Consider the following 70,722-nt stretch of genomic DNA (forward strand, 5'->3'; position numbering starts at 1 on the left):
CTCATCCCAAGCCTCTCTCTTTGCAGGAGAACCTTTCTGCAGCTCTCCTGCTTGAGCTGCGGCTGGTGCTGGCTGAGAGTGGCACTGGGAGCAGGGGCTGCTGTGGGCTCCAGAGGAGTCCTTCCTGCTGTGCAGCAGAAGGGAGGCAGGAACATGGGGGAAACTCAAGCTTGGTCCGTTTATCAGGTCAATGAAATTTGCAGTGCTGTTGCAAAGAACTCAAGCAACCAGTGTACAGCAAGGCAAATATTCCTATGCTTAGGACAACAATCACACTCTTGTGTTTCCCAATAAGTGGAGACTGCTTAAAACAGAGAAGCCCCAGTCCCAGTGCCTCTGGACAGAATTCTCACCTTGTTTCCAGGTGTCTCAGCAGGATCTCAGCTCATCCTACCTAACCACGGGTACAGCAACCTCACTCCAGCTGCCCACAGACAGCCATCCAGCAGCACGGACATGGCCTTAGCACTGAGGTGTCTCTTCCTTGGGGCACGTGGATAACACAAGGATGGCACAAGAGAGCTACATCCTGCTGGAGAGCAGCCTGCAGACAAGGAGGATGCCCCACAGAGAGAGCAGCATATTCACAAACTGGGGTGTCCCAATATTATTCTGCATCCCCTGCAGTGTCTGCAGGAGGCTCGGCCACCCAGATCTTGGCTGACGAGGGGCAGCTGGGTTCTGACACTCCAAGGGGCTTCTGCCAGACTTCCTCACCTCGCAGTGCCATCCAGCAGGACTCCCAAAGCTTACTGCACTGCCCACTGCCCTCCCAGGAACAAGACCCAGCAGGAGACCCTTCCAGGACGTGCAGCTGCATGGCCCTGCAGCCAGAGACGTACCTTGTCAAGGGCTGTGCAGATTTCTCCTGCAGGCAGCTCTCAGCATCCTCCCACTGCCAACTGCCTCCAAGCCCTCTCTCCTTCTCTCCTGTCCCCGTGCCAGCTGCGGTCAGAGCCCCCAGCCCTGCTGCGCTGTGCACAGGAGCTGCTCCTGGGCACAGCTGTCTCTGCACCAGGGCCCTCTTGCCACGAGCTCTCTCTGTCCCAGGAGCCCGGCCCAGCTCAGCACCAGACGCCCAGCCCAAGGCATTGGAATCCTCCCTCGGGGGGCTCTGCTGAGGAGCCCACGAACCTCAGGCACTGAGAGACAATTGAAGACATCTCTCAACAAGTCCAAGTCAGAGGCAAGTTTCCTGCAGTGTCCCCCTGAGGGCCAGCACTGACACAGCCTCCCTTGGAGCTCGTTAGAGCAGAGCATTGGAGGCAGTGAGGACAAGGAGACAAAGGCAATGTGAAGGTGGCACTGATATGTAGAAAAGCTGGATGTGTGTCACCAAGCACAAGGGCCAGGCCTTGACCGCCAGTCCCTGGGAAGGGAGATCCTTTCCCTTCACACCTTGCTCAGGGCTCTTCGTGGGGCAGGAGGAGATGGGGATGTGCATGGGCAAGTGCAGGAGAATGGTACGAGCCCTGCCTGGTTCATGGGTGGGGGCGAGGAGGCAATGAGGCCCTGGTGCTTTACCGATAAGCTGTCTCCTCCTAGGCCTCAGGGGCAGAGAAAACAGCCAGAGCCATGGACACAAAGCCCTGGGTCCTGTTGGGACTCTCAGCTTTGCTACAGCCATTGCTCCTCTCTACACCAGGCTGTCCTAGGGACTCCCAGACCTGTAGCTCTTTTCCTGCTGGCTCTAGAACCTTATCCATATGGTATCTCACAGGATCTGATAACTCAGATCTTCTTGGTGGGCATGGTCCTCATGAGGCAGCTCTGTAGGAAGCTCGCCTGGTTCCTGGGGAGCAGGCACAACTACTCATATGGCATCCCTCATGGGGGATGTTCACGAGTCTATGGAGCTAGATGGGATCCCCCTCTTGGTACTGAGGGAACTGGCAGAAGTGCTCACCAAGCCGCTTTCCATCATTTATCAGCAGTCCTGGCTATCAGGGGTGTTCCCAGTCAACTGGTGACATGGAAATATGATGCCCACCTACAAAATGACTGGAAGGAGGATGTGGGGAACTACAGGCCTGTCAGTCTGACCAGTGACGGGGAAGTTCACGGAGCACATTATCTTGAGTACCATCATGCAACTCTTAGAAGACAACCAGGTGATCAGGGGCAGTCAGGAGGGCTTTATCAAAGTCAGGTCCTACTTCACAAATCTAAACTCCTTCTATGACAAAGTGATGTACTTAGTGGATGACAGAAAGGCCGTGGATGTGGTTTATCTAGACCTCAGTAAGGATTCTGAAACTGTTTCCTACAGCGTTCTCCCAGAGAAACTGGCTGCTCGAGGCTTGGACGGGTATCTGCTTCCTTGGATTAAAAAGTGTCTGGGTGGCTGGGCCCAAGGAGTTGTGGGACATGGAGCTAAATGGAGTTGGCGGCCGTTCTCTAGTGGTGACCCCCAGGGCTCAGTTCTGGGGCCAGTTCCCTTGAATATTTTCATCAATGATCTGGACAAGGGGATTAAGTGCACCCTCAGTAAGTTTGCAGACAACACCGAGTTAGAAGCGAGTGTTGGTCTGCTCGACGGTAGGTGGGCTCTGCAGAGGGTCCTAGATAGGCTGGACTCATGGGCCAAGGCCAAACAAGGCCAAGTGCTGGGTCCTGCACTTGGGGCACGACAACCCTACGCAATGCTGGGGAATGGCGCATGGAATGCTGCCCATCGGAAAGGGACTTGGGGGTATTGGTGGACAGTCGGCTGAATAGGAGCCAGAAGGGTGCTCAGGTGGCCAAGCAGGCCAACAGCATCCGGGCTTGTACCAGGAATGCTGTGGTCAGCAGGAGCAGGGAAGTGATTGTGCCTCTCTACTCAGCCCTGGTGAGGCCACACGTCAGGTATTGTGTTTAGCTGTGGGTCCCCCAGCATAAGAAGGACCCGGATCTATTTGAATGAATCCAGAGGAGGGCCACGAGGATGATCAAGGGGCTGGAGCACCTCTCCTCTGAAGACAGGCTGTGGGATTTGGTGTTGTTCAGCCTAGAGAAAAGAAGGCTCTGGTGAGACCTTATGGCGACCTTCTAATACCTAAAGGGGGCTGTAGGAAAGCTGGGGAGGGACTCTTCATCAACTAGCGTAGTGATAGGACTAGGGGAAATGGTTTTCAATTGAAAGAGGGTAGGTTTAGATTAGATATTCGAAAGAAGTTCTTTACTCAGAAGGTGGTGAGGCACTGGAACAGGCTGCCCAGAGATGTTGTGGATCCCCCCTCACTGGAAGTTTTGAAGGCCAGGTTGGATGGGGCTTTCAGCAACCTGGTCTAGTGGAAGGTGTCTCTGCCCACAGCAGAGGGGTTGGAATTTTAGGATTTAAGGCCCTTTCCTACCCAAACTACTCTGTGATTCACTGATTCTGTAAATCCAAAACACAGCACCACACCAGCTCCTTGGAAGAAAAATTAAGTCTATCCCAGCTAAAACTTGGACTATATCCACCCCTTACTCCATACCATTGTTCCTATGTCCTACTCAGGTCTGACACTTTCTAAATAACTATCACCACTTTTCCTCTCTTTTGATATACGCACAGAGATATCATGCCCTTAGTCTATTTGTGTCCTGGTTTTGGTTAGGATTCAGTTAATTTTCATCCTAGTGTCATAGAATCGTAGAATGGTTTGTGTTGGAAGGGACCTTAAAGATCATCTAACTGAACTCCCCCCAGATTCCACCCACTAGATCAGGTTGGACAAGGCCTCATCCAGCCTGGCCTTGAACACCTCCAGGGATGGGGCATCCACAACTTCTCTGGGCAACCTGTTCCAGTACCTCACTACCCTTACAGCGAAGATTTTCCTCCTAATGTCTAGTCTAAATCTCCCCTCTTTTAGTTTAAGACCATTTCCACATCCTCCTGTCATTATCTACCCCAGTAAAGAGTCCTTCTCCATTTTTTTTAGAAGACCCCTTTAAGGACTGAAAAGCTGCAAGGAGGTCTCCCTGGAGCCTTCTCTTCTCCAGGCTGAACAAACCTAACTCCTTCAGCCTGTCTTCACAGGCGAGGTGCTCCAGCCCTCTGATCATCTTTGGAGCCCTCCTCTAGATTTGCTGTAGGAGGTCCACATCCTTCTTGTGCTGGAGGCCCCAAACCTGGACACAGTACTCCAGGTGAAGCCTCACAAGGGCAGAGCAGAGGGGGACAATCACCTGCCTCCACCTGCTGCCCACTCCTCTCCTGATGCAGCCCAGGATGCAATTGGCCTCCTGGGCTAGAAGCGCTCCCTGCTGGCTCATGTTGAGCATTTCATCCAGCAGAACCCCCAAGTCCTTCTCTGCAGGGCTGCTCTCAATGAGTTCTTCTCCCAGCCTATCCCCATGTTTGGGATTTCCCCGGCCCACGTGCAGCACCTTGCTCTTGGACTTGTTGAACCTCCTTAGGTTCACATGGGCCCAAATTTCAAGCTTGTCCAGGACCCTTTGGATGGCATCCCTTCCTCTGTTGCATCCACTACACCTCTCAGCTTGGTGTCATCTGCACACTTGCTGAGGGTGCACTCTACCCCACTGTCCCTGTCATTGACAATGATATTAAACAGTACCGGTCTCAGGATAAACCCCTGATGGACACCACTCATCACCAGCCTCCACTTGGACGTAGAGCCGTTGACCATCGCTCCTGGGTGTGACCTTCAAGCCCACTCCTTATCCACTCAATGGTCCACCCATCAAAGGTGTATCTCTCTAATTTGGAGACCAGGATGTCATGTGAGACCATGTCAAAGGTCTTACAGAAGTCCAAGTAGACGACATCGGTCGGTCTTCCCTTGTCGTCTGATGTGGTCACTCCATTGTAGAAAGCCACCAGACTGGTCCGGCACAACCTACCCTTTGGTGAAGCCATGCTGGCTGTCTTGGATCACCTCTTTGTCTTCCATGTGCCTTAACTTTGATTCCAGGAGGATCTTTTCCATGATCTTGCCAGGCACTGAGGTGAGGCTCACCATTCTGTAGTTCCCTGGGTCCTCCTTTCTACCCTTAATCAAAAGGGGAGTGATGTTTCCCTTTTTCCAGTCACCAGGGACTTTACCCGACTGCCAGGACTCTTCAAATATGATGGAGCGAGGCTTGGCAACTACATCAGCCAGTTCCCTCAGGACCCTGGGATGCAAGTCATCATGCCCCATAGACTTGTACTTGTTTAGTTTCATCAGGTGGTCTCGAACCTGCTCTTCACTTCCAGCGGGTGGAATTTTGACCCCCAGCCTCCATCTCTGGGTTCAGGGAAATGAAAGACTTGGGAAGCCTGACTGGCAGGGAAGACTGAGGAGAAGACGTTGCTGAGTCCCTCAGCCTTCTCCATGTCTGTCATTACCAGTTCACCCTTCTCATCCATCAGAAGGGGAACACTCTCCTTGCCCTTTCTTTTCTGAGCAGTGTATCTGCAGAATCTCTTCCTGTTATTCCGTTCATCCCATGACAAGCACAGTTCCATCTGCGCCTTGGCTTTCATTATTCCATCTATGCACATCCAAAACTGAAGCATGCATGAGGGCCTGGGAAAAGGAACCCTGGATCCACAGAAGCCATTTGGGAAACAAAAGTTTTAGGTCGGAAGTGTGATTCTGTGGAGGTGCAGAGCTGATGGGCCCATTGTTCAGGATGATCCTAAAGACCTTTGTGTCTTTTTTGCTCCTGGCAACAACACCACTCCTTCTTAGGAATAAAGTAGACAAAAGAGGTGAGACCAGGAATGTCATCAGAAAGCTGATCCCAGTAAGATATGGGGAGGTCAGGAGCAGCCTGGACAAGAGAGATGTGAGATTTTGGAGTGGGAAGAAGAGCTTGGCCAGCAGAAATTAATGATTTCATAGAGGTATGAGGGTTCATGTAGTGTTGATGCTGCGGTAACACTGACTTAAAACAGTCATGTAAGCCCCTTACCTTACTTGAAACAGGAATTTTAATCCCTAAACATAAATGCTACTACAACACTCTGAAAGGAATCCACTTTCTCTCTTGCAAACACTAATGTCTTCCCTTAACACTAACATTAAAATGCTCTATTTAACCCTAGACATCTTGGCAGACCGAAAACACCCCTAAACCACAGAGCTTGTCCATACCTTAACCACAGACCTGACACCAGAAGCAGAACACCAAACACACCCACTAAAACTTTGCTTAATCTCTAACCCAGAAAGTGAAAAACACGTACCGAGGGGGCTCTACGTCAGCTGCATCTCCCCTAGGTCAGCTCTGCCTCAGGATCTCCTGCCCCAGCAGGAGGAATGGGACTGGGGCAGTGACTGGGAGGTCACTTCTGTCTCTGCAGCTGATAGGGCAGCAGCAGGAACGTGTCACGCAAAGGGACTGTGAGGTGCCTTGTGTCTGGAGGTGGCAGGTCACCCTTGACTTCTCCCTGGGTTGTGCACTTTGGGGCTGCCATCTGCCAGTGGCCCTGCTAGGCCAGCAGAAGGCCCCTGCTTGGCATGCTGCCTGTGGGATCCCCTGCCTTTCCCCATTTCTTCACTCTCCTTTTCTCTTTCACCTCCCCCTTCTCCTACAGGCTAATTACAATAGCTCTCCAAAGCTTTGAATATCCTTGGGATGGTCAAACCAGCATGTTCCTATTGTTACATTTCCTGCATGTGTTCAGTCTTTTGTTTATGTTTAAGCAACTACTTAATGCATGCCATCCAGAGATCTGTCCAGAGGCAGTAGAGTGAGGAGTGGCAGGGAGTGTGGGAGGATCTGGGCAGGCACCTAGAGAAGGGGGCACCTCCAAAACTTTGGAACTTCATCCCTGAGCAAGTGTAGAGTCCTAAAAAACTGTGAAATGCTTGAAAAAGTGGTGTTATCACCCTGGCATTTCCAAAGAGACACATACCACTTCAGTGTGTTGGCTCTCGGCCTATGCTTACAGAGCCACAATCAATGCCACTCCAACCTCTGTGACAAGCCCTGCAGCCACTCCAACCCCTCTGACAGACCCTGCAGCCACTACAGCATCTGCAGAATGCCCTGCAGCAACTCCAGCTCCTTTCATGGGCCCTGTGTCTGGGCCAGAAAACCAATCTTTGCCTGTATCAGCTGCTCCTATATGCAAGAAAAAAGGATGTGAAAGTCAGGTTTTTTTTTTTTTTTTTTTTTTTTTTTTAAGAAAGGAAAGAAACTCCTACCCAGACAAGAAAGGAGGAGAAAGAAGATGAGGCAGGCTTCAGAAAAGCTGGGCCATCATGTGAGTAGGAGGATGAAGAGGAAGAGGTCCTAAGAGCATCAGTATTCACGCGATCCCTATCCCTGTGCTGCTCTGGTGCTGGGAGAAATGGGGCCCCTCTCTGAAGTCAGAGGGCACGAAAGGAGAGATGGTGGGTACACACGATGTGTCACCCTGTGATTGAGAAAGTGGGATGGAAAATCTGCCTCAACCCTAGAGGCACGGGTATTTGAGTGGCAAGGAAAAACAGTCACAAAAAGGGGTTCTTAGAGAACTGCTGCTCCACTTTCCAGCGGGCAGTCCTGCAGACACAGTAAGGAATACTATGGGCAGGACTAGAGGGGCCCTGCCTCCAGCCAGGAGGAAGAAGGGGACCATCGGCTGTATTGGACTGTGAGGATTCGATGGCCTTGCACATCAGGCCCCCAGAAGTCTCAGGCTCCAGTGGACACCACTGCACAGCGTACCCTCGTGCCATCAGGCTGTGGAGGGGTGAACCCATTTGTATGTCTGGAGTGACAGGGGGATGCCAACACTGACCTGTACTGGAGGCTGAAGTGAGTCTAAGTGGGAAGGAGTGGCAAAAGCACCCCACTGGGACTGGCCCCGGACTCTGTGCATCATTGGAAGAGACTGCTTCAGGAGAGGAGAGATATTTCAAGGACCCAAAAGGGTATAGGTGGGCTTTTGGCACAGCTGCCTTGGAGACGGAGGACATGATGCTGTTGTCTGCCTTGCCTTGGTCTCTCACAGGACCCTTCTGTTGTGGGGTTGATGAGGGCTGAAGGACAGCTGGTGCCAATCACTGCCACAGCCGTGCACCTCAGTCAGTAGAGCACCAACCGAGTCCGCTGACAGAGGATTGTCGTGGCCTGAAGGAAGTCATGCAGTGCTGAGTGCTGCCATGCCGGACACGGTAGAGCTTCCATGCAAACTGGGATCAAAGGCACCCAAGCGTTTTGCCACAACTGATATCGCTAATGCATTTTTCTCCATGCGTTTGCCAGCAGTGTGAAGGCCACAGCTTGCTTTCAACCTGGAATCGACTGCCCCAGGGCAGGAAACTCAGCCCTACCATTTGCCATGGACTGGTCCAGAGTGCCCTGGAAGAGGAGGAAGCTCCTGAACACCTGCAGTACATCGATGGCATCGTTGTGTGGGGTGACAGAGCAGAGGAAGTGTTTGAGAAAGGGAAGAAAATACTCCAAATTCCTCTGAAAGCTGATTTTGCAGTAAAAGAAATGAAGGTGAAGGGACGTGCACAAGAGATCCTGCTGCAGGCTGGCCAGGGTCAGGGGGACCAATGCTCAGGGACAGGTTGAGCATCGGTGAGGGGCTTCTCAGTGATTGCATGGTGCATCACTTGCTCTGTACATATTATTGTTATTCTTGTTATTGTTATTATTGTTATTCTTACTGTTTTAACTCCTTTTTCTGTCTTTTCAAATTTTCAATCATTCATTATTGTTTGGGCCCTTGTGCTTAGTGAAACACATCCAGTTTTCCTACACATCAGTGTCACCTTCACACTGCCTTTGTCTCCTTGTCCTCACTGCCTCCAATGCTCTGCTCTAACGAGCTCCAAGGGAGGCTGTGTCAGGGCTGGCCCTCAGGGGGACACTGCAGGAAACTTGCCTCTGACTTGGACTTCTGGAGAGATGTCTTCAATTGTCTCTCAGTGCCTGAGGTTCGTGGGCTCCTCAGCAGAGCCCCCCGAGGGGGGATTCCAATGCCTTGGGCTGGGCGTCTGGTGCTGAGCTGGGCCGGGCTCGTGGGACAGAGAGAGCTCGTGGCAAGAGGGCCCTGGTGCAGAGAGACAGCTGTGCCCAGGAGCAGCTCCTGTGCACAGCGCAGCAGGGCTGGGGGCTCTGACCGCAGGTGGCAAGGGGACAGGAGAGAAGGAGAGAGGGCTTGGAGGCAGTGAGGAGCGCAGCAACAGAGGGCAGCGTGTGGCAGGACAGATCTGCAGGCTCTTGGCACTGTGAGTCTCTGGCAGCAGGGCCATGCAGGTGGGGTTGCCAGAGGGGTCTTCTACAGCTGGCACATCCGATGCCTGATAGCAGCTGTCAGGATGGGTGTCTCTGTTTCTCCAGAAGTGAGTAGAAAATGCTTTAGAGAATGGCATGTATGACTGGACTTTTAAGGAGGAAGGCTAACACAGGAGTTACATTAAGGGTACTGTTTTTTCTGTAGTCTGTGCTTTCAGGTTACTGCAGTGGACGGAAGGCAGGTTTCGTGGTAGTTTGTTGTAAGGATTGTACAGGAGACTGAAACTCCTAGAGCATTGCACTGAGATTTCAGTATGGAAGCGATGAACTTCATAAAGTCCCTTCAGTCACCTCACCTTAAAGACTGCACCAACATCAGGTTTGTGCTCCTTTCAGGATTTAACTGATCTGACACTGATCTGGCTCCAGGCAGGGACATGGGCAGGCGGCAAGAGGGAGCTGCTGCCAGAAATGCTGTGCGAGGGAGGGCTCAGGCACCTCCCTGCCAGCCCCTGCAGGGCGGGCGCCTTCCCTGGGACACCCCCTGCTCTCCTCTGCCACCAGCACAGCCTCTGCCCTCAAGCCCCCGCTGTCCCCAGCAGGAGCTGCCTCCTCTGCAGGCAGAGCTGCAGCACAGGAGGGTGTGCTGAGTGTCCGTCTGTCCCTCCCTGGCCTTGCCTCCCCTGGCAGCAGCACGCTGCCATTCCTCCTGGCTTCTCCACCTGGCCGTGCTGCTGCTGCTCTTGTTCCCAGGCTGCCTGGGGATGGGGGTTTCACCTGCCCATGGAGTGAGCCCTCGGGGTGCTTGGGGGAAGGGGAGTACGGGGACAGGGTGAGGGGTCTGGAGATGGGCACTTGGAGCCTGGCTTCTTCTGCACTCAGCAGTACCCAGGTTCTTCTCAGGACAACCACTGACGGTAATTATCCTGCAACTCAAAGAGATGCCAGCGCAGCTGAGACCAGCACTGATGGACAGATTGGCTGTCGTCTCTGTGGGACGCTCTGCACTAAAGGGACAGTTTCTTTGCCTCTGAGGATCCACAAGGTTTTACTTGGAGTGCAGCAGAACGCCCAGGATTTATGCCTTAGAATCACTCCTCAGTGATTTTGAAACACATCAAGGCATCAGTTTCCACAAGACATCCTTGAGCTCCTGGTTCCTCATGCTGTAGATGAGGGGGTTCACTGCTGGAGGCACCACTGAGTACAGAAATGACACCACCAGGTCCAGGGATGAGGAAGAGATGGAGGAGGGCTTCAGGTAGGCAAACATGGCAGTGCTGACAAACAGGGAGACCACGGCCAGGTGAGGGAGGCATGTGGAAAAGGCTTTGTGCCGGCCCTGCTCAGAGGGGATCCTCAGCACAGCCCTGAAGATCAGCACATAGGACACCACAATGAAAATGAAACAACCAAAAAATAAAGAAACACTACACACAAGTGCCCCAACTTCCCTGAGGTAGGCATCTGAGCAGGAGAGCTTGAGGATCTGGGGGACTTCACAGAAGAACTGGTCCACAGCATTGCCTTGGCAGAGGGGCAGGGAAAATGTAGTGGCCGTGTGCAGGACAGCATTGAGAAAGCCACTGCCCCAGGCAGCTGCTGCCATCTGGGCACAAGCTCTGCTGCCCACGAGGCTCCCGTAGTGCAGGGGCTTGCAGATGGCAACGTAGCGGTCGTAGGCCATGACCGTGAGAACATAAAATTCTGCTCCAACCAAGAAGACAAACAGCAAGACCTGTGCAGCACACCCTTGATAGGAGATGGCCCTGGTGTCCCAGAGGGCATTGGCCATGGCTTTGGGCAGAGTGGTGGAGATGGAGCCCAGGTCGAGGAGGGCGAGGTTGAGGAGGAAGAAGTACATGGTGTGGAGGTGGTGGTCGCAGGCTACGGCGGTGAGGATGAGGCCGTTGCCCAGGAGGGCAGCCAGGTAGATGCCCAGGAAGAGCCCGAAGTGCAGGAGCTGCAGCTCCCGCGTGTCGGCGAATGCCAGCAGGAGGAACTCGCTCACAGAGCTGCTGTTGGGCATTTTCTGACATTAGGCACAGTTGTCTGTTGAAAAGGAGAAGGCAGAAAAATGTTGGAACAGACTTATCTCAGGAAAACCTGTTGCAACTCTTTGAGCACTCTCATCCCAAGCCTCTCTCTTTGCAGGAGAACCTTTCTGCAGCTCTCCTGCTTGAGCTGCGGCTGGTGCTGGCTGAGAGTGGCACTGGGAGCAGGGGCTGCTGTGGGCTCCAGAGGAGTCCTTCCTGCTGTGCAGCAGAAGGGAGGCAGGAACATGGGGGAAACTCAAGCTTGGTCCGTTTATCAGGTCAATGAAATTTGCAGTGCTGTTGCAAAGAACTCAAGCAACCAGTGTACAGCAAGGCAAATATTCCTATGCTTAGGACAACAATCACACTCTTGTGTTTCCCAATAAGTGGAGACTGCTTAAAACAGAGAAGCCCCAGTCCCAGTGCCTCTGGACAGAATTCTCACCTTGTTTCCAGGTGTCTCAGCAGGATCTCAGCTCATCCTACCTAACCACGGGTACAGCAACCTCACTCCAGCTGCCCACAGACAGCCATCCAGCAGCACGGACATGGCCTTAGCACTGAGGTGTCTCTTCCTTGGGGCACGTGGATAACACAAGGATGGCACAAGAGAGCTACATCCTGCTGGAGAGCAGCCTGCAGACAAGGAGGATGCCCCACAGAGAGAGCAGCATATTCACAAACTGGGGTGTCCCAATATTATTCTGCATCCCCTGCAGTGTCTGCAGGAGGCTCGGCCACCCAGATCTTGGCTGACGAGGGGCAGCTGGGTTCTGACACTCCAAGGGGCTTCTGCCAGACTTCCTCACCTCGCAGTGCCATCCAGCAGGACTCCCAAAGCTTACTGCACTGCCCACTGCCCTCCCAGGAACAAGACCCAGCAGGAGACCCTTCCAGGACGTGCAGCTGCATGGCCCTGCAGCCAGAGACGTACCTTGTCAAGGGCTGTGCAGATTTCTCCTGCAGGCAGCTCTCAGCATCCTCCCACTGCCAACTGCCTCCAAGCCCTCTCTCCTTCTCTCCTGTCCCCGTGCCAGCTGCGGTCAGAGCCCCCAGCCCTGCTGCGCTGTGCACAGGAGCTGCTCCTGGGCACAGCTGTCTCTGCACCAGGGCCCTCTTGCCACGAGCTCTCTCTGTCCCAGGAGCCCGGCCCAGCTCAGCACCAGACGCCCAGCCCAAGGCATTGGAATCCTCCCTCGGGGGGCTCTGCTGAGGAGCCCACGAACCTCAGGCACTGAGAGACAATTGAAGACATCTCTCAACAAGTCCAAGTCAGAGGCAAGTTTCCTGCAGTGTCCCCCTGAGGGCCAGCACTGACACAGCCTCCCTTGGAGCTCGTTAGAGCAGAGCATTGGAGGCAGTGAGGACAAGGAGACAAAGGCAATGTGAAGGTGGCACTGATATGTAGAAAAGCTGGATGTGTGTCACCAAGCACAAGGGCCAGGCCTTGACCGCCAGTCCCTGGGAAGGGAGATCCTTTCCCTTCACACCTTGCTCAGGGCTCTTCGTGGGGCAGGAGGAGATGGGGATGTGCATGGGCAAGTGCAGGAGAATGGTACGAGCCCTGCCTGGTTCATGGGTGGGGGCGAGGAGGCAATGAGGCCCTGGTGCTTTACCGATAAGCTGTCTCCTCCTAGGCCTCAGGGGCAGAGAAAACAGCCAGAGCCATGGACACAAAGCCCTGGGTCCTGTTGGGACTCTCAGCTTTGCTACAGCCATTGCTCCTCTCTACACCAGGCTGTCCTAGGGACTCCCAGACCTGTAGCTCTTTTCCTGCTGGCTCTAGAACCTTATCCATATGGTATCTCACAGGATCTGATAACTCAGATCTTCTTGGTGGGCATGGTCCTCATGAGGCAGCTCTGTAGGAAGCTCGCCTGGTTCCTGGGGAGCAGGCACAACTACTCATATGGCATCCCTCATGGGGGATGTTCACGAGTCTATGGAGCTAGATGGGATCCCCCTCTTGGTACTGAGGGAACTGGCAGAAGTGCTCACCAAGCCGCTTTCCATCATTTATCAGCAGTCCTGGCTATCAGGGGTGTTCCCAGTCAACTGGTGACATGGAAATATGATGCCCACCTACAAAATGACTGGAAGGAGGATGTGGGGAACTACAGGCCTGTCAGTCTGACCAGTGACGGGGAAGTTCACGGAGCACATTATCTTGAGTACCATCATGCAACTCTTAGAAGACAACCAGGTGATCAGGGGCAGTCAGGAGGGCTTTATCAAAGTCAGGTCCTACTTCACAAATCTAAACTCCTTCTATGACAAAGTGATGTACTTAGTGGATGACAGAAAGGCCGTGGATGTGGTTTATCTAGACCTCAGTAAGGATTCTGAAACTGTTTCCTACAGCGTTCTCCCAGAGAAACTGGCTGCTCGAGGCTTGGACGGGTATCTGCTTCCTTGGATTAAAAAGTGTCTGGGTGGCTGGGCCCAAGGAGTTGTGGGACATGGAGCTAAATGGAGTTGGCGGCCGTTCTCTAGTGGTGACCCCCAGGGCTCAGTTCTGGGGCCAGTTCCCTTGAATATTTTCATCAATGATCTGGACAAGGGGATTAAGTGCACCCTCAGTAAGTTTGCAGACAACACCGAGTTAGAAGCGAGTGTTGGTCTGCTCGACGGTAGGTGGGCTCTGCAGAGGGTCCTAGATAGGCTGGACTCATGGGCCAAGGCCAAACAAGGCCAAGTGCTGGGTCCTGCACTTGGGGCACGACAACCCTACGCAATGCTGGGGAATGGCGCATGGAATGCTGCCCATCGGAAAGGGACTTGGGGGTATTGGTGGACAGTCGGCTGAATAGGAGCCAGAAGGGTGCTCAGGTGGCCAAGCAGGCCAACAGCATCCGGGCTTGTACCAGGAATGCTGTGGTCAGCAGGAGCAGGGAAGTGATTGTGCCTCTCTACTCAGCCCTGGTGAGGCCACACGTCAGGTATTGTGTTTAGCTGTGGGTCCCCCAGCATAAGAAGGACCCGGATCTATTTGAATGAATCCAGAGGAGGGCCACGAGGATGATCAAGGGGCTGGAGCACCTCTCCTCTGAAGACAGGCTGTGGGATTTGGTGTTGTTCAGCCTAGAGAAAAGAAGGCTCTGGTGAGACCTTATGGCGACCTTCTAATACCTAAAGGGGGCTGTAGGAAAGCTGGGGAGGGACTCTTCATCAACTAGCGTAGTGATAGGACTAGGGGAAATGGTTTTCAATTGAAAGAGGGTAGGTTTAGATTAGATATTCGAAAGAAGTTCTTTACTCAGAAGGTGGTGAGGCACTGGAACAGGCTGCCCAGAGATGTTGTGGATCCCCCCTCACTGGAAGTTTTGAAGGCCAGGTTGGATGGGGCTTTCAGCAACCTGGTCTAGTGGAAGGTGTCTCTGCCCACAGCAGAGGGGTTGGAATTTTAGGATTTAAGGCCCTTTCCTACCCAAACTACTCTGTGATTCACTGATTCTGTAAATCCAAAACACAGCACCACACCAGCTCCTTGGAAGAAAAATTAAGTCTATCCCAGCTAAAACTTGGACTATATCCACCCCTTACTCCATACCATTGTTCCTATGTCCTACTCAGGTCTGACACTTTCTAAATAACTATCACCACTTTTCCTCTCTTTTGATATACGCACAGAGATATCATGCCCTTAGTCTATTTGTGTCCTGGTTTTGGTTAGGATTCAGTTAATTTTCATCCTAGTGTCATAGAATCGTAGAATGGTTTGTGTTGGAAGGGACCTTAAAGATCATCTAACTGAACTCCCCCCAGATTCCACCCACTAGATCAGGTTGGACAAGGCCTCATCCAGCCTGGCCTTGAACACCTCCAGGGATGGGGCATCCACAACTTCTCTGGGCAACCTGTTCCAGTACCTCACTACCCTTACAGCGAAGATTTTCCTCCTAATGTCTAGTCTAAATCTCCCCTCTTTTAGTTTAAGACCATTTCCACATCCTCCTGTCATTATCTACCCCAGTAAAGAGTCCTTCTCCATTTTTTTTAGAAGACCCCTTTAAGGACTGAAAAGCTGCAAGGAGGTCTCCCTGGAGCCTTCTCTTCTCCAGGCTGAACAAACCTAACTCCTTCAGCCTGTCTTCACAGGCGAGGTGCTCCAGCCCTCTGATCATCTTTGGAGCCCTCCTCTAGATTTGCTGTAGGAGGTCCACATCCTTCTTGTGCTGGAGGCCCCAAACCTGGACACAGTACTCCAGGTGAAGCCTCACAAGGGCAGAGCAGAGGGGGATAATCACCTGCCTCCACCTACTGCCCACTCCTCTCTTGATGCAGCCCAGGATGCACTTAGCCTTCTGGCCTGCATGTGCTCCCTGCTGGCTCATGTTGAGCATTTCATGCAGCAGAACCCCCAAGTCCTTCTCTGCAGGGCTGCTCTCAATGAGTTCTTCTCCCAGCCTATCCCCATGTCTGGGATTTCCCCGGACCAGGTGCAGCACCTTGCAATTGGACCTGTTGACCCTCCTTAGGTTAACTTGGGCCCAAATTTCAAGCTTGTCCAGGACCCTTTGGATGGCATCCCTTCCTCTGTTGCATCCACTGCACCCCTCAGCTTGGTGTCACCTGCACACTTGCTGAGGGTGCACTTGATCCCACTGCCCCTGTCATTGATAAGGATATTAAACAGTACCGGTCCCAGGATAGAACCCTGAGGGACGCCACTCATCACCAGCCTCCACTTGGACATAGAGCCGTTGACCATCGCTCTCTGGGTGTGACCTTCAAGCCCACTCCTTATCCACTCAATGGTCCACCCATCAAATGTGTATCCCTCCAATGTGGAGACCAGGATGTCATGTGGGACCGTGTCAAAGGTCTTACAGAAGTCCAAGTAGATGACATCGGTCGGTCTTCCCTTGTCATGTGATGTGGTCACTCCATTGTAGAAAGCCACCAGATTGGTCTGGCACGATTTACCCTTTGGTGAAGCCATGCTGGCTGTCTTGGATCACCTCTTTGTCTTGCATGTGCCTGACATTGATTCCAGGAGGATCTTTTCCATGATCTTGCCAGGCACAGAGGTGGGGCTCACTGTTCTGGAGTTCCTTGGGTCCTCCTTTCTACCCTTTTTAGAAATTGGAGTGATGTTTTCCTTTTTTCCAGTCACCAGGGACTTCACCCGACTGCCAGGACTCTTCAAATAGGATGGAGAGAGGCTTGGCAACTACATCATCCAGTTCCCTCAGGACCCTGGGATACAAGTCATCAGGCCCCATAGACTTGTGCTTGTTTAATTTCATCAGGTGGTCTTGAACCTGCTCTTCACTTCCAGCAGGTGGGACTTTGACCCCCAGCCTCCATCTGTGGGTTCAGGGAAATGAAAGACTTGGGAAGCCTGACTGGCAGTGAAGACTGAGGAGAAGATGTTGTTGGGTTCCTCAGCCACGTCCATGTCTGTCATTACCAGTTCACCCTTCTCATCCATCAGAGGGGGTACACTCTCCTTGGCCTTTCTTTTCTGAGCAATGTATCTCTAGAATCTCTTCCTTTTATTCTTTGCTTCACTTGATAAGCTCAGTTCCATTCGTGCCTTGGCTTTCCTTATCCCATCCCTGCAGATCTGAAACAAAACCATGTGTGAGGGCATGGAAAAAGGAACCCTGGACAACAGAAGCGATTCTAAAAACAAAACTTGGAGGTAGGAAGCACAGTTTTGTTGAGGTAAAGAGCTGATGGGCAAATTGTGGAGGATGATCCTAAAGAACTTTGCGTCCTTTTCCCTCCTGACAACAATGCCTCTTCCTTCTCAGGAATGAAGTAGCCAACAGAGGTGAGACAGATACTCTGGGATCAAGAATGTCATCAGAAAGCTGATCCCAGTAAGATATGGGGAGGTCAGGAGCAGCCTGGACAAGAGAGATGTGAGATTTTGGGGTGGGAAGAAGAGCTTGGCCAGGAGATATTAATGATTTCATAGAGGTAAGAGGGTTCATGTAATGTAGATGCTGCAGTAACACTGACTTAAAACAGTCAGGTATGCCCCTTACCTTACTTGAACCAGGAATTTTAATCCCTAAACATAAATGCTACTACAACACTCTGAACGGAATCCATTTTCTCTCTTGCTAACCCTAATGCCTTCCCTTAACACCAGCATTAAAATCTTCTATATACCGTAGACTTCTTGGCAGACCTAAACAAAAACCTAAACCACAGAGCTTGTCCATACATTAACTGCAGACCTGACACCACAAGCAGAACACCAAAGATTCCCACTAAAACTCTGCTTAGTCTCTAACCCAGAATGTGAAAAACAGATACGGAGGGGGCTCTGTAGGTCAGCTACGATTCCCCTAGGTGAGCTCTGCCTCAGGATCTCCTGCCCCAGCAGGAGGAATGTGACTGGGGCAGTGACTGGGAGGTCACTTCTGTCTCTGCAGCTGATAGGGCAGCAGCAGGAACGTGTCACGCAAAGGGACTGTGAGGTCCCTTGTGTCTGGAGGTGGCAGGTCAGCCTTGGCTTCTCCCTGGGATGTGCACTTTGGGGTGACATCTGCCAGTGGCCCTGCTAGGCCAGCAGAAGGCCCCTGCTTGGCATGCTGCCTGTGGGATCCCCTCTGCCTCCATCCCCAGGAGGACCCAGACAGAAAGAAGGCCCGCAGAGGGCTTGTCCTGTCCCTTCTGCTTGAGTCCAGGACTGGATAGCAGGAGGCACAAGGCTTGGCTGTGTCTAGCCAAGAAGCTGCAAGGCCAGCAGCAGGCCCAGGCCTTGGCAGATGCTGCTGAGCATCTATGATCAGACCAAGCGTTGTGTTTCAAGGAACAGCTGGTGAGGGTTGACGAGACATTGACGAAACGATGGAAAGTCCAGGATGAGAGCAAGGTGGTGGGCAGAGATGGGTGTCTGCAGACTTCAAGGAAATAGGGCAAAGTGTGGAACAGCTTAGGGAAGCCTGCAGAGGAGAAGGCAGAGGGTGCTGGCAAGAATGGAAGGCCCCAACAGCCCTGACCTTTTTGTCCCTTTGGCTAGAGCTTCTGAGGAGACGAGATAGAGTCATTGCAATGGAGCCTCACTGCTTCCTTGATACCCTGTGCAGGGTTGGGGAGTTGTCATAATGAAGTTCTCGTGGCATCACGCTGCCCACCACATCATACAGACCCCAAGAAGAACCCTGAGCCAGACGTGGGGGTGCAGGATCTCCCCTCCCAGTGGCTGCGGTCAGGCCTTGGCCCTTCTGCTTCACCAAAACCAACCAATACTTTTCTCAGCACAGTGCTTTGCCTGTCTGCAATCATGGCCTCCAGTTATCTGCCCTAACAAGTCCCTGGGGAGGCTTTGTTAGGAACAGCCCTCAGTGGGGCCCATTAATACTCCAAGTCACTTCAACTTTTCCTTCTGACTTCACCTTCTCAAGCAGTTGCATCATTCTCCTCTCAGTACCTGAGCTTCATAGACTGAGCACCAAAATACACCATGGAACTCATTAAAATGCAGAACGTCCTAAGCAGACATATCTCTCCCAGAATTTTCTTCAAGTCTTCAAGACTTGTAGAGCTTATTGGAGAGCTTTCATGGTGTAGTTAAGAAGGAAGATTTTGAGAAGCACCTGAAAATATCTTTTGTCATCTTAAAGGATGTGTTTAATTGAATTTCAGTTTGGAGCATTATTCTCTAACTGATATTGATCCGGGGTGTCTCCTTTGGAGACCTGCATAGGGAGGAAAAGCAGACTCTTGAGGTCTGACATTGCATGGAGAACCTTGCTCCTCACCACCCCAGCCCTGACATTTCTCTCTTTGGCGCTTGCATCACTTCTCCTTCCACCAGACTTCGGCCCAGAAATCTGCAGCTGGATGTTACAGCTCCTTTGCACCAGCTCCCTCCTGCTGTCCTTAGAGACCTGGATGCACACAGGCGCAGAAGTGTTTCTCCTTATTTCAAACCAAACAACAGGAAAACATGCAGCAATCTTCCAAAAGCAAAGCAAGCTCCTCATCCTGTATGCCTCCTGTGAGGTTTATGTTCCCAAAAGGATGACTGGACCAGAAGTCTTTTATACTGATAGACCGGAAATTATAAATATTAAGATTAGAATTAATCCATATGATATTAATTCAATGATAAATGATGATGAGCTTTCTAAGGACATAGTTAGACAGAGTTCAGGTAGATGGGCAAGCTTCAACTCCCTGAAGCTCAAAGCAGCACCTGGGTTGGTGAGGGCGGTCTGAGTGATCCAGGAGGAAGGGGAGGGAAAGCCAGGAGAACCATGGGAAGTGCATAGGTCCAGACACGCAGCTGGAAAGGGGACATTCAACATGGACTGTTTAATCAAGCCAGGTGGATGTACCTGGAAGATGAGGGAGCACACCATGATAGACAAAGCGATGACAATGCAAGTACAGGGGAACACCAGTATTTCTTTTTCTGTGATGAAAATACATCCTGAAAATGCCTATTTCTTCATGAGAGAAACTACACTGTGTGACATTTTATGGAAGGGATTGAATCATTTGAGGTAATGAGTAGTTGCTTTATGACTTAAGTACTGAAGAAAATACTGGGTATTGAGGCAGAGCTTTGCTGTCTGACCATAAGCAACCAGTGCCAAGGTCTTCAGAGAAGTTTACTGACATTTGAAATATTTCCTTGAAATCCCATTTCCTGGTTATGCTTTCAATGAAATCGTTAGGCCTCCAGAGGCTCTGGTGCATTTAGAGTAATTCCCTGGATGGAAGCAGTCTGAAAGGACCTGCAGGAGACCAGAGCCCGTGGGTGGATAAGGTGGGGACAGGTGATGTTTCCCGGGCACCTCCACCGCCAGTAGTGGTGTTTCTCCTTGAAACTGCAGCCCAGCCCAGCACAGGAAATCCCTTCAAGACAAATTCTTTCTTCAACGGTTTCTTGGGATAGACCTAAATTTGAAATGGCCTTTGGGATCCCAAGACACTCTCCCTTCTTCCTAGTAGACACCTAAACATCCATTTACCATCCTAGGTCATGTGTGGAAAACTCAGCCTGAAAGACTCAAGAGCAGGACACTTCCAAAGGCTGAGGCAGAACCCATCAGCTTTCCCCACTTTGGGGACTCATCCCCTTCCAGCTAGGGATATCTCGTTAGAGCAGAGCATTGGAGGCAGTGAGGACAAATAGAGAAAGACAATGTGAAGTTGACCCTGATGTCACTTTTCCAAACTGGATGTGTTTCACCAAGGACAAGGGCCAGGCCTTGACCCCCAGCCCCTGGGAAGGGAGATCCTTTCCCTTCACACACTGCTCAGGGCTCTTCCTGGGCCAGGAGGAGATGGGGATGTGCATGGCCAAGTGCTGGAGAATGGTACGAGCCCTGCCTGGTTCATGGGTGGGGGCGAGGAGGCAATGAGGCCCTGGTGCTTTACCGATAAGCTGTCTCCTCGTAGGCCTCAGGGGCAGAGACAACAGCCAGAGCCATGGACACAAAGCCCTGGGTCCTGTTGGGACTCTCAGCCTTGTCAGAGGCCTCTGTCCTCTCCACCCCAAGCTATCTGAGGGACCGATTTTTGTGCAAGGCAAGATAAAAAAATAAAAATTTGTTGATATGTTAATAAAGGAGCATTAAGGAGAATCATCATCCTTTACTGGATGTGGGGGAAACCTGGTGACAAGAGATGAGGTAAAGGCACTTAATGTCTTCTTTTCCTCAGGCTCTAGGAACAAGACCAGTTGTTCCCCTGGACATTTCTTCCTCCTCATGGCCAGTGCCAACCTTCCAAGGTGCACCTTCTGACAGTTTTTTCTCTCCTTCTCTTTCCTACTACCAAAGAAAGCTCCATCAGGGTGGAAACCACTTCTGAAGCAGGCATCCCAGCCCATCAGGCTCCTTGCGGCCTGTCAGCCAAGCACACAGAAGTCACCTCACCAGCATCTCCCAAGGCCTGGGCCTGCTGCTGGCCTTGCAGCTTCTTGGCTAGACACAGCCAAGCCTTGTGCCTCCTGCTGTCCAGTCCTGGACTCAAGCAGAAGGGACAGGACAACCCCTGTGCGGGCCTTCTTTGTGTCTGGGTCCTCCTGGGGATGGAGGCAGAGGGGATCGCACAGGCAGCATGCCAAGCAGGGGCCTTCTGCTGGCCTAGCAGGGCCACTGGCAGATGTCAGCCTCAAAGTGCAGATCCCAGGGAGAAGCCAAGGGTGACCTGCCACCTCCAGACACAAGGGACCTCACAGTCCCTTTGCGTGACACGTTCCTGCTGCTGCCCTATCAGCTGCAGAGACAGAAGTGACCTCCCAGTCACTGCCCCAGTCCCATTCCTCCTGCTGGGACAGGAGATCCTGAGGCAGAGCTCACCTAGGGGAATCGTAGCTGACATACAGAGCCCCCTCCGTATCTGTTTTTCACATTCTGGGTTAGAGACTAAGCAGAGTTTTAGTGGGAATCTTTGGTGTTCTGCTTGTGGTGTCAGGTCTGCGGTTAAGGTATGGACAAGCTCTGTGGTTTAGGTTTTTGTTTAGGTCTGCCAAGAAGTCTACGGTATATAGAAGATTTTAATGCTGGTGTTAAGGGAAGGCATTAGGGTTAGCAAGAGAGAAAATGGATTCCTGTCACAGTGATGTAGTAGCATTTAGGTTGAGGGATTAAAATTCCTGGTTCAAGTAAGGTAAGGGCCATACATGACTGTTTTAAGTCAGTGTTACCACAGCATCTACATTAGATGAGCCCTCTTACCTCTATGAAATCATTAATTTCTGCTGGCCAAGCTCTTCTTCTCACCCCCAAATCTCACATCTCTCTTGTCCAGGCTGCTGCTGAACTCCCATATCTTATTGGGATCAGCTTTCTGATAACATTCTTGATCCCCGACTATCTGTCACACATCTGTTGGCTACTCTGTTCTTGAGAAGGAAGTGGCATTGTAATCAGGAGGGAAAAGGCACAAAGGTCTTTAGGATCATCCTCCACAACGTGCCCATCGGCTCTGCACCTCCGCAAAACTGCGCTTCCTACCTACAAGTTTTGTTTCCAGATTGGCTTCTATGGTCCAGGGTTCCTTTTTCCAGGCCCTCAGGCACGGTTTTGTTTTGGATGTGCAGGGATGGGATAAGGAAAGCCAAGGCAGAGATGGAATTGAGCTTATCAAGTGAAGCAAAGAATAACAGCAAGAGATTCTACAGTTTCTACATTGCTCAGAAAAGAAAGGCCAAGGAGGGTGTTCCCCCTCTGATGGATGAGAAGGGTGAACTGGTAATGACAGACATGGAGAAGGCTGAGGGACTCAGCAACGTCTTCTCCTCAGTCTTCCCTGCCAGTCAGGCTTCCCAAGTCTTTCATTTCCCTGAACCCACAGATGGAGGCTGGGGGTCAAAGTCCCACCCGCTCTAAGTGAAGAGCAGGTTTAGGAGCACCTGATGAAACTCAACAAGTACAAGTCTATGGAGCCTAATGACTTGCATCCCAGGGTCCTGAGGGAACTGGCTGATGTAGTTGCCAAGCCTCTCTCCATCCTATCTGAATAGTCCTGGCGGTCGGGTGAAGTCCCTGGTGACTGGGAAAAGGGAAACATCACTCCCCTTTTGATGAACGGTAGAAAGGAGGACCCAGGGATCTCCAGAACAGTGAGGCTCGCCTCAGTGCCTGGTAAGATCATGGAAAAGATCCTCCTGGAATCAATCTCAAGGCACATGAAAGACAAAGAGGTGATCCGAGACAGCCAGCATGGCTTCACCAAAGGGTAAATCGTGCCGGACCAATCTGGTGGCTTTCTACAATGGAGTGACCACATCAGACGACAAGGGAAGCCCGAGCGATGTCATCTACTTGGAATAGTGTTGTCACAGGCGTGGTTTAACCTGGTCGGCAGCTAAACACCACACAGCCGTTCGCCCACCCTCCCCCATCCCTCTCTGGGATGGGGGAGAGAAATGGGAAAGTGCAGCCTGTGAGTTGAGATAAAGACAGTTTATTAAGACAGGAAAATAATAATAACAATAATAATAATGATAACAGTATTACTAATAATAATGTGTACGAAACAAGTGATGCACAATGCAATTGCTCACCACCCATTGACCGATGCCCAGCCTATCCCCGAGCAGCCGACGCCCCACCCCGGCCAGCCACCCCTATATATTATTTAGCATGACGCCAGATGGTATGGAATACCCCTTTGGCCTGTTTGGGTCAGCTGTCCTGGGTCTGTCCCCTCCCAGTTCCTGCTGCACCCCCAGCCTGCTCGCTGGCAGGACAGAGCGAGAAGCTGAAAAGTCGTTGGCTTGGTGTAGGCACTGCTCTGCAACAATTAAAACATCAGCATGTTATCAGCACTCTTTTCATCCTAATGCAAAAGAGAGCAGCCCTGCATAGGTAGGAAGAGCAAGGTTTTTCCTTAAAAAAAAATCCAAGTTCCTTATTTTTTGGCCTCCAGTGATGTTTACCTTCCCATAAGGATGACTGTAAATGATCTATTTTACACTGATTAATAGGAAATTTAAAACAGTAGTGTTAATATTAATCCATATCATACTAACTCAATGAGAAACGGTGAGTTTCTTGCTAAGGAAACCATTAAACAGACTGCTGAGAGATGGGCGAACTGGAACTCATGGAAACTCAAAGCAGCAACTGGGTTGGTGAGAGCGGTCTGAATGATCAAAGAGTAAGGGGAGGGCAAACCAGGAGAACCATGGGAAATTCATATATCCAAACAGGCAGCTGGAAAGGGGACATTCAGCAGGGTCTCTGTAATCAAGTCAGGTTTTGAGCCTGGAAGATGAGGGAGCACACTGTGATAGACAAAGTGATGACAATGCAAGTACAGGTGAACACCAGTATTTCTTCTCCTGTGATGAATATACATCCTGAAAATTCACATTTCTTCATGATAGAAATTACACTTCACGTGAGACATTTAACGGAAGGAGTTGAATCATTTGAGATGATGAGTAGATGCTTTATTAGTTAAGTATTAAAAAATTACTGGGCATTGAGGCAGAGCTTTGCTGTGTGACCATAAGCATAACCGGGGGAAACCTCCTGTGGCCCCATTCTGTTTTTGGCACTTTCCTGGACCAGCAGATGTCAGAAAAGACCTGCAGGAGACCGGAGCCCTTTGGGAAAATCAGGTGGAGCCAGGTGGAGTTGCCAGGGCACCTCCACTGTCAGCAGTGGTCTTTGTCCCTGTAACTGCAGCCCAGCCCAGCACAGGAAACCCCTTCAAAGACAACACCCTAGTTCAGTGGGTTCCTGGGATCGACTTAGATTTGAAATGGCCATTGGAAACCCATGATACTCTCCCTTATTCCTACTAGACACTTGAACATCCCTTTACCTTCCTGGGTCATCTCTAGCAAACTCAGGCTGCAAAACTCAAGTAGAGTACGCTTCAAATGGCTGAGCCAGAACCCATCAGCTTGCCCCACTTAGGAAATGGTCCCTGTCCATCTGAGGTTTTGAAAGTGAAAAATGTGAAATGACCCGTCAGGTCAATGCGCAGAGTAAGGGAAAGTCACACATATTGTGCTGGAGTAGCAGAAGGCAAAAAGCACTGCACTGTGCCTCAGAGTAATCAAGGAGACCTAATCCAGTTCATCTGTGAGATAAAGCAGAGTGAAGGACGTTGAGTGGTGTCCTAACATGAAGAAGGATGTACATCACTGGTGAAGGAACTGTCTTTTTGTGCCATCACCGATGCAAATTACACAAGAACTACATCAAATAAAGGTAACCTGTCCCAGCCTGGCCCTGTCACACCACGGGGCAGGGGAGGGACCTTTTTCAGTTTCAGCCTCTTTTTCAGAGAGGCTTTGCCCTCTCCCTGCGCACCACGGGGCAGAGCCTGGCCCTGGACGCTCCGTGAGTGCCGTGCAGGTCGTGGCAGGCTGCGGTGAGGGGACGAATGCCCTGGGCCCCCTTCCTGCTCTGCCCAGGCCAGCAAGGGCCCCGAGCGGCCTCGTGTCCCCTGCCCCTGCAGCTCGGGGCTCCCTTCCCCAGCCCTGGCTCTGCAGCACCAAGCCCTGCTGGGAGCCCTCCCCTGCATGCTGCCACCGCTCCCTGATGCTGCTGGTGCCCTCTGCCGGGCACTGCCCAGCCCAGCCCAGCCCCTGCCCACCTCTCCCCACCTCCCGGGCCTCTCCCCAGCCCAGCAGCCCAGGCTGGGCTGACCCCAGGCCAGTGCCCACCGCAGGCTGCTGCAGGGCTCTGGGCATGGCCAGCACAGCCCCAGCCCCTCGCAAGGCACCGCAGCTGCTGGCACAAAGGCGGCTCTGGGCCTCCCCAGCAGCCCCCGCGCTGGGGCCAGCCACGGCTCAGGAGATGGAGGGCCGTGAAGCTGCAGGAGCCCTGCTCTCCTGCCTGGGACATCCCCAGCACAGAGTGCCTGTGCCCCGCAGGGCCAGCCCCGCTCCCCAGGCCAGCACAAGAGGCCTGGCCCAGGCACAGAGCAGATCCAGATTCCTCTCCATGAAGCTTCAGATTGCCCCACTGAGCAGGGATGGGCAGCCCCAAGGACTACCAGGGATGTTCCTGAATGTGACAGCAGGGCTTTTGGCCCTGAGCCCCTTCTCTGTTGAGAGAATGAGATGGGATCTGAGAGCTTTGAATATCTCATAGCTTCTTTATTGTCTTCATCTACACAGGAATTTTGATTCTCAAAGTAGACTAGATGACTGGGTAAAAATAAAAATTACCAGGTAGGAGGATAAGAAGAAATTTTCTTAAAATAAAATATTATAATCACACATTTTAAAAATAAGACAAAACAATTTCAGAAAACATTTTGTGAGAAATTCTCTCAGTACTGTTAGGATGGGGAGGATATTACTGATGCTTCAGGAGTATCTATGAAAGTAATTTCCTTAGTGCATTTCTCAGTTCCTGGTTTCTCATGCTGTAGATGAGGGGGTTCACTGCTGGAGGCACCACCGAGTACAAAAATGCAAACACCAGGTCCAGGGATGGGGAAGAGATGGAGGGGGGCTTCAGGTAGGCAAACATGGCAGTGCTGACAAACAAGGAGACCACAGCCAGGTGGGGGAGGCACATTGAAAAGAGTTTGTGCCGGCCCTGCTCAGAGGGCATCCTCAGCACTGCCCTGAAAATCTGCACATAGGACAGATCAATGTAAATAAAACAAAGAAACACTAAGGAAAGAGTAAAGACAAGTGCCCCAACTTCCCTGAGGTAGGCATCTGAGCAGGAGAGCTTGAGGATCTGGGGGATTTCACAGAAGAACTGCTCCACAGCATTGCCTTGGCAGAGGGGCAGGGAAAAGGTAGTGGCCGTGTGCAGGACAGCATTGAGAAAGCCACTGCCCCAGGCAGCTGCTGCCATCTGGGCACAAGCTCTGCTGCCCACGAGGCTCCCGTAGTGCAGGGGCTTGCAGATGGCAACGTAGCGGTCATAGGCCATGAGGGTGAGGAGGGAATACTCTGCTCCAACCAAGAAGACAGAAAAGAAGACCTGTGCAGCACACCCTTGATAGGAGATGGCCCTGGTGTCCCAGAGGGCATTGGCCATGGCTTTGGGCAGAGTGGTGGAGATGCAGCCCAGGTCGAGGAGGGCGAGGTTGAGGAGGAAGAAGTACATGGAGGTGTGGAGGCGGTGGTCGCAGGCTACGGCGGTGAGGATGAGGCCGTTGCCCAGGAGGGCAGCCAGGTAGATGCCCAGGAAGAGCCCGAAGTGCAGGAGCTGCAGCTCCCGCGTGTCTGCGAATGCCAGCAGGAGGAACTCGCTCACAGAGCTGCTGTTGGCCATTTGCTGGTTCTTGGCATGTGTTTCTGTCCCAGGGGGATAAAAAGCATTAATAAATCCAAAAACTTTTATGAGAAAATCTTTTTCTCTTTCTCAATTAATCCAATGTAATGACTGTCCTCTTTCAGGATTACAGTTGGCAGGTGCCTTTCAGGAGGTCTTACTGACACTGCCTGAGGATACCCCAGTGAATAGGGGATTCTGCTGTGAGCAACACGAGGCAGTCCTGCCCAACAACAAGAGTTTAAGAGGAACATTGGCTCATTTCACATTCAAGTCACCTGCTAATAAAGAGCTTTTTCATATTGTTGCTCACAATTCATCCATTTGCAGAGCATGGCTGCGGGGATTTATTTTTGTATTTTTTTTTTGTCTAGCTGCCCACCCCAATCCTGAGGACCTTTTCTAAGGCAGAAATCCTGGGCATTTCTGCTGCAATCCAAGAGAAAACCTGTGGATCATCAGAGGCAAAGGGACCGTCCCTTTAATACAGAGTGTTCTTTAGAGAGGCCACCCAGTCTGTCCATTACAGCTGGTCACAGCTGCCCTGTACTGGCATCCACCTGAAATGCAGGACAATTGTACTCAGAGGTTCATAGAGGCATAGACTCATAGAATATCCTGACTTGGAAGGGTTCCACAAGGATCGTCAAATCCCACCCCTGAATCTGTATATAAGCACCCAAAAATTGGTCCACATGCCTGAGGGTGTTGTCCAAATATTTCTTAAATTGTGATAGCCTCAGTGCTGTGACCACTTCCCTGCGGTGTTTGTTCCTGTGCCTAAAAAGCCTGGACACTTCCGGGAGCAAAGGAATCCAGGCTCCAAGTGCCCATCTCCAGACCCCTCACCCTGTCCCCATACTCACAGATTCACAGATTTCTCTAGGTTGGAAGAGACCTCAAGATCATCGAGTCCAACCTCCGACCTAACACTAAGTACTCCACTAAACCATATCCCTAAGCTCTACATCTAAACGTCTTTTAAAGACCTCCAGGGATGGTGACTCCACCACCTCCCTGGGCAGCCCGTTCCAATGCTTAATAACCCTTTCGGTAAAGAAGTACTTCCTAACATCCAACCTAAAACTCCCCTGTCGCAACTTTAGCCCATTCCCCCTCGTCCTGTCACTAGGCACATGGGAGAATAGACCAACCCCCACCTCTCTACAGCCTCCTTTCAGGTAACTGTAGAGAGCGATGAGGTCGCCCCTGAGCCTCCTCTTCTCCAGGCTGAACAAGCCCAGCTCCCTCAGCCGCTCCTCGTAAGACTTGTTCTCCAGACCCCTCACAAGCTTGGTCGCCCTTCTCTGGACTCGCTCGAGCACGTCCATGTCCTTCCTGTAGCGAGGGGCCCAAAACTGAACACAGTACTCGAGGTGCGGCCTCACCAGAGCCGAGTACAGGGGCACAATCACTTCCCTCGACCTGCTGGCCACACTGCTTCTTATACAGGCCAGGATGCCGTTGGCCTTCTTGGCCACCTGAGCACACTGCTGGCTCATATTCAGCCGACTATCCACCAATACTCCCAGGTCCTTCTCGGCCAGGCAGCTTTCCAGCCACTCATCTCCCAGCCTGTAGCTCTGCTTGGGGTTGTTGCAGCCCAGGTGCAGGACCCGGCACTTGGCCTTGTTGAACTTCATGCAGTTGACCTCAGCCCATCGCTCCAGCCTATCCAGATCCTCCTGCAGAGCCTTCCTGCCCTCGAGCAGATCGACACACGCACTTAGCTTGGTGTCGTCTGCAAACTTACTGAGGGTGCACTGGACGCCCTCATCCAGATCATCAATAAAGATATTAAAGAGGACCGGCCCCAGTACCGAGCCCTGGGGGACTCCACTAGTGACCGGCCTCCAACCAGAATTGACTCCATTCACCACAACTCTCTGGGCCCGGCCATCCAGCCAGTTTCTAACCCAGCGAAGCGTACGCCAGTCCAAGCCCCGAGCAGCCAGTTTCTCGAGGAGAATGTTGTGGGGAACGGTGTCAAAAGCCTTACTGAGGTCAAGGTAGACCACGTCCACAGCCTTTCCCTCATCCACCAAGCGCGTCACTTGGTCATAGAAGGAGATCAGGTTCGTCAAGCAGGACCTGCCTTTCATAAACCCATGCTGACTGGGCCTGATCGCCTGCTTGCCCTGCAAGTGCCGCGTGATGACCCTCAAGATAATCTGCTCCATGAGCTTCCCCGGCACTGAGGTCAAACTGACAGGCCTATAGTTCCCCGGGTCTGCCCTCCGGCCCTTCTTATAGATGGGCGTCACATTGGCTAGCCGCCAGTCAACTGGGACCTCCCCTGATAGCCAGGACTGCCGATAAATGATGGAAAGCGACTCGGCCAGCTCCTCCGCCAGTTCTCTCAGTACCCTTGGGTGGATCCCATCCGGCCCCATCGACTTGCGCACATCCAAGCTCCGTAGCAGGTCGCCAACCATTTCCTCATGGATAGCGAAGGCCACATCCTGCTCCCCATCCCCTTCCACCAGCTCAGGGCACTGGGTGTCCGGAGAACAACCGGTATTGCCGCTAAAGACTGAGGCAAAGGCGGCATTAAGCACCTCAGCCTTTTCCTCATCCTTAGTAACTAGGTTTCCCCTCGCATCCAGTAAAGGATGGAGATTCTCCCTAGTCCTCCGTTTCGCGTTGATGTATTTGTAAAAGGATTTTTTGTTGTCTTTAACGGCAGTAGCCAGGTTGAGCTCCAGATGAGCTTTGGCCTTTCTAATTTTCTCCCTGCACAGCCTCGCTACATCCTTGTAGTCCTCCTCAGTGGCCCGCCCTTTTTTCCAAAGATTATAAACCCTCTTTTTTCTGCTAAGCTCCAGCCGCAACTCTCTGTTGAGCCAGGCCGGTCTTCTTCCACGCCGGCTCATCTTTGGGCACGTGGGGACGGACCGCTCCTGTGCCATCACGATCTCCTTCTTGAGGAGCGCCCAGCCTTCCTGGACTCCTCTGCCCTTCAGAACCGCCTCCCAAGGGACTCGGCCAACCAGCGTCCTGAGCAGCTCAAAGTCAGCCCTCCGGAAGTCCAAGACAGCAGTTTTACTGGTCCCCTTCCTGGCCTCGCCAAGAATAGAGAACTCTACCATTTTGTGGTCACTCTGCCCCAGACAGCTTCCGACCACCACATCTCCCACCAGTCCTTCTCTGTTTGTGAAGAGAAGGTCTAGCGGGGCACCACCCCTGGTAGGTTCACTGACCAGCTGCGTCAGGAAGCTATCTCCCACGCTCTCCAGAAACCTCCTAGACTGCTTTCTCTGTGCCGTGTTGTGTTTCCAGGATATGTCCGGGAAGTTGAAGTCCCCCACGAGGACAAGCGCCGACGATTTTGCAACTTCTGTCAGTTGCCTATAAAACTCCTCATCCGTCTCCTCATCCTGGTTCGGCGGTCTATAACAGACCCCCACCAGGATGCTAGCCTTGCCGGCCTTCCCGCGGATCCTAACCCACAGGGATTCAACCTTATCATTCCCAGCCTGGAGTTCCACAACATCAAAAGATTCTCTAATGTAGAGAGCCACGCCACCACCCCTTCTGTGCTGCCTGTCCCTCCTGAAGAGCCGATAGCCAGGCATTGCAGCACTCCAGTCGTGGGAGCGGTCCCACCACGTCTCCGTGATGGCAACCCAGTCATAGCCTGCCTGCTGCACGATGGCTTCCAGCTCCTCCTGTTTGTTACCCATGCTGCATGCATTAGTGTAGATGCACTTCAGCTGGGCCATCGCCTTCTTCCCCGGCCTAGCCATTGTTTCCCCCGGCACAGCTCCAACAAGCCTTGTTTGAGCCCCGTCCCCCTTCTTACCTAGTTTAAAGCTCTCTCTATGAGCCCCGCCAGCTCCTGGCCTAGGATCCGTTTTCCCCTTGGAGATAGAGACCCATCTGGGGCCATCAGGCCGGGTGCCGAGTAAAGCTCCCCATGGTGAAAAAACCCAAAATTTCTATGCTGGCACCAGCCTCTGAGCCACCTATTAACCACATGAGCTTTCCGTGTCCTCCCCGTGTCTGTACTCCCCTTCCCCCAGGCACCCCGAGGGCTCACCCCATGGGCAGGTGAAACCCCCATCCCCAGGCAGCCTGGGAACAAGAGCAACAGCAGCACGGCCAGGTGGAGAAGCCAGGAGGAATGGCAGCGTGCTGCTGCCAGGGGAGGCAAGGCCAGGGAGGGACAGACGGACACTCAGCACACCCTCCTGTGCTGCAGCTCTGCCTGCAGAGGAGGCAGCTCCTGCTGGGGACAGCGGGGGCTTGAGGGCAGAGGCTGTGCTGGTGGCAGAGGAGAGCAGGGGGTGTCCCAGGGAAGGCGCCTGCCCTGCAGGGGATGGCTGGGAGGTGCCTGAGCCCTCCCTCGCACAGCATTTGTGGCAGCAGCTCCCTCTCACCGCCTGCCCATGTCCCTGCTGCCGGCCCGTGTCCCTGCTGGGAGCCGCTTCTGTGTCCCCACATCTCCTCCCTGTCCATGCTCACAGACCCATCCCACAAGCTGTGTACTCAGATTCACTCAGATTCCCCTCCACTGCAGGAATCTGAAAGCACAGAGTCCAAAAAATCTCTTCCCTTCAGATAAACCAATCCTCAGTCTTCCCTTCGAAATTTCCTCTAATAAATGCCATTCTCTACAGCTTCTTCTACACTTTGCTGGAGAAACAGAGAGACAACTACCCGACAGATGCTGTCAGGCATCGGATGTGCCAGCTGTAGAAGACCCCTCTGGCAACCCCACCTACATGGCCCTGCAGCCAGAGACGTACCTTGTCGAGGGCTGTGCAGATTTCTCCTGCAGGCAGCTCTCAACATCCTCCCACTGCCAACTGCCTCCAAGCCCTCTCTCCTTCTCTCCTGTCCCTGTGCCAGCTGCGGTCAGAGCCCCCAGCCCTGCTGCGCTGTGCACAGGAGCTGCTCCTGGGCACAGCTGTCTCTCTGCACCAGGGCCCTCTTGCCACGAGCTCTCTCTTTCCCAGGAGCCCGGCCCAGCTCAGCACTAGACACCCAGCCCAAGGCATTGGAATCCCCCCTCGGGGGGCTTTGGGGAGGAGCCCACGAAGCTCAGGCACTGAGAGACAATTGAAGACATCTCTCAACAAGTCCAAGTCAGAGGCAAGTTTCCTGCAGCGTCCCCCTGAGGGCCAGCACTGACACAGCCTCCCTTGGAGCTCGTTAGAGCAGAGCATTGGAGGCAGGGAGGACAAGGAGACAAAGGCAGTGTGAAGGTGACACTGATGTGTAGGAAAACTGGATGTGTTTCACTAAGCACAAGGGCCCAGACAATAATGAATGATTGAAAATTTGAAAAGACAGAAAAAAGGAGTTAAAACAGTAAGAATAACAATAATAACAATAACAAGAATAACAATAATATGTACAAAGCAAGTGATGCACCATGCAATCACTGAGAAGCCCCTCACCGATGCTCAACCTGTCCCTGAGCATTGGTCCCCCTGACCCTGGCCAGCCTGCAGCAGGATCTCTTGTGCACGTCCCTTCACCTTCATTTCTTTTAGTGCAAAATCATCTTTCAGAGGAATTTGGAGTATTTTCTTCCCTTTCTCAAACACTTCCTGTGCTCTGTCACCCCACACAACGATGCCATCGATGTACTGCAGGTGTTCAGGAGCTTCCTCCTCTTCCAGGGCACTCTGGATCAGTCCATGGCAAATGGTAGGGCTGAGTTTCCTGCCCCGGGGCAGTCGGCTCCAGGTTGAAAGCAAGCTGTGGCCTTCACACTGCTGGCAAACGCATGGAGAAAAATGCATTAGCGATATCAGTTGTGGCAAAACGCTTGGGTGCCTTTGATCCCAGTGTGCATGGAAGCTCTACCGTGTCCGGCATGGCAGCACTCAGCACTGCATGACTTCCTTCAGGCCACGACAATCCTCTGTCAGCGGACTCGGTTGGTGCTCTACTGACTGAGGTGCACGGCTGTGGCAGTGATTGGCACCAGCTGTCCTTCAGCCCTCATCAACCCCACAACAGAAGGGTCCTGTGAGAGACCAAGGCAAGGCAGACAATAGCATCATGTCCTCCGTCTCCAAGGCAGCTGTGCCAAAAGCCCACCCATACCCTTTTGGGTCCTTGAAATATCTCTCCTCTCCTGAAGCAGTCTCTTCCAAGGACGCACAGAGTCCGGGGCCAGTCCCAGTGGGGTGCTTTTGCCACTCCTTCCCACTTAGACTCACCTCAGCCTCCAGTACAGGTCAGTGTTGGCATCCCCCTGTCACTCCAGACATACAAATGGGTTCACCCCTCCACAGCTTGATGGCACTAGGGTACGCTGTGCAGTGGTGTCCACTGGAGCCTGAGACTTCTGGGGGCCTGATGTGCAAGGCCATCGAATCCACACAGTCCAATACAGCCGATTGTCCCCTTCCTCCCCCTGGCTGGAGGCAGGGCCCCTCTCGTCCTGCTCATAGTATTCCTTACTGTGTCTGCAGGACTGCCCGCTGGAAAGTGCAGCAGCAGTTCTCTAAGAACCCCTTTTAGGGATTGTTGTTCCTTGCCACTCACATACCCATGCCTCTAGGGTTGAGGCAGATTTTCCATCCCACTTTCTCATGCCCTCTCCATGGTCACACAGGTGAAACCACAGGGTGACACAATGTGTGTACCCTCCATCTTTCCTTTCCTGCCCTCTGACTCCAGGGAGGGGCCCCATTTCTCCCAGAACCAGAGCGGCACAGGGACAGGGATCGCGTGATTACTGATGCTCTTAGGACCTCTTCCTCTTCGTCCTCCTACTCACATGATGTCCCAGTTTTTCTGAAGCCTGCCTCATCTTCTTTCTCCTTCTTTCTTGTCTTGGTAGGAGTTTCTTTCCTTTCTTAAAAACAAAAAAAAAAAAAAAACAAAAAAAAAACCTGACTTTCATATCCATTGTTTTTTCTTGCATATAGGAGCAACTGATACAGACACAGGTTGCTTCTCTGGCCCAGACACAGGGCCCATAAAAGGAGCTGGAGTTGCTGCAGGGCATTTTGCAGATGCTGTAGTGGCTGCAGGGTCTGTCAGAGGGGTTGGAGTGGCTGCAGGGCTTGTCACAGAGGTTGGAGTGGCATTGATTGTGGCTCTGTAGGCATAGGCCAAGAGCCAGCACACTGCAGTGGTATGTGTCTCTTTGGAAATGCCAGGGTGATAACACCACTTTTTCAAGCATTTAACCATTTTTTTTAGGATTCTACCTTTGCTCAGAGGTGAAGTTCCAAAGCTTTGGAGGTGCCCCCTGCTCTAGGTGCCTGCCCAGATCCTCCCACACTCCCTGCCACTCCTAACTCTCCTGTCTCCATACACATCTGTGGATGGCATGCTTAAGTGGTTGTTTGACATCAAACAGAAGCTGAAACACACTCAGGAGACATAACAATAGGAACAAGCTGGTTTGGCCATCCCAAGGATATTCAAAGCTTTGAAGAGCTATTGTAATTAGCGGGGAGGAGAAGGGGGAGGTGAAGGAGAAAGGGAGAGTGAAGAAGTGGGGAAAGGCCTCCCCCACTGTCCATACCAGTTCCACCCCCCCACCTCCTGCCCCACCCCACATAGATTTACTCCCTGAGGAGAAAAGGCAAAAAGTGTAAAAGAGTGCAATTATTAAGAGTTTCTAAGAGATGGAGAGATGGTTCCCGAGGTACAGAGGTGGCAATAATTTTATCCTATCAGAAGTCAGTGTTATCCAATATAGCAAAAGATTAACCTTAAACCTGCCCCCAGAATTGATGAACAGCATGACATGGAAGTCAGACTCTTAGCAATGTGCTACACAACACAATTCTGAAAACAAGCACAACAGACCCCAGATCAAAAAGTTCGACATTGTGATCAGCAACTGTTAAACTGACCTAATGCTTAGAACAACTCACTTTTAAAATGCTCTGGTCAGATCTGCCATCTCAACCGTTGTGCTCCACGCTAGGCACCAAGAAGACTTGCAGTGGTCTGACCCGGCAGGCAGCTCAGCACTACAAAGCTATTCATCCACTGGGATGGAGGAGAGAACTGGGAGGAAAAAAAAATGTAAAAGTTCACAGGTTGAGATAAAGGCAGTTTAATAGGACACAAAAGGTATTTTTATTATTATTATTATTGTTGTTGTTGTTGTTGTTGTTGTTGTTGTTATTGACACCAATAGATTAAGGTCATATTTTTATGTGCATATCAAAAGACAGGAAAGGTGGTGGTGATTAATTAGAAAATGTCAGACCTGAGCATGACAGAGACAGTATGGAATAAGTGGTGGATATTGTCCTAGTTTTGGCTGTGATAGAGTTAGTTTTTCTTCCTAGTAGCTGGTATGGTGCTGTGTTTCATATTTACAGAATTACAGAACAGTTTGGGTATGAAAGGACCTTAAAGATCACATCATTCCAACTCCCCTGCCATGGGCAGAGACACCTTCCACTAGACCAGGTTGCTCAAAGTCCCATCTGGCCTTGAACACCTCCAGGGATGGGGCATCCACAAGTTCTCTGGGCAGCCTGTTCCTCCCCACCCTCTGAGTAAAGAACTTCTTTCTAATGTCTAATCTGAATCTACTCTCTTTCAGTTTAAACCATTACCCCTAGTCCTATCGCTACTCTCTTTGATGAAGAGTCCCTCCCCAGCTTTCCTGTAGGCCCCTTTAGGTACTGGAAGACCGCTGTAAGGTCTCCCCGGAGCCTTCTCTTCTCCAGGCTGAACAACCCCAACTCCCTCAGCCTGTCTTCACAGGAGAGGTGCTCCAGCCCCTTGATCATCCTCGTGGCCCTCCTTTGGACTCATTCGAATAGATCCATGTCCTTCTTGTGCTGGGGGCCCCAGAGCTGAGTGCAGTACTCAAGGTGTGGCCTCACCAGGGCTGAGCACAGAGGGACAATCACTTCCCTACTCCTGCTGACCACACTATTCCTGGTACAAGCCAGGATGCTGTTGGCCTTCTTGGCCACCTGAGCACACTGCTGGCTCATATTCGGCCAACGATCTACCACTATCCCCAGGGCCCTTATCACCAGCCAGCTGTCCAGATTCTCTGCTCCCTGTATGGGTGGGGTTGTTGTTCCCCAAGAGCAGGGCTCAGCACTTGGGCTTGTTGAACCTCAGAGAGTTGGCCTCAGCCCATGGGTGCAGCCTATCCAGATCCCTCTGCAGAGCCCTCCTACCCTCGAGCAGATCAACACTCTTTCTGAACTTGGTGTCACCTGCAAACTTACTGAGGGTGCACTCGATCCCCTCATCCAGATCACTGTTAAAGATATTGAAGAGAACTGGCCCCACTACTAGGCCCTGGGGGACACCACTAGTGACTGGCCTCCAGTTACCTTTGGCTCCATTCACCACAGCGCTTTGGACTTGGAGACTCAGACAGTCTTTAACCCAATGAAGTCTACGTCCATCCAGGCCTTGAGTTTCTCTGGGAGAATGCTTTGGGAAGTGGTTTCAAAAACCTTATTGAAGCCTAGGTAGCCAACATCCACAGCCTTTCCCTTGTCCCCTGACCACATCACCTTGTCATAGATTGAGATCTGACTTGTCAAGCAGGGCCTGCTTTGGTAAACTCATGCTGACTGGGCCTGATCACCTGGTTGCCTTGGAAGTGTTGCGTGATGGTACTCAAGATAATCTACTCCATGAGTTTACCTGGCAAAGAGGTCACACTGACAGGCCTGTAGTTCCCCGGATCATAACAATCAGGGTGAGCCATCTGCCTGCAGACACTAACAGCTGACAGAATGGAGCAACTGTCCAGGGGAACCTTGAGAAACTACAGGATTTTGCCTACAGAAACATCTTGACATTTAAAAGAAGGAGAGCCCAGTCCCGCACCAGAGGAAGAGGAACCCCACACATCAGGGCAGACTGGGACCCTGCTGAGTGAGCAGTGCCCAGGAGGAGGAGGGCCTGGGCACCACGAGGGATGCCATACGAGCAGTGGTGCTGCTCCCCAGGAACCAGGCCAGCTCCCTACAGAGCTGCCTTACAAGGAGCATGGCCACCAAGAAGATCTGACTTAACATACTCAGCTCAAATTCAGTGAGACACCACCACACAGTGGTCTACATGAGCAGATAACAAGTTACAGGTCTGGGATTCCCTAGGACAGCCTGGTATGGAGAGGATCAAGGATTCTACCAAGGTTGAGAGTCCCAACAGGACCCAGGGCTTTGTGTCCATGGCTCTGGCTGTTGTCTCTGCCACTGAGGCCCAGGAGGAGACAGCTTATCGTGAAAGCACCAGGGCCTCATTGCCTCCTCGCCCCCACCCATGAACCAGGTAGGGCTCGTACCATTCTCCTGCACTTGGCCATACACAACCCCATCTCCTCCTGCCCCAGGAAGAGCCCTGAGCAGTGTGTGAAGGGAAAGAATCTCCCTTCCCAGGGGCTGGGGATCAACGCCTGACCCTTGTGCTTGGTGACACACATCCAGTTTTCCTACACATTAGGGTCACTTTCACACTGCCTTTGTCTCCTTGTCCTCACTGCCTCCAATGCTCTGCTCTAATGAGCTCCAAGGGAGGCTGTGTCAGTGCTGGCCCTCAGGGGGACACTGCAGGAAACTTGCCTCTGACTTGGACTCCTTGAGAGATGTCTTCAATTGTCTCTCAGTGCCTGAGCTTCGTGGGCTCCTCAGCAATGCCCCCCGAGGGAGGATTCCAATGCCTTGGGCTGGGCGCCTGGTGCTGAGCTGGGCCGGGCTCGTGGGACAGAGAGAGCTCGTGGCAAGAGGGCCCTGGTGCAGAGAGACAGCTGTGCCCAGGAGCAGCTCCTGTGCACAGCACAGCAGGGCTGGGGGCTCTGACCGCAGCTGGCACGGGGACAGGAGAGAAGGAGAGAGGGCTTGGAGGCAGTGAGGAGCCAACAACAGAGGGCAGCGTGTGGCAGGACAGATCTGCAGGCTCTTGGCACCGTGAGGCTCTGGCAGCAGAACATGTAAATGGGATTTCCAAAGAGTTTTTCTGAAGCCAACACATCTCATGGCTGATAGCATGTGACAGGATATATCTCTGTGTTTCTCCAATATGAGGTAGACGCTGCCATTCCTCCTGGCTTCTTTACCTGGCCGTGCTGCTGCTGCTCTTGTTCCCAGGCTGCCTGGGGATGGGGGTTTCACCTGCCCATGGAGTGAGCCCTCGGGGTGCTTAGGGGAAGGGGAGTACGGGGACAGGGTGAGGGGTCTGGAGATGGGCACTTGGAGCCCTGATTCAGCAGTGTCCTGGTTCTTTTCAGGTGAACATGTAGTTATCCTGCAGCTCATAGACATGTCAGCAGAAGAGACCAGCCTTTTTTGACAGACTGGCTGTCCCCTTGGAAGGGCAGTCTGCACTAAAGGGACAGTCCCTTTGTATCTGAGGATCAACAAGGTTTCACTTGGAGTACAGAAGAAATGAAAATATATATATATAAAAAAAAAGAATTTCTCACAGCTCTGCTATGCAGTTGAGTGAATTTGGAACGGCAATGTGAATAATCACTTGATATCAGGAGTGAATTTAATCAGGGATTACCGCATGTTCCCCTTTCCTTATTGTTATAGGTGAGGACTGGTTACTACACTGACCACAGCAAAGTTCCCTTATTCCAGGGACACCCTCACTCAGCGTCAGTTAAAACTCATGAAAGGGACCTGACCAATGTCTGCTTGAGAGGACAAAAGGGAATTAGTTATTATCAGGTAATTCTGTACTATCCTACTGTGCTTTTGCTCCTTTGGCAGGACCCCATGCCCAGAAGCAGGAAATGCCCAACAGCAGATCTGTGAGCGAGTTCCTCCTGCTGGCATTTGCAGACACGCACGAGCTGCAGCTCCTGTACTTCGGGCTCTTCCTGGGCATCTACCTGGCTGCCCTCCTGGGCAACGGCCTCATCCTCACCGCCGTAGCCTGCCACCACCGCCTCCACACCCCCATGGACTTCTTCCTCCTCAACCTCGCCCTCCTCGACCTGGGCTGCATCTCCACCACTCTCCCCAAAGCCATGGCCAATTCCCCCTGGGACACCAGGGTCATCTCCTATCAAGGATGTGCTGCACAGGTCTTCTTTTTTGTCTTCTTCATTGGAGCGGAGTATTGTTTTCTCACCATCATGGCCTACAACCGCTACGTTGCCATCTGCAAGCCCCTGCACTACGGGAGCCTCGTGGGCAGCAGAGCTTGTGCCCAGATGGCAGCAGCTGCCTGGGGCAGTGGCTTTCTCACTGCTGTCCTGCACACGGCCACTACATTTTCCCTGCCCCTCTGCCAAGGCAATGCTGTGGACCAGTTCTTCTGTGAAATCCCCCAAATCCTCAAGCTCTCCTGCTCAGATGCCTACCTCAGGGAAGTTGGGGCACTTGTGTTTAATGTCTCTTTAGTCTTTGGTTGTTTTGTCTTCATTGTGGTGTCCTATGTGCAGATCTTCAGGGCTGTGCTGAGGTTGCCCTCTGAGGAGGGCCGGCACAAAACCTTTTACACGTCTCCCTCACCTGGCCGTGGTCTCTCTCTTTATCAGCACTATCATGTTTGCACACCTGAAGCCCCCCTCCATTTCTTCCCCATCCCTGGACCTGGTGGTGGCAGTTTTATATGTAGTAGTACCTCCAGCAGTGACCCCCTCATCTACAGCATGAGGAACCAGGACCTGAAAGCCACACTGAAGAAAATGATTCTAGTGGTAATATTTACTTAGTAATGAGTTGGCTATCTCACTTTTCTAGTTTTATTAAAGTTAATCTGAGCCAATTTTTGACCTTTATGTGTAGTATTGTTTGCAATTCTGTTTTCAGTTAAATGTTTGCTTTCATTCCTCTTTTCCAAATGACCAACCCTCTGTGTGACCGAGACGTTTTCTGTAAACATGTTTATTCCTAAATGACACCTGGCCTCCACTGTGGCATCTCGGTACTAAAAGTGAAGTTGCTCAGTGCTCAGGGCTCTTCTTCCCAAACTGGAGTGCAGAAGGCGCTCAGAGAATGCCAGGCTCAAGGCCTCACTCTTGTGCTTGGGTGCCACCTGGACACAGGGGCAGGAGGACACGGAGTGCTGAGTGAGGGAGTCAGGGCTGGACTGAGTCACCACTAGTGGATTCCCAGTGCCCCTGGAGGCGCTGACTGGTCAAGAAGCAGCTTCCTGGGATTGAAACGTGACAGGGCTGGCGGCATCAGGGAGGTATCGGGAGCCACCAGGATACCCTAAGGGTTCACCTGGGATGCTGTGTGCCTTGTGTTGGGTGGGCAGCAAGTGGGTCTTCACAGTAGAGCTAAGCCAAAGGATGCACGGGCTGATGGGAGCTCTGCAATGCCAGGACACACAGCGAGGCCACAGCACAAAGGTCTCAGAGACCTTCAGTGAACTGTAGGAAAGGGCCAAGACTGGGTGACCAGGAAAGGTCCGGGAGGTGTGGAGAGGTGGGCAGGGGCTGGGCTGGGCTGGGCAGTGCCCGGCAGAGGGCAGCAGCAGCGTCAGGGAGCGGTGGCAGCATGCAGGGGAGGGCTCCCAGCAGGGCTTGGTGCTGCAGAGCCAGGGCTGGGGAAGGGAGCCCAGAGCTGCAGGGGCAGGGGACACGAGGCCGCTCGGGGCCCTTGCTGGCCTGGGCAGAGCACGAAGGGGGCCCAGGGCATTCGTCCCCTCACCGCAGCCTTCCACGACCTGCACGGCGCTCACGCAGCGTCCAGGGCCAGGCTCTGCCCCGTGGTGCACAGGGAGAGGGCAAAGCCTCTCTGAAAAAGAGGCTGAAAGTGAAAAAGGTCCCTCCGCTTCCCCATGGTGTGACAGGGCCAGGGTGGGACAGGTTACCTTTATTTGACGTAGTTCTTGTGTAATTTGCATTGGTGATGGCACAAAAAGACAGTTCCTTCACCAGTGATGTACATCTTTCTTCATGTTAGGACACAACTCAACGTCCTTCACTCTGCTTTATCTCACAGATGAACTGGATTAGGTCTCCTTGATTATTCTGAGGCACAATGCAGTGCTTTTTGCCTTCTGACACTCCAGCACAATATGTGTGACTTTCCCTTCCTCTGTGCATTGACCTGACGGGTCATTTCACATTTTTCACTTTCAAATCCCTAGTTGAAAGAGGGTGAGTCCCCAAAGGGGGGCAAGCTGATGGGTTCTGCCTCAGCCCTTTGAAGTGTCCTGCTCTTGAGTCTTTCAGGCTGAGTTTTCCACACATGACCTAGGATGGTAAATGGATATTTAGGTGCCTACTAGGAAGGAGGGAGAGTGTCTTGGGATCCCAATGGCCATTTCAAATTTAGGTCTATCCCAAGAAAGAGCTGAAGAAGGAATTTGCCTTGAAGGGATTTCCTGTGCTGGGCTGGGCTGCAGTTTCAAGGAGGAAGAGCACTGCTGTCAGTGGAGGTGCCCGGGAAACATCACCTGTCTCCACCGTATCCACCAACGGGCTCTGGTCTCCTGCAGGTCCTTTCAGACAGCTTCCATTCCAGGGAATTACTGTGATTAAATGTGATTTCAAGGAAATATTTCAAAAGTGTGTAAACTACTCTGAAGACCTTGGCACTGGTTGCTTATGGTCAGACAGCAAAGCTCTGCCTCAATACCCAGTATTTTCTTCAGTACCTAAGTCATAAAGCAACTACTCATTACCTCAATTGATTCAATCCGTTCTGTAAAATGTCACACAGTGTAGTTTCTCTCATGAAGAAATAGGCATTTTCAGGATGTACATTCATCACAGAAGAAGAAATACTGGTGTTCACCTGTACTTGCATTGTCATCGCTTTGTCTATCATGGTGTGCTCCCTCATCTTCCAGGTACATCCACCCATCTTGATTAAACAGTCCATGTTGAATGTCCCCTTTCCAGCTGCGTGTCTGGACCTATGCACTTTCCATGGTTCTCCTGGCTTGCCCTCCCCTTCCTCTTGGATCACTCAGAGCGCCCTCACCAACCCAGGTGCTGCTTTGAGCTTCAGGGAGTTGAAGCTTGCCCAGCTATCTGCAGTCTGTCTAACTGTGTCCTTAGAAAGCTCATCATCATTTATCACTGAATTAATATCATATGGATTAGTTCTAATCTTAACTAATAATTTCCGGTCTATCAGTATAGAAGACTTCTTGTACAGTCATTCTTTTGGGAACATAAACCTCACAGGAGGCATACAGGATGAGGAGCTTGCTTTGCTTTTGGAAGATTGCTGCATGTTTTCCTGTTGTTTGGTTTGAAATAAGGAGAAACCCTTCTGCGCCTGTGTGCATCCAGGTCTCTAAGGCAAGCAGGAGGGAACTGGTGCAAAGGAGCTGTAACATCCAGCTGCAGACCTCTGTGCCAAAGTCTGGTGGAAGGAGAGTGATGCAAGTGCCAAAGAGAGAAATGTCAGGACTGGGGTGGTGAGGAGCAAGGTTCTCCATGCAGTGTCAGACCTCAAGAGTCTGTTTTTCCTCCCTGTGCAGGTCTCCAAAGGAGACACCCTGGATCAGTATCAGTTAGAGAATAATGCTCCAAACTGAAATTCAACTAAACGCATCCTTTAAGATGAGAAAAGATTTTTTTCAGGTGCTTCTTGATATCTTCCTCCTTAACTACACCATGAAAGCTCTCCAATTAGCTGTACAAGTCTTGAAGACTTGAAGAAAATTCTGGGAGAGATATGTCTGCTTAGGACGTTATGCATTTTAATGAGTTCCATGGTGTATTTTGGTGCTCAGTCTATGAAGCTCAGGTACTGAGAGGAGAATGATGTAACCGCTTGAGAAGGTAAAGTCAGAAGGAAAAGTTGAAGTGACTTGGAGTATTAATGGGCCCCACTGAGGGCTGTTACTATCAAAGCCTCCCCAGGGACTTCTTAGGGCAGATAATTGGAGGCCATGATTCCAGACAGGCAAAGCGCTGTGCTGAGAAAAGTCTTGGTTGGTTTTGGTGAAGCAGAAGTGTCAAGGCCTGACCCCAGCCACTGGGAGGGGAGATCCTGCACCCCCACGTCTGGCTCAGGGCTCTTCTTGGGGTCTGTATGATGTGGTGGGCAGTGTGATGCCACGAGAAGAACTTCATCATGACACCTCCCCACCCCTGCACAAGGTATCAAGGAAGCAGTGAGGCCCCATTGCAATGACTCTATCTCGTCTCCTCACAAGCTCTAGGCAAAGGGACAAAAACGTCAGGGCTGTTGGGGCCTTCCATTCCTGCCAGCACCCTCTGCCTTCTCCTCTGCAGGCTTTCCTATGCTGTTCCACACTTTGCCCTATTTCCTTGAAGTCTGCAGACACCCATCTCTGTCCACCACCTTGCTCTCATCCCGGCATTTCCATCATCTCACCCATGTCTCTTCAACCTTAACCAGCTGTTCCTTGAAACTCAAAGCCATGGTGTGATCACAGATACTCTTTGGGTGACCTCTGTCACTACAGCACTACACTTTGAGGGATATTTTTTCCTCTATGTGGCCAGTGCCACCCTTCCAAGGTGCACTTTGTGGCAGTTTCTCTCTCCTGCTCTTTCCTAATACCAAAGAAAGGTCCATCAGGGTGGAAACCACTCCTGAAGTAGGCATCCCAACCCATCAGGCTCCTTGCGGCCTGTCAGCCAAGCACACAGAAGTCACCTCACCAGCATCTCCCAAGGCCTGGGCCTGCTGCTGGCCTTGCAGCTTCTTGGCTAGACACAGCCAAGCCTTGTGCCTCCTGCTGTCCAGTTCTGGCCTCAAGCAGAAGGGACAGGACAACCCCTGTGCGGGCATTCTTTCTGTCTGGGTCCTCCTGGGGATGGAGGCAGAGGGGATCCCACAGGCAGCATGCCAAGCAGGGGCCTTCTGCTGGCCTAGCAGGGCCACTGGCAGATGGCAGCCCCAAAGTGCACATCCCAGGGAGAAGCCAAGGCTGACCTGCCACCTCCAGACACAAGGGACCTCACAGTCCCTTTGCGTGACACGTTCCTGCTGCTGCCCTATCAGCTGCAGAGACAGAAGTCACCTCCCAGTCACTGCCCCAGTCCCATTCCTCCTGCTGGGGCAGGAGATCCTGAGGCAGAGCTGAGCTCATCAGAGCATTCCTACCCATCTCCTCCTTGTGGCCCACAAGCTGATCAGATCCATGGCCCCTCACATCCATCTCTGAATGCCATGTGACTGTACGACATCCTCACGGTTCCTGCATTACCCCAAGGGAAAAAGAACCTAAAGTTAAGAGTTAGGTGAGTGGTTGGAGGTGAAGATGTTAATGCACAGGAGGACAGGGTTTGGATGTTAGTTGTTCATGTATGGCATTAGGGACTACGGAGAACATTTCTGGGTGAGAGCTTAAGCAACTATTGAGTGGGAGGGTTTGGTGTTGGGCTTGGGGTGTCAGATCTGTGGTTAGGGTATGGGCAAGCTCTTTGGTTTAGCATTTTGTTTAGGTCTGCAAGAATACTAGATTTTATTAGAGCATTTAAATGCTAATGTTAAGGGCAGGGATCAGGGTGAGCAAGAGAGTAAAGGTAATGGAAATGGTGTTATGACTAATTTTGGCTTCAAGGGATATTGTGGTCAAAAATTAGAGCAGTGGATTCCTGTCAGGGTGTGGAGTGGCATTTCGATTAGGGTATTAATGTTACAGGTTAAAACAGGGCCTCACATGACTGCTTTAAGTCTGCGTTATTGTGGGATCGACATTACCTGAGCATTTTTACCTCTCCAAAATCATTAGCTTCTGCTGGCCAAGATCTTCTTCCCTCCCCCAAATCTCACATCTCTCCTGGCCAGGCTTCTCCTGACTTCTCCATATCAGTCATCTTCTTAGGGGCAGCTTTCTGATGGCTTTCATGAACTCAGAGTATCTGTCTCACCTTGGTTGGCTACTCTGCTCCTGAGAAAGAAGCAGCTCCCAAGCCAGCATGGAGAAGGACACAAAGGCTGTAGGAGCACCCTGCACAATGTGCCCAGCAGCTCTGCACCACCACAAAAGCAGCCCTGAAGGATGAGTTCAGGGAAAAGCGGATACCTCTGACATGACAACCCCAATTCAAGACCTCTTCCTCTATGGGGCCTACCAGCTACTTAGGAAGAGAGCATCTCACAAACTGTGTGCAGAGCAGATGCATCTGGTGGCCTATCATGGAGACCAGCAGATGTGAGCCTAAAGGCACAGATCCCAGCCAGGAGTCCAAGGATGACCTGTCAGCTGCTTCAGAAAAAAGTCACCTCACCGGCCACTTAACAGCCATTAGCTTCCTACTGGACTTGGAGCTTCTGAGGCACCACTGCCCTCGTAATACCACACCTACAAAACACCCCCTTTTTGGGCCAGAATCTGCCCAGGTAGAAGTGATCTGGTTGTGATCCTTCCAGCCCATGGCACAGCTCCTGGGCTCCCAGCCTCTCTGACACACAGGAGCCAGGGCCGTGCCAGTTCTGGGAGGTGCTAGGGCAGGAGGGACCTTGCAGTGAAATCACTCGCCAGACTCCTTGGCTGGGGCTGCTGCGTGCCCTGGGGCTGCAGAGCTCTCCTCTGCCTGCTCACAGCAGATTGAGCCCTTGAGCTGTGGTCAGTCCACCTTGGAGGAGATCCCCCCTTAGGAGGGAAGTGCTGCAGCGCAGGCCGGCTGTGCCACTGCCGTGCCCACTGCCTGTCCCTGCCTGCAGTCCCAGCACAGCCCCACAGCAGCACTGGCACCAAGCTACAGGAGCAGCCGGGCCTGACCCCACCAGCAGGGCTCAGCACCAGAGGGGGGCAGTGGCAAGAGAGCAGCTCGGCATGCCCCAAGCGCTGGTGCTCCCTGGCCGTGCTGCTGGGATGGGACTCTTTTCCTCTGCAGCCCTGCACATGGCACTGCCCCTGCAGAGCCAGAGCAGCTCTCACAGGAAGGACGTCACACAAGGAAGGCAGTGCAGGCTCCTTCACTTTGTTTATGTTCACAGAGAAACGGGCTCCTCGTATACAGAGTCTCTGAGCTATACTCAACAGGTACATACTGTAAAAGAAATGAGAGGAATCATATTTTAATGGGCAACTTTAGCTGCATTAAAACAAAGTCCTGTAATGAAAACATTCATAAATACAGAAACACACAAAAAATAATTATATATATAATATTAGTTAATAATATTCTTGTAGTCATTGACATTATTAGTCATCTGCAGACGTAGAATGGAAATTTATTGCTTCCGAAACTCATCTAGTTATCAATTTCCAGAGCACATCCTTGAGCTCCTGGTTCCTCATGCTGTAGATGAGGGGGTTCAAGGCTGGAGGCACCACTGAGTACAGAACTGCCACCAGCGGGTCCAGGGATGGGGAAGAGATGGAGGGGGGCTTCAGGTAGGCAACCATGGCAGTGCTGACAAACAGGGAGACCACGGCCAGGTGAGGGAGGCACGTGGAAAAGGCTTTGTGCCGGCCCTTCTCAGAGGGCATCCTCAGCACCGCCCTGAAGATCAGCACATAGGACAGCACAATGAAAATAAAGCAACCAAAAAATAAAGAAACACTACACACAAGTGCCCCAAGTTCCCTGAGGTAGGCATCTGAACAGGAGAGCTTGAGGATCTGGGGGATTTCACAGAAGAACTGGTCCACAGCATTGCCTTGGCAGAGGGGCAGGGAAAAGGTAGTGGCCGTGTGCAGGACAGCAGTGAGAAAGCCACTGCCCCAGGCAGCTGCTGCCATCTGGGCACAAGCTCTGCTGCCCACGAGGCTCCCGTAGTGCAGGGGCTTGCAGATGGCAACGTAGCGGTCGTAGGACATGACAGTGAGAAGGGAATATTCAGCTGACATCAAAAATACAAACAGAAAGACCTGTGCAGCACACCCTTGATAGGAGATGGTCCTGGTGTCCCAGAGGGCATTGGCCATGGCTTTGGGGAGAGTGGTGGAGATGGATCCCACGTCGAGGAGGGCGAGGTTGAGGAGGAAGAAGTACATGGGGATGTGGAGGCGGTGATCGCAGGCTACGGCGGTGAGGATGAGGCCGTTGCCCAAGAGGGCAGCCAGGTAGATGCCCAGGAAGAGCCCGAAGTGCAGGAGCTGCAGCTCCCGCGTGTCTGCAAATGCCAGCAGGAGGAACTCGCTCACAGAGCTGCTGTTGGCCATTTGCTTACTCTGGACACTGTTGTCTGTTGAAAAGGAGAAGGCAGAAAACGTTTAGAACAGACTTCTCTGAGGAAAACCTGTTGCAGGTCTTACAGCACTCTCATCCCAACCCTCTCTCTTTGCAGGAGTACCTTTCTGCAGCTCTCCTGCTTGAGCTGCGGCTGGTGCTGTCTGAGAATGGCACTGGGAGCAGGGGCTGCTGTGGGCTCCAGAGCAGTCCTTCCTGCAGTGCAGCAGGAGGGAGGCAGGAACATGGGGGAAACTCAAGTTCAATCCACTTATGAGATCTATAAACTTTGCAGTGTTGTTCCAAAGAACTCATGCAACCAATGTACAGCAAGGCAAATATTCCTATGCTTAGGACAGTGATCACACTCTTGTGTTTCCCAATAAGTGGAGACTGCTTAAAGCAGAGAAGCCCCAGTCCCAGTTCATCTGGACAGAATTCTCACCTTGTCTCTTGGTGCCTGAGCAGGAACTCAGCTCTTCCCTCCTATCCAGGGCTGCAGAGGCCTCACTCCAGCTGCCCACAGGCAGCCATCCAGCAGCACGGACATGGCCTTAGCACGGAGGTGTCTCCTCCTTGGGGCACCTGGATAACACAAGGATGCCACGAGAGAGCTGCATCCTGCTGGAGAGCAGCCTGCAGGCCAGGAGGATGCCCCACAGACAGACATGAATATCCGCAAGCTGGGGCGTCCCAATATACCGTCTGCATCCCCTGCAGTGTCTGAAGGAGGCTTGGCCACCCACTCTTGGTTGACCAGGGGCAGCTGGGTTCTGACACTCAAAGGGGCTTCTGCCGGACTTCCTCACCTCGCAGTGCCATCCAGCAGGACTCCCAAAGCCTACTGCATTGCCCACTGCCCTCCCAGGCACAAGACCCTGCAGGAGACCCTTCCAGGACGTGCAGCTGCATGGCCCTGCAGCCAGAGACGTACCTTGTCAAGGGCTGTGCAGATTTCTCCTGCAGGCAGCTCTCAGCATCCTCCCACTGCCAATTGCCTCCAAGCCCTCTCTCCTTCTCTCCTGTCCCCGTGCCACCTGCGGTCAGAGCCCCCAGCCCTGCTGTGCTGTGCACAGGAGCTGCTCCTGGGCACAGCTGCCTCTCTGCACCAGGGCCCTCTTGCCACGAGCTCTCTCTGTCCCACGAGCCCGGCCCAGCTCAGCACCAGGCGCCCAGCCCAAGGCATTGGAATCCCCCCTCGGGGGGCTTTGGGGAGGAGCCCACGAAGCTCAGGCACTGAGAGACAATTGAAGACATCTCTCAAGAAGTCCAAGTCAGAGGCAAGTTTCCTGCAGTGTCCCCCTGAGGGCCAGCACTGACACAGCCTCCCTTGGAGCTCGTTAGCGCAGAGCATTGGAGGCAGTGAGGACAAGGAGACAAAGGCAATGTGAAGGTGACCCTGATGTGAAGAAAAGCTGGATGTGTTTCACCACGCACAAGGGCCAGGCCTTGACCCCCAGCTAACATAAGGAGGGTCAACAAGTCCAAGTGCAAGGTGCTGAACCTTGACCCCCAGCTCCTTGGAAGAAAAATTAAGTCTATCCCAGCTAAAACTCAGACTATATCCACCCCTTACTCCATACCATTGTTCCTATGTCATACTCAGGTCTGACACTTTCTAAATAACTATCACCATCTATCCTCTCTTTTGATATACGCACAGAGATGTCTTGCCCTTAGTCTATTTGTGTCCTGGTTTTGGTTAGGATTCAGTTAATTTTCATCCTAGTATCATAGAATCGTAGAATGGCTTGGGTTGGAAGGGACCTTAAAGATCATCTAACTGAACTCCCCCCAGATTCCACCCACTAGATCAGGTTGGCCAAGGCCTCATCCAGCCTGGCCTTGAACACCTCCAGGGATGGGGCATCCACAACTTCTCTGGGCAACCTGTTCCAGTACCTCACTACCCTTACACTGAAGATTTTCCTCCTGATGTCTAGTCTAAATCTAAAAGACCATTCCCACATCCTCCTGTCATTGTCTACCCGAGTAAAGAGTCCTTCTCCATTGTTTTTAGAAGACCCCTTTAAGGACTGAAAAGCTGCAAGGAGGTCTCCCTGGAGCCTCCTCTTCTCCAGGCTGAACAAACCTAACTCCTTCAGCCTGTCTTCACAGGCGAGGTGCTCCACCCCTCTGATCATCTTTGTAGCCCTCCTCTAGATGTGCTGTAGGTGCTCCACATCCTTCTTGTGCTGGTGGCCCCAAACCTGGACACAGTACTCCAGGTGAGGCTTCACAAGGGCAGAGCAGAGGGGGACAGTCACCTGCCTCTATCTGCTGGCCACTCCTGTCTTGATGCAGCCCAGGATGCAGTTGGCCTTCTGGGCTGCCAGCACACACTGCTGGCTCATTTCAAACTTTTCATCCAGCAGAACCCCCAAGTCCTTCTCTGCAGGGCTGCTCTCAATGAGTTCTTCTCCCAGCCTATCCCCATGTCTGGGATTTCCCCGGCCCACGTGCAGCACCTTGCACTTGGACTTCTTGACCCTCCTTAGGTTAACTTGGGCCCAAATTTCAAGCTCGTCCAGGACCCTTTGGATGGCATCCCTTCCTCTGTTGCATCAACTACACCACTCAGCTTGGTGTCATCTGCACACTTGCTGAGGGTGCACTTTATCCCACTATCCCTGTCATTGATAAAGATATTAAACAGTACCGGTCTCAGGATATACCCCTGAGGGACGCCACTCATAACCAGCCTCCACTTGGACATAGAGCTATTGACCGTGACTCTCTGCGTGTGGCCTTCAAGCCAAACCTTTATCCACTCAATGGCGCACCCATCAAATGTGTATCCCTCCAATTTGGAGACCAGGATGTCATGGCGGACTGTGACATCACAATTCCAAGTAGATGACATCACTCGGTCTTCCCTTGTCGTCTGATGTAGTCACTCCATTGTAGAAAGCCATCAAATTGGGCCAGCATGATTTACCCTTTGGTGAAGCCATGCTGGGTGTCTCGGATCACCTCTTTCTCTTGCATGTGCATTGACATTGATTCCAGGAGGATCTTTTCCATGATCTTACCAGGCACAGAAGTGAGGTTCACCGTTCTCTAGTTCCTTGGATCCTCCTTTCTACCCTTTTTAAAAAGGGGAGTGATGTTTTCCTTTTCTCAGTCACCATGGACTTCACCCGACTGCCAGAACTCTTCAAATAGGATGGAGAGAGGCTTGGCAACTACATCGGCCAGTTCCCTCAGGACCTGGAGTGCAAGTTATCATGCCCCATAGACTTGTACTTGTTTAGTTTCATCAGGTGGTCTCAAACCTGCTCTTCACTTACAGCAGGTGGGACTTTGACCCCCAGCCTCCATCTGTTTGTTCAGGGAAATGAAAGACTTGGGAAGCCTGACTGGCAGGGAAGACTGAGGAGAAGACATTGCTGAGTCCCTCAGCCTTCTCCATGTCTGTCATTACCAGTTCACCCTTCTCATCCATCAGAGGGGGTACACTCTCCCTGGCCTTTCTTTTCTGAGCCATGTATCTGTAGAATCTCTTCCTGTTATTCTTTGCTTCACTTGATAAGCTCAGTTCCATTCATGCCTTGGCTTTCCTTATCCCATCCCTGCACATCCGAAAAAAAACCATGCGTGAGGGCCTGGAAAAAGGAACCCTGGACCATAGAAGCCATTTCAGAAACAAAACTTGTAGGTAGGAAGCGCAGTTTTGTGGAGGTGCAGAGCTGATGGGCACATTGTGCAGGATGCTCCTAAAGACCTTGTGCCCTTTTCCCTCCTGACTACTACTGTCTCAAGAGTAGAGTAGCTAACAGAGGTGAGACAGATACTCTGGGATCATGAATGTCATCAGAAAGCTGATCCCAATAAGATATGGGGAGGTCAGGAGCAGCCTGGACAAGAGAGATGTGAGATTTTGGGGTAGGAAGCAGAGCTTGGTCAGCAGAAATTAATGATTTCGTAGAGGTAAGAGGGGTCATGTAATGTTGATGCTGCAGTAACACTGACTTAAAACAGTCACGTATGGCCCTTCCCTTTCTTGATCCAGTAATTTTAATCCCTAAACCTAAATGCTACTACAACACTCTGACAGGAATCCATTTTCTCTCTTGTTCATCCTGATCCCTTTCCTTAACACTAGCATTAAAATGCTCTACTTAACCGTAGTATCCTTGGTAGACCTAAAAAACCCTAAACCACAGAGCTTGTCCATACCGTAGCCACAGACCTGACAGCACAAGCAGAACTCCAAACACTCCCACTAAAACTGCATTTCATCTCTAACCCAGAAAGTTAAAACAGGTATCGAGGGGGCTAGAGAGAGGTCAGCCCTGCCTCAGGATCTCCTGCCCCGCAGGAGGAAGGGGACTGGGGCAGTGACTGGGAGGTCACTTCTGTCTCTGCAGCTGATAGGGCATGTACTGGTTCCAGTTAGGACAGAGTTAATTTTTCCTCCTAGTAGCTGGTAGGGTGCTATGTTTTGGTTTAGGGTGCGAAGAGCGCTGATAACATGCTGATGTTTTAATTGTTGCAGAGCAGTGTTTACACCAGGCCAAGGACTTTTCGGCTTCTTGCTCTGTCCTGCCAGCGGGCAGGCTGGGGTTGCAGCAGGAGCTGGGAGGGGACAGACCCAGGACAGCTGACCCAAACTGGCCAAAGGGGTATTCCATACCATCTGACGTCATGCTAAACAATATATAGGGGTGGCTGGCCGGGGTGGGGGGCTGGCTGTTCGGGGATAGGCTGGGCATCGGTCAGCGGGTGGTGAGCAATTGCATTGTGCATCACTTGTTTCTTACACATTACTATTATTAATACTATTATCATGATCACTATTATTATTATTATTGTTATTATTATATTCCTGTCTCAATAAACTGTCTTTATCTCAACTCACCGGCTTCACTTTCCCGTTTCTCTCCCCCATCCCAGAGAGGGAGGGGGGAGGGTGAGCGAACGGCTGTGTGGTGTTTAGCTGCCAGCCGGGTTAAACCACAACAGTCCTTTTGGCGCCCAACGTGGGGCTCGAAGGGTTGAGATATCGACAAATTTGACCAGAGTGTGTTAAACTAAAATTGGTATAAGTATTGGACCTGCTTAATAGTTGCTAGTCACGATGTTGATTGCCTTAATCTCCAGTCTGCTCTACCTGTATTCCAAATTGAGTTTTATAGCGCATTACTTTCTGTATGTGCTCCCTGTCGCACTGTTTATCCTTTCCGGGCCCTGGTTTAAGATTGTTATGGTACTGTGCGGTGTAACAATGGCTTATGAAATGATGAAATATCTGGTCACGACTCTAACCTGGTATTTGTACTCAGCACTGACGTCGACTCTATACTTTGGAAACCATATCTCGGAAACTATTAGCAATTACACCTATTGCCTGTTTTCGTTAGGGAGCCAATCTGTGAAGGGGACAGGGGAAGACGTGTTTCCCTACCTGTTCACTCTCCCTTTCTCCTTCACCACCACCCTCTTATCCCCCGAGCTAGTTACGGTGGTTCTCCGAGATGTTGAATATCCTTGGGATACTCAGACCAGCCTGCTCTTGTTGTTATGTCTCCTGAATACGCTTCAGGTTTTGTTGAGGGTTAAACAACTACCTAGGAATCTCATCCGGAGATCTGTCTTGAGGTGGGATAGTTGCGAGTGGCAGGGAGTGTGGGAGGATATGGGCAGGTTTCTAGAGCAGTGGTCACCTCCAGTGTTTTGGACATTCACCCCTGAACAACTGCAAAATCCTAAAAAGCTGGCAGAATGCTTGAAAAAAAGGTGTCATGACTCTGGCAGTTCCAAAGTGACACAAATCACTGTAGCGTGCTGGGGTCTGGCTTGTGCCTATCGAGCTGCAATTGATGCTACTATCAACCTATCGACAGCTCCTGCAGCCGCTCCAGTTCCAGCTCCTGCAGCCGCTCCAGCTCCAGCTCCTGCAGCCACTCCAGTTCCAGCTCCTGCAGCTGCTCCAGCTCCAGCTCCTGCAGCCACTCCAGCTCCAGCTCCTGCAGCCGCTCCTGCTCCTGCAGCCGCTCCAGTTCCAGCCCCTGCAGCCGCTCCAGCTCCTGCAGCTGCTCCAGCTCCATCTCCTGCAGCCGCTCCAGCTCCTGCAGCTGCTCCAGCTCCAGCTCCAGCTCCTGCAGCCGCTCCAGCTCCTGCAGCTGCTCCAGCTCCAGCTCCCGCAGCCACTCCAGCCCCTGCAGCAGCTCCAGCTCCTGCAGCTGCTCCCACTCCTGTGTCTGGGTCAGAGAAACAAGCTGTAGCAGTGCAAGTTGACCCCGCAGAGGGTATTCCAACCCCTGTGGCAGACCCTGTGTCTGGGTTAGAGAAACGAGCTGTAGCAGTGCAAGTTGCCCCTGTAGACAAGGTGAAAAAATGGTATAGAGGCTCAGGTAGTTTAGAACGCAGACAGTCTTCTGCTAAGTCTGGGCATAGTGAAGACGAGGCTGGGCCATCAAATGTGCAGGAGACTGAAGATGAGGATGAGGATGTCGAAAAATCAACAGTAACTACCCGGACTCTATACCAGCGTGAGCTACAAGATGTGCGAAAAGATTTTGGTCACTGTATAGGTGAGCAGCTTGTCACCTGGCTGCTCCGGTGCTGGGACACGGGATCCAATTATGTGGAATTAGAGGGCAAGGAAGCCAGGCGGCTGGGATCCCTTGCTAGGGACGCATGCATTGACAAAGCAATTGGAGATGGAGCACGATCTCGCAGCCTCTGGAGGCGTCTCCTGTCAGCTGTGCAGGAAAGGTATCCCTTCAAGGAAGAACTTGTATGTCTACCAGGCAAATGGACCACCATGGAGAAGGGAATTCAGTACCTGAGGGAATTGGCCGTACGGGAAGTAATTTATAAGGACCTAGACGACGCACAAACATCCGCAGATCCAGATGCAGTCCGGTGTACACTACCCATGTGGCGGAAGTTTGTACAGAGTGCACCATCATCATATGCCAGCTCATTGGCAATACTAGCCTGGAAAGCGGAGGAGAATCCCACAGTGAATGAAGTGACTAAAATACTCCGGCAGTACGAAGGAAATCTCTCCTATTCCCTACAGGCCTGTGTCTCAGCTGTGGAGAAACTCTCTGAAGAGGTCCACCAACTTAAAGAGAATTTATCTTCCCCTCCACCTGAACGAACCAGTGTCCACCAGCTAAAAGAGAATGCTTTGGAGAAACTTTCTGAAAAGATCCACCAACTTGAAGAAAGATTATCTTCCCCTTCACCTGAACGAACCAGTGTCCACCAGCTAAAAGAGAATACTTTGGAGAAACTTTCTGAAAAGATCCACCAACTTGAAGAGAGATTATTTTCCTCCCCACCTGTACAAACCAGTGTCTCAGCTATTAGGGGTAAACGTTCATCTGTGCAAGGAAGACAATATGGTGGGCACACACACCGCGCCACCCTGTGGTTTTACCTACGTGACCATGGAGAGGACATGAGAAAATGGGATGGAAAATCTACTGCGACCCTAGAGGCACGGGTACGTGAATTGCAAAGGAAAACAATTGGGAAAAAGGAGTTCTCTGAAAAGTTTGCGGCTCCAACTTCCAGCAGGCAGTCCTTTAAACATAGAAACGAAGATTCTGACCAGGACTAGAGGGGCCCTGCCTCCAGCCAGGGGGAGGAAAGGGACAATCGAGTTTATTGGACTGTGTGGATTCGATGGCCTGGCACGTCAGACGCACAGAATTATAAGGCTTTAGTAGACACCGGTGCACAATGTACTCTAATGCCATCAAGCTATAAAGGGCCAGAGCCCATCTGTATTTATGGTGTGACGGGGGGATCCCAGCAGTTAACTGTACTGGAGGCTGAAGTGAGTCTAACCGGGAATGAGTGGCAAAAGCACCGTATTGTGACTGGCCCAGATGCTCCGTGCATCCTTGGCATAGACTATCTTAGAAGAGGATATTTCAAGGACCCAAAAGGGTTCCGCTGGGCTTTTGGCATAGCTGCTTTGGAGACGGAGGACATTAAACAGTTGTCTACCTTGCCTGGTCTCTCAGAGGACCCTTCTGTTGTGGGGTTGCTGAGGGTTGAAGAACAGCAAGTGCCGATCGCTACCACAACTGTGCACCGGCGGCAATATCGCACCAACCTGGACTCCCTGATTCCCATCCATAAGCTAATTCATCAACTGGAGAGCCAAGGAGTGATCAGCAAGACTCATTCACCTTTTAATAGTCCCATATGGCCAGTGCGAAAGTCTAATTGCGAGTGGAGACTAACAGTGGACTATCGTGGCCTGAACAAAGTCACGCCACCACTGAGTGCTGCAGTGCCGGACATGCTAGAACTCCCGTATGAACTGGAGTCAAAGGCAGCCAAGTGGTATGCCACAACTGATATCGCTAATGCATTTTTCTCCATCCCTCTAGCAGCACAGTGCAGGCCACAGTTTGCTTTCACTTGGAGGGGAGTCCAATATACTTGGAATCGGCTGCCCCAGGGGTGGAAACATAGCCCTACCATTTGCCATGGACTGATCCAGTCTGCGCTGGAGCAGGGGGAAGCTCCTGAACACCTGCAGTACATCGATGACATCATTGTGTGGGGTGACACTGCAGAGGAAGTTTTCGAGAAAGGGAAGAAAATAGTCCAAATCCTTCTGAAGGCCGGTTTTGCCATAAAACAGAATAAAGTTAAAGGACCTGCACGAGAGATCCAGTTTTTAGGAATAAAATGGCAAGATGGACGTCGTCAAATCCCAATGGATGTGATCAACAAAATAACAGCTATGTCTCCACCAACTAGCAAAAAAGAAACACAAACTTTCCTAGGTGTCATGGGGTTTTAGAGAATGCACATTCCAAATTACAGTCTGATTGTAAACCCGCTCTACCAAGTAATCCGTAAGAAGAATGCTTTTGAATGGGGCCCTGAGCAACGACAAGCCTTTGAACAAATTAAGCAGGAAATAGTTCATGCAGTAGCCCTTGGGCCAGTCCGAACAGGACCAGATGTAAAGAATGTGCTCTACACCGCAGCCGGGGAGAATGGTCCCACCTGGAGCCTCTGGCAGAAAGAACCTGGGGAAACTCGAGGTCGACCCCTGGGGTTTTGGAGTCGGGGATACAGAGGATCTGAGGCCCGCTATACTCCAACTGAAAAGGAGATATTGGCAGCATATGAAGGAGTTCGATCTGCTTCGGAAGTGGTCGGTACTGAAGCGCAGCTCCTCCTGGCACCCCGACTGCCGGTACTAGGCTGGATGTTCAAAGGAAGGGTCCCCTCTACACATCATGCAACTGATGCTACATGGAGCAAGTGGGTTGCACTGATTACTCAGCGGGCTCAAATAGGAAACCCCAGTCGCCCAGGAATCTTGGAAGTGATTATGGACTGGCCAGAAGGCAAATGCTTTGGGATATCATCAGAGGAGGAGGTGGTCCGTGCTGAAGAAGCCCCACTGTACAACAAGCTACCAGAAAAAGAGAAGAAATATGCCTTGTTCACTGATGGGTCCTGTCGTATTGTGGGAAAGCATCGGAGATGGAAAGCTGCTGTATGGAGTCCTACACGACGAGTTGCAGAAGCTGCTGAGGGAGAAGGTGAATCGAGTCAGTTTACAGAAGTGAAAGCCATTCAGCTGACTTTAGATATTGCTAAACGAGAAAAGTGGTCAGTTCTCTATCTCTGTACTGATTCATGGATGGTAGCAAATGCCTTGTGGGGGTGGTTACAATAATGGAAGCAGAACAACTGGGAGCGCAGGGGCAAACACATCTGGGCTGCTGCATTGTGGCAAGATATTGCTGCCCGGGTAGAGAACCTGGTTGTAAAGGTACGCCATGTGGATGCTCATGTGCCCAAGAATCGGGCTACTGAAGAACATCAAAACAACCAGCAGGTGGATCAGGCTGCTAAGATTGCAGTGGCTCAGGGTGACCTGGACTGGCAACGTAAAGGTGAATTATTTATAGCCCGATGGGCCCATGACACCTCAGGCCATCAAGGTAGAGATGCAACATACAGATGGGCTCGTGATCGAGGGGTGGACCTGACCATGGACACTATAGCACAGGTTATTCATGATTGTGAAGCATGTGCTGCAATCAAGCAAGCCAAACGGTCAAAGCCTCTTTGGTATGGAGGACGATGGCTGAAATATAAATATGGAGGGGCCTGGCAGATTGATTACATCACACTCCCTCAAACCTGCAACGGCAAGCGCCACGTACTTACAATGGTGGAAGCAACCACCGGATGGCTGGAAACATATCCTGTGCCCCATGCCACAGCCCGGAACACTCTCCTGGGCCTTGAAAAGCAAGTCCTATGGCGACATGGCACCCCAGAGAGAATTGAGTCAGACAGCGGGACTCATTTCCGAAACAACCTTATAGACACTTGGGCCAAAGAACATGGTATTGAGTGGGTGTATCACATCCCCTATCATGCACCAGACTCTGGAAAAGTTGAACGATACAATGGACCGTTGAAGACTACACTGAAAGCAATGGGTGCTGGGACATTCCAAAATTGGGATACACATTTGGCAAAGGCCACCTGGTTAGTCAATACCAGGGGATCGGCCAACCGAGCTGGACCTGCCCAATCAAGCCTGTTACGCACTGTAGAAGGGGATAAAGTTCCTGTAGTGCACGTAAGAAACATGCTGGGTAAAACAGTCTGGGCTACTCCTGCCTCAGGAAAAGGCAAACCCATTCGTGGGATTGCTTTTGCTCAGGGACCTGGATGCACTTGGTGGGTAATGCAAAAGAATGGGGAAGTCCGGTGTGTACCTCAAGGGGATTTGATACTGGGTGAGAATAGACCATGAGTTGAATTGTAGCATGTTAATTATTATATAATACTGTATGTCATCACTACCATGGTTGCTATATATCATAGATGAAAATGGTGATTAATTACAAGGTATTGGAAAGAGTGTAACCTGAGCATGACATAAATGGTATGGAATAAGGGGTGGATATCTGTCCTGGTTCCAGTTAGGAGAGAGTTAATTTTCCTCCTGGTAGCTGGTAGGGTGCTATGTTTTGGATTAGGATGAGAAGAGCGCTGATAACATGCTGATGTTTTAATTGTTGCAGAGCAGTGCTTACACCAGGCCAAGGACTTTTCGGCTTCTCGCTCTGTCCTGCCAGCGAGCAGGCTGGGGGTGCAGCAGGAGCTGGGAGGGGACAGACCCAGGACAGCTGACCCAAACTGGCCAAAGGGGTATTCCATACCATCTGGTGTCATGCTAAACAATATATAGGGGTGGCTGGCCGGGGTGGGGGGGCCGCCTGCTCAGGGATAGGCTGGGCATCGGTCAGTGGGTGGTGAGCAATTGCATTGTGCATCACTTGTTTTGTACGCATTATTATTAGTAATATTATTATTATTATTATTGTTATTATTATATTCCTGCCTTAATAAACTGTCTTTATCTCAATCACAGGCTTCACTTTCCCGCTTCTCTCCCCCATCCGAGAGAGGGAGGGGGGAGGGTGAGCGAACGGCTGTGTGGTGTTTAGCTGCTGGCTGGGTTAAACCACAAGAAGCATAATTTGGTGGAGGTGCAGAGCTGATGGGCACATTTTGGAGGATGCTACTAAAGACCTTTGTGCCCTTTTCCCTCCTGACAACAACGCCACTTCTCTCTCAAGAATAGAGTCGCCAACAGAGGTGAGACAGATACTCTGGGATCAAGAATGTCATCAGAAAGCTGATCCCAATAAGGTATGGGGAGGTCAGGAGCAGCCTGGACAAGAGAGATGTGAGATTTTGGGGTGGGAAGAAGAGCTTGGCCAGCAGAAGCTTAATATTTCATAGAGGTAAGAGGGTTCATGTAATGTAGATGTTGCGGTAACACTGACTTAAAACAGTCATGTATGGCCCTTACATTACTTGAACCAGGAACTTTAATCCCTAAACCTAAATGCTACTACATCACTCTGACAGGAATCAGTTTTCTCTCTTGCTAACCCTAATGCCTTCCCTTAACACTAGCATTAAAATGGTCTCTTTAAACCTAGACTTCTTGGGAGACCTAAATAAAACCCTAAACCATAGAGCTTGTCCATACCTTAACCACAGACCTGACACCACAAGCAGAACACCAAACACTCCCACTAAAACTTTGCTACATCTCTAACCCAGAAAGTGAAAAACATGTACTGAATGGGCGCTGTAGGTCAGCTATGACTCCCCTAGGTGAGCTCTGCCTCAGGATCTCCTGTCCCAGCAGGAGGAATGGGACTGGGGCAGTGACTGGGAGGTCACTTCTGTCTCTGCAACTGATAGGGCAGCAGCAGGAACGTGTCACGCAAAGGGACTGTGAGGTCCCTTGTGTCTGGAGGTGGCAGGTCACCCTTGGCTTCTCCCTGGGATCTGCACTTTGGGGCTGACATCTGCCAGTGGCCCTGCTAGGCCAGCAGAAGGCCCCTGCTTGGCATGCTGCCTGTGGGATCCCCTCTGCCTCCATCCCCAGGAGGACCCAGACACAAAGAAGGCCCGCACAGGGCTTGTCCTGTCCCTTCTGCTTGACGCCAGGACTGTACAGCAGGAGGCAGAAGACTTGGCTGTGTCTAGCCAGGAAGCTGCAAGGCCAGCAGCAGGCCCAGGCCTTGGGAGATGCTGCTGAGGTGACTTCTGTGTGCTTGGCTGACAGGCCGCAAGGAGCCTGATGGGTTGGGATGCCTACTTCAGGAGTGGTTTCCACCCTGATGGAGCTTTCTTTGGTAGTAGGAAAGAGCAGGAGAGGAAAAACTGCCATAAAGTGCACCTTGGAAGTGTAGCACTGGCCCCTTGGAAGGTTGTCACTGGCCATGAGCAGAAAGAAATGTCCCTCAAAGGGTCGTGCTGTGGTGCCAGAGATCACCCAAAGAGTGTCTGTAATCAGACCATGGCTTTGTGTTTTAAGGAATAGCTGGTGAGGGTTGACAAGACATGGGTGAGATGATGGAAAGTCCTGGATGAGAGTAAGGTGGTGGACAGAGATGGGTGTCTGCAGACTTCAAGGAAATAGGGGAAAGTGTGGAACAGCATAGGAAAGCCTGCAGAGGAGAAGGCAGAGGGTGCTGGCAAGAATGGAAGGCCCCAACAGCCCTGACGTTTTTGTCCCCTTGGCTAGAGCTTCTGAGGAGACGAGATAGAGTCATTGCAATGGGCCTCTTTGCTTCCTTGATACCCTGTGAAGGGGTGGGGAGGTGTCCTAATGAAGTTCTTGTCGTGGCATCACACTGCCCACCACATCATACAGACCCCAAGAAGAGCCCTGAGCCAGACGTGGGGGTGCAGGATCTCCCCTCCCAGTGGCTGGGGTCAGGCCTTGGCCCTTCTGCTTCACCAAAACCAACCAAGACTTTTCTCAGCACAGCGCTTTGCCTGTCTGCAATCATGGCCTCCAATTATTGCCCTAACAAGTCCCTGGGGGGGCTTTGTTAGGAACAGCCCTCAGTGGGGCCCATTAATACTCCAAGTCACTTCAACTTTTCCTCCTGACTTTACTTTCTCAAGCAGTTGCATCATTCTCCTCTCAGAACCCAAGTTTCACTGACTCAGCACCAAAGTACTCCACGGAACTCATTAAAACAGAAAAAGTCCTAAGCAGCCATATCTCTCCCACAGTTTTCTTCAGGTCTTCAAGATGTGTAGAGCTAATTGGAGAGCTTTCATGGTGTAGTTAAGGAGGAAGATTTAAAAGAGTATCTGTTAGAAACCCTGCCTCATTTTAAAGGCTGAATTTTGTTGCATTTCAGTTTGGAGCACCATTTTTCCACAGATATTGGTCTAGGGTTACTCCTTTGAAGCCCTGCAAAGGTAGGAAGAGCAGGGTTTTTCCTGTTTAGAAACAAACAACAGGAAATCATGCTGCAATTTAAAAAGCAAACAAACAAACAAACAAACAAACAAAAAAACCAAAGTTCAAGTTCCTCATTTTTTTGCCTCCAGTGAAGTTTACCTTCCAATGAGGATGACTGAAGATGATCTATTTTACACTGATTAATAGGAAATTTAAAATAATAGTGTGTGTGTCCAGACAGGCAGCTGGAAAGGGGACATTCAGCAGGGTCTGTGTAATCAAGTCAGGTTTTGAGCCTGGAAGATGAGGGAGCACACCACGATAGACAAAGCGATGACAATGCAAGTACAGGTGAACACCAGTATTTCTTTTTCTGTGATGAATATTCATCCTGTGAAGAAATTCACATTTCTTCATGATAGAAATTATACTTCACGTGAGACATTTAACGGAAGGGATTGAATCATTTGAGCTGATGAGTAGTTGCTTTATTGGTTAAGGACTAAAAAAATTACAGGGTATTGAGACAGAGCTTTGCTGTGTGACCATAAGCATAACCAGGGAAAACCTCCTGTGGCCCCGTTGTGTTTGAGGCACTTCCCTGGACCAGCAGATGTCAGAAAAGACCTGTAGGAGACTGGAACTCCTTGGAAAAATCAGGTGGAGCCAGGTGGAGTTCCCAGGGCACCTCAACATTTCCAGCAGTGGTCTTTGTCCCTGTAACTGCAGCCCAGACCAGCACAGGAAACCCCTTCAAAACAAACCCCTTCTTCAGTGGGTTTCTTGGATTGACATAGATTTGAAATGGCCATTGGAAACCTGAGACACTCTTCCTTACTCCTACGAGACACTTGAACATCTGTTTACCTTCCTCGGTCATCTTCAGCAAATTCAGGCTTCAAAACTCAAGTCTAGCACGCTTCAAATGACTGAGCCAGAACCCATCAGCTTGCCCCACTTTGGAAATTGTCCCTGTCCAACTAGGGTTTTTAAAGTGAAAAATGTGAAATGACCAGTCAGGTCAATGCGCAGAGTAAGGGAAAGTCACACATATTGTGCTGGAGTAGCAGAAGGCAAAAAGCACTGCACTGTGCCTCAGAGTAATCAAGGAGACCTAATCCAGTTCATCTGTGAGATAAAGCAGAGTGAAGGACGTTGAGTTGTGGCCTAACATGAAGAAGGACGTACATAACTGCTGAAGGAGCTGTCTTTTTGTGCCATCACCAATGCAAATTACACAAGAACTACATCAAATAAAGGTCAGCTGTCCCACCCTGGCCCTGTCACACCACGGGGCAGTGGAGGGACCTTTTTCACTTTCAGCCTCTTTTTCAGAGAGGCTTTGCCCTCTCCCTGAGCACCACGGGGTAGAGCCTGGCGCTGGATGCTCCATGAGCGCTCCGTGGCCCTGGCAGGCTGCGGTGAGGCGACAAATGCCCTGGGCCCCCTTCCTGCTCTGCCCAGGCCAGCAAGGGCCCCGAGCGGCCTCGTGTCCCCTGCCCCTGCAGCTCGGGGCTCCCTTCCCCAGCCCTGCTCTGCAGCACCAAGCCCTGCTGGGAGCCCTCCCCTGCATGCTGCCACCGCTCCCTGACGCTGCTGCTGCCCTCTGCCGGGCACTGCCCAGCCCAGCCCAGCCCCTGCTCACCTCTCCCCACCTCCCTGCCCTTGCCTGGTCACCCAGTTTTGGCCCTTTCCGCTTGTTCACTGAAGGCCTCTGAGACCTTTGTGCTGTGGCCTTGCTGTGTGTCCTGGCATTGCAGAGCTCCCATCAGCCCGTGCATCCTTTGGCTTAGCTTTACTGTGAAGACCCACTCGCTGCCCACCCAACACAAGGCACACGGCATCCCAGGAGAACCCTTAGGGTATCCTGGTGGCTCCCGATACCTCCCTGATGCCGCCAGCCTTGTCACGTTTCAATCCCAGGAAGCTGCTTCTTGACCGGTCAGGGCCTCCAGGGGCACTGGGAATCCGCCAGTGATGACTCAGTCCAGCCCTGACTTCCTCACCCCCCACCCCGTGCCCTCGTGCCCCTGTGTCCCGGTGGCACCCAAGCACAAGAGTGAGGCCTTGAGCCTGGCATTCCCTGAGCGTCTTCTGCACTCCAGTTTGGGAAGAAGACCCCTGAGCAATGAGCAACTTCACTTTTATTGACAAGATACCACAACAGAGGCCAGGTGTCATTTAGGAATAAACACATTCAGAGAAAGCCTCTCGGTCAAAGAGAGGGTTGGTCATCTGGAAAAGAGGAATGAAAGCAAATATTTATCTGCAAACAGAATTTTAAAGAATACGTACCTAAAGGTCACGAATTGCCTGAGATTAACTTGAGTAAAACTAGAAAAGGGAGATAGCCAATTCATTGCTAAGTAAATATTACCACTAGAATCAGTTTCTTCAGTGTGTCTTAAGGGTCCTGGTTCCTCATGCTGTAGATGAGGGGGTTCACTGCTGGAGGTACTACTACATATAAAACTGCCAGCAGCAGGTCCACGGATGGGGAGGAGATGGAGGGGGGCTTCAGGTAGACAACTATGGCAGTGCTGACAAACAGGGAGAGCACGGCCAGGTGAGGGAGGCACGTGGAAAAGGCTTTGTGCCGGCCCTGCTCAGAGGGGATCTTCAGCACTGCCCTGAAGATCTGCACATAGGAAAAAACAGGTCAGCGGGTGGTGAACAATTGCACTGTGCATCACTTGTTTCGTAGACATTATTATTAATTATTTTAATTATTATTTTCCTGTCTTAATAAACTGTCTTTAACTGAACTCACAGGCTTCACTTTCCCGTTTCTCTCCCCCATCCCAGAGAGGGAGGGGGGAGGGTGGGCAAACGTCAGTGTGGTGTTACCTGCTGGCTGGGTTAAACCACAACAGATGCTCTTTGAAATCTTCCTCCTTAACTACACCATGAAAGCTCCCCAAATAGCTCTACAAGTCTTGAAGAAACTGTGGGAGAAATATGGCTGCTTAGGACTTTCTCCGTTTTAATGAAATCCATGGTGTATTTTGGTGCTGAGTCAATGAAACTTGGGTACTGAGAGGAGAATGATGCAGCTGCTTGAGAAAGTAAAGTCAGGAGGAAAAGTTGAAGTGACTTGGAGTATTAATGGGCCCCATTGAGGGCTCTTACTAACAAAGTCTCCCCAGGGACTTGTTAGGGCAGATAATTGGAGGCCATGATTGCAGACAGGCAAAGCGCTGTGCTGAGAAAAGTCTTGGTTGGTTTTGGTGAAGCAGAAGGGCCAAGGCCTGACCCCAGCGCCTGGGAGGGGAGATCCTGCACCCCCACGTCTGGCTCAGGGCTCTTCTTGGGGTCTGTATGATGTGGTGGGCAGTGTGATGCCACGACAAGAACTTCATTAGGACACCTCCCCACCCCTGCACAGGGTATCAAGGAAGCAAAGAGGCCCCATTGCAATGACTATACCTCGTCTCCTCAGAAGCTCTAGCCAAAGGGACAAAAACGTCAGGGCTGTTGGGGCCTTCCATTCTTGCCAGCACCCTCTGCCTTCTCTGCAGGCTTTCCTATGCTGTTCCACTCTTCGCCCTATTTCCTTGAAGTCTGCAGACACCCATCTCTGTTCACCACCTTGCTCTCATCCCGGCATTTCCATCGTTTCACCAATGTCTCATCAACCCTCACCAGCTGTTCCTTGAAACACAAAGCTAGAGTCTGATCGTAGATACTCACCAGCATCTTCCAAGGCCTGGGCCTGCTGCTGGCCTTGCAGCTTCTTGGCTAGACACAGCCAAGCCTTGTGCCTCCTGCTGTCCAGTCCTGGACTCAAGCAGAAGGGACAGGACAAGCCCTCTGCGGGCCTTCTTTGTGTCTGGGTCCTCCTGGGGATGGAGGCAGAGGGGATCCCACAGGCAGCATGCCAAGCAGGGGCCTTCTGCTGGCCTAGTAGGGCCACTGGCAGATGTCAGCTCCAAAGTGCGAATCCCAGGGAGAAGCCAAGGGTGACCTGCCACCTCCAGACACAAGGCACCTCACAGTCCCTTTGCGTGACACATTCCTGCTGCTGCCCTATCAACTGCAGAGACAGAAGTGACCTCCCAGTCACTGCCCCAGTCACATTCCTGCTGCTGGGGCAGGAGTTCCTGAGGCTGAGCTGACCTCTCTCTAGTCCCCTGGGGACTTGGTTTTCAATTTCTCGGTTGGAGTTTAAGCAAAGTTATAGTGGCAGGGTTCCAAAGCAACTAGGGCTCACCTTTCTGGGTTAGAGAGTGAAGAAAACTTCTGAAGTGACCTCACAGTCACTGCCCCAGTCACATTCCTCCTGCTGGGGCAGGAGATCCTCAGGCAGAGCTGAGCTCAGCAGAGCATTCCCACCCATCTCCTCCTTGTGGCCCACAAGCTGATCAGATCCATGGCCCCTCACATCCATCTCTGAATGCCATGTGACTGCACCACCACCTCACGGTTCCTGCCCTGCTCCAAGGGGCCAAGAACCTAACATTAAGGGTTAGGAGAGGGGCTGAAGGTGAGGAGGTTAATGCACAAGAGGACAGGGTTTGGATGTTAGTTGTTCATGTATGGCATTAGGGAATATGGCGAACATTTCTGGGTGAGAGCTTAAGCAACTATTGAGTGGGAGGGTTTGGTGTTGTGCTTGGGGTGTCAGGTCTGTGGTTAGGGTATGTGCAAGCTCTTTGGTTTAGCCTTTTGTTTAGGTCTGCAAGAAGAGTTGGGTTAAATAGAGCATTTTGCTCTATTGCCGAGGCGACCGGCTCCGGGGCAGACGCGTGCTGCAGCGGAGCGCGGGATCGGGACAGGCAGGGCTATTTTTCGGGCATCGAGCCTACGTGAGGGAGCCGCCAGGCACCGGCAGCCCTCGTGAGGGAGGCTGACGAGGCGTAGGCGGGGCCAGCAGCGTCAGCGACAGCTCCTCCCCCCGGCCGTTCAAAGGCAGCCCTTAGGGAGCGCGAGCGACCAGGAGCGCGGCGAGCAGGGCCGGCAAACAGGGAGCGACGCGGTGGGAGTGACGCGGCAGTTAGCGAGGCAGTTGGGGCAGGCAGGGCGGGCAGGCAGGGCGGAGCGCTCACACCCGCCCATAGGGACAACTCCTCTAACGACACTCTCCCGTCAGCTGGGCTGCGATGGTCTCCACCAGGCACGGTGCTTTCTCTAGGAAGTCAGTGCACACACAGACCGACTGCCCGTCCAAACATGCGGCAGTTCAGGTCTCCGGATGCGGGGAGTGTCTGAGCCTCTTGCTGCCATCGGCGGGGGGCAGAGAGACTGCTTGCATGAGGTGCGAGCAGGTGGACGACCTGGTCCGCATGGTGGCAGAGCTCAAGGAGGAGGTGCAGAGGCTGAGGGATATCAGGGAGTGCGAGCGGGAGATAGACTGGTGGAGTAACTCCCTGCAGGACCAGAGGGAGAGGGACCAGGGTGAGACGCCCCAAAGGGGGGTGGACCCCCTGCCCTGTTGCCATCGGGCAGAGGGAGGGGACCTGCGAGTTGAGGAGGAATGGAGGCAGGTCCCTGCTCGACCTCGCAGGAGATGCCCTCCCCTTCCGGCGCCGCCTTCCCAGGTGCCCTTGAACAATAGGTTTGAGGCCCTGGAGCTGGAGAGACCGGTGGGTGAGGATGAGGTAGGAAGCCTACCCGGGAGGATGCCTGAGGTGAGGAAGTTGACTCCACGCCTCAGGACTGCCTCCACCAAGAAAGAAAGAAGGGTGATTGTTGTGGGCGACTCCCTCCTCAGGGGAACGGAGGGCCCTATTTGTCGGCCTGACCCCACACATAGGGAAGTCTGCTGCCTCCCTGGGGCCAGGGTCAGAGACGTTACCAGGAAGCTTCCAAACCTGGTTCGCCCCTCTGACTATTACCCGCTTTTGATAGTCCAGGCTGGCAGCGATGATGTTGAAAAGAGAAGCCTCAGGGCCATCAAACAGGACTATAGGGGGCTGGGACGATTGGTGGAGGGAGCGGGAGTGCAGGTGGTGTTTTCGTCCATCCCTACGGGGGAAGGGAGAGGCACGGAGAGGACGCGGAAAGCTCATGTGGTTAATAGGTGGCTCAGAGGCTGGTGCCAGCATAGAAATTTTGGGTTTTTTCACCATGGGGAGCTTTACTCGGCACCCGGCCTGATGGCCCCAGATGGGTCTCTATCTCCAAGGGGAAAACGGATCATAGGCCAGGAGCTGGCGGGGCTCATAGAGAGAGCTTTAAACTAGGTAAGAAGGGGGACGGGGCTCAAACAAGGCTTGTTGGAGCTGTGCCGGGGGAAACAATGGCTAGGCCGGGGAAGAAGGCGATGGCCCAGCTGAAGTGCATCTACACTAATGCACGCAGCATGGGTAACAAACAGGAGGAGCTGGAAGCCATTGTGCAGCAGGCAGGCTACGACTTGGTTGCCATCACGGAGACGTGGTGGGACCGCTCCCACGACTGGAGTGCTGCAATGCCTGGCTATCGGCTCTTCAGGAGGGACAGGCAGCACAGAAGGGGTGGTGGCGTGGCTCTCTACATTAGAGAATCTTTTGATGTTGTAGAACTCCAGGCTGGGAATGATAAGGTTGAATCCCTGTGGGTTAGGATCCGCAGGAAGGCCGGCAAGGCTAGCATCCTGGTGGGGGTCTGTTATAGACCGCCGAACCAGGATGAGGAGACGGATGAGGAGTTTTATAGGCAACTGACAGAAGTTGCAAAATCGTCGGCGCTTGTCCTCGTGGGGGACTTCAACTTCCCGGACATATCCTGGAAACACAACACGGCACAGAGAAAGCAGTCTAGGAGGTTTCTGGAGAGCGTGGGAGATAGCTTCCTGACGCAGCTGGTCAGTGAACCTACCAGGGGTGGTGCCCCGCTAGACCTTCTCTTCACAAACAGAGAAGGACTGGTGGGAGATGTGGTGGTCGGAAGCTGTCTGGGGCAGAGTGACCACGAAATGGTAGAGTTCTCTATTCTTGGCGAGGCCAGGAAGGGGACCAGTAAAACTGCTGTCTTGGACTTCCGGAGGGCTGACTTTGAGCTGCTCAGGACGCTGGTTGGCCGAGTCCCTTGGGAGGCGGTTCTGAAGGGCAAAGGAGTCCAGGAAGGCTGGGCACTCCTCAAGAAGGAAATCGTGATGGCACAGGAGCGGTCCGTCCCCACGTGCCCAAAGATGAGCCGGCGTGGAAGAAGACCGGCCTGGCTCAACAGAGAGTTGCGGCTGGAGCTTAGCAGAAAAAAGAGGGTTTATAATCTTTGGAAAAAAGGGCGGGCCACTGAGGAGGACTACAAGGATGTAGCGAGGCTGTGCAGGGAGAAAATTAGAAAGGCCAAAGCTCATCTGGAGCTCAACCTGGCTACTGCCGTTAAAGACAACAAAAAATCCTTTTACAAATACATCAACGCGAAACGGAGGACTAGGGAGAATCTCCATCCTTTACTGGATGCGAGGGGAAACCTAGTTACTAAGGATGAGGAAAAGGCTGAGGTGCTTAATGCCGCCTTTGCCTCAGTCTTTAGCGGCAATACCGGTTGTTCTCCGGACACCCAGTGCCCTGAGCTGGTGGAAGGGGATGGGGAGCTGGATGTGGCCTTCGCTATCCATGAGGAAATGGTTGGCGACCTGCTACGGAGCTTGGATGTGCGCAAGTCGATGGGGCCGGATGGGATGCACCCGAGGGTACTGAGAGAACTGGCGGAGGAGCTGGCCGAGCCGCTTTCCATCATTTATCGGCAGTCCTGGCTATCGGGGGAGGTCCCGGTTGACTGGCGGCTAGCCAATGTGACGCCTATCTATAAGAAGGGCCGCAGGGCAGACCCGGGGAACTATAGGCCTGTCAGTTTGACCTCAGTGCCGGGGAAGCTCATGGAGCAGATTATCTTGAGGGTCATCACGCGGCACTTGCAGGGCAAGCAGGCGATCAGGCCCAGTCAGCATGGGTTTATGAAAGGCAGGTCCTGCTTGACGAACCTGATCTCCTTCTATGACCAAGTGACGCGCTTGGTGGATGAGGGAAAGGCTGTGGACGTGGTCTACCTTGACCTCAGTAAGGCTTTTGACACAGTTCCCCACAACATTCTCCTCAAGAAACTGGCTGCTCGGGGCTTGGACTGGCGTACGCTTCGCTGGGTTAGAAACTGGCTGGATGGCCGGGCCCAGAGAGTTGTGGTGAATGGAGTCAAATCTGGTTGGAGGCCGGTCACTAGTGGAGTCCCCCAGGGCTCGGTACTGGGGCCGGTCCTCTTTAATATCTTTATTGATGATCTGGATGAAGGCGTCCAGTGCACCCTCAGTAAGTTTGCAGATGACACCAAGCTAAGTGCGTGTGTCGATCTGCTCGAGGGCAGGAAGGCTCTGCAGGAGGATCTGCATAGGCTGGAGCGATGGGCTGAGGTCAACTGCATGAAGTTCAACAAGGCCAAGTGCCGGGTCCTGCACCTGGGCTGCAACAACCCCAAGCAGAGCTACAGGCTGGGAGATGAGTGGCTGGAAAGCTGCCTGGCCAAGAGGGACCTGGGAGTATTGGTGGATAGTCGGCTGAATATGAGCCAGCAGTGTGCCCAGGTGGCCAAGAAGGCCAACGGCATCCTGGCCTGCATAAGAAGCAGTGTGGCCAGCAGGTCGAGGGAAGTGATTGTGCCCCTGTACTCGGCTCTGGTGAGGCCGCACCTCGAGTACTGTGTTCAGTTTTGGGCCCCTCGCTACAGGAAGGACATGGACGTGCTCGAGAGAGTCCAGAGAAGGGCGACCAAGCTGGTGAGGGGTCTGGAGAACAAGTCTTACGAGGAGCGGCTGAGGGAGCTGGGCTTGTTCAGCCTGGAGAAGAGGAGGCTCAGGGGCGACCTCATCGCTCTCTACAGTTACCTGAAAGGAGGCTGTAGAGAGGTGGGGGTTGGTCTGTTCTCCTACGTGCCTGGTGACAGGACGAGGGGGAATGGGCTAAAGTTGCGACAGGGGAGTTTTAGGTTGGATGTTAGGAAGTACTTCTTTACCGAAAGGGTTATTAAGCATTGGAACGGGCTGCCCAGGGAGGTGGTGGAGTCACCATCCCTGGAGGTCTTTAAAAGACGTTTAGATGTAGAGCTTAGGGATATGGTTTAGTGGAGTACTTAGTGTTAGGTCGGAGGTTGGACTCGATGATCTTGAGGTCTCTTCCAACCTAGAAAAATCTGTGAATCTGTGAATTTTAATGCTAATGTTAAGGGCAGGGATCAGAGTGAGCAATAGAGTAAAGGTAATGGAAATGGTGTTATGGACTTATTTTGGCCTCAAGGGATATTGTGGTCAAAAATTAGAGCAGTGGATTCCTGTCAGGGTGTGGAGTGGCATTTAGATTTAGGTATTAATGTTACAGGTTAAAATAGGGCAAGGGCCTCACATGACTGCTTTAAGTCTGTGTTATTGTGGGATCGACATTACCTGAGCATTCTTACCTCTCCAAAATCATTAGCTTCTGCTGGCCAGGCTCCTCTTCCCTCTCCCAGATCTCACATCTCTCCTGGCCAGGCTTCTCCTGACTTCCCCATATCAGTCATCTTCTTAGGGGCAGCTTTCTGATGGCTTTCATGAAATCAGAGTATCTGTCTCACCTCTGTGGGCTACTCTGCTTCTGAGAAAGAAGCAGCTCCCAAGCCAGCATGGAGAAGGACACAAAGGCTGTAGGAGCACCCTGCACAATGTGCCCAGCAGCTCTGCACCACCACAAAAGCAGCCCTGAAGGATGAGTTCAGGCAAAAGCTCAAAACTTTGACATGACAACACCTATTCAAGATCTCTTCCCCTATGAGGCCTACCCAGTACTTAGGAAGAGAAGATCTCACAAACTGTGCAAAGCAGATGCATCTGGTGGCCTATCATGGAGACCAGCAGATGTGAGCCTAAAGGCACATATCCCAGCCAGGAGCCAAGGGATGACCTGTCAGCTGCCTCAAAAAAATCACCTCACAGGCCACTTAACAGCCATTAGCTTCCTACTGGACTTGGAGCTTCTAAGGCACCACTGCCCTCGTAATACCACACCTACAAAACACCCCCTTTTTGGACCAGAATCTGCCCAGGTAGAAGTGATCTGGTTGTGATCCTTCCAGCCCATGGCACAGCTCCTGGGCTCCCAGCCTCTCTGACACACAGGAGCCAGGGCCGTGCCAGTTCTGGGAGGTGCTAGGGCAGGAGGGACCTTGCAGTCAAATCACTCGCCAGACTCCTTGGCTGGGGCTGCT

The 70,722-nt window shown here is 51.9% G+C and overlaps 2 protein-coding genes across 2 annotated transcripts; both read right to left on the minus strand.

Annotated features, from left to right (window-relative positions):
- Positions 1 to 10,270: 10,270 nt before the first annotated feature.
- On the minus strand, positions 10,271 to 10,842 carry LOC136787714 (olfactory receptor 14C36-like). The gene has a single exon (XM_066985028.1). The coding sequence runs from the start codon at positions 10,838 to 10,840 to the stop codon at positions 10,271 to 10,273; it is 570 nt and encodes a 189-aa protein (XP_066841129.1). The 5' UTR covers positions 10,841 to 10,842.
- A 15,106-nt stretch (positions 10,843 to 25,948) lies between these two features.
- On the minus strand, positions 25,949 to 27,298 carry LOC136787765 (olfactory receptor 14J1-like). The gene has a single exon (XM_066985084.1). The coding sequence runs from the start codon at positions 26,861 to 26,863 to the stop codon at positions 25,949 to 25,951; it is 915 nt and encodes a 304-aa protein (XP_066841185.1). The 5' UTR covers positions 26,864 to 27,298.
- Between the last annotated feature and the right edge of the window lie 43,424 nt (positions 27,299 to 70,722).

This window comes from Anser cygnoides, chromosome 30 (genome assembly GCF_040182565.1).
Source record: "Anser cygnoides isolate HZ-2024a breed goose chromosome 30, Taihu_goose_T2T_genome, whole genome shotgun sequence".
Taxonomy (NCBI): domain Eukaryota; kingdom Metazoa; phylum Chordata; class Aves; order Anseriformes; family Anatidae; genus Anser; species Anser cygnoides.

Coding starts and splice junctions, on each gene's coding strand:
- LOC136787714 (XM_066985028.1), bottom strand. CDS start 10,840: ATGGCCTACGACCGCTACGTTGCCATCTGCAAGCCCCTGCACTACGGG.
- LOC136787765 (XM_066985084.1), bottom strand. CDS start 26,863: ATGGCCAACAGCAGCTCTGTGAGCGAGTTCCTCCTGCTGGCATTCGCA.